This window comes from Meles meles, chromosome 14 (genome assembly GCF_922984935.1).
Source record: "Meles meles chromosome 14, mMelMel3.1 paternal haplotype, whole genome shotgun sequence".
Classification (NCBI taxonomy): Eukaryota; Metazoa; Chordata; class Mammalia; order Carnivora; family Mustelidae; genus Meles; species Meles meles.
Genome location: NC_060079.1, coordinates 30,903,238 through 30,975,326, shown reverse-complemented (window position 1 = coordinate 30,975,326; position 72,089 = coordinate 30,903,238). Strand labels below are relative to the sequence as shown.

At 40.8% G+C, this 72,089-nt stretch overlaps 1 protein-coding gene across 1 annotated transcript; it reads left to right on the top strand.

Moving 5' to 3' along the window:
- The first annotated feature begins 38,881 nt into the window (after positions 1-38,881).
- On the top strand, positions 38,882-45,388 carry FAM216B (family with sequence similarity 216 member B). The gene is made up of 4 exons (XM_045978422.1): positions 38,882-38,905; positions 40,538-40,650; positions 43,090-43,210; positions 45,082-45,388. Exons 2-4 carry the CDS (start codon positions 40,546-40,548, stop codon positions 45,279-45,281), a joined length of 426 nt encoding a protein of 141 aa, XP_045834378.1. The 5' UTR covers positions 38,882-38,905; positions 40,538-40,545; the 3' UTR covers positions 45,282-45,388.
- The last annotated feature ends 26,701 nt before the right edge of the window (positions 45,389-72,089 follow it).

Sequence of the window (72,089 nt, the reverse complement as noted above, 5' to 3'; positions counted from 1 at the left end):
AGAGGGAGAAGCAGGTTCCCTGCTGAGCGAAGAGCCTGATGCAGAACTCCATCCCAGAATCCTGGGATCATGACCTGAGCCAACATTTAACCGACTTAGCAGATATTTAATTGACTGAGCTAGACATTTAATCGACTGATCAGACATTTAGCCAACTGAGCCACCCAGGTGTCCCAACATTTCACAAGTTTTGAAGTGCAGTATTTTCATTAAATTCTCACTATTTTAACATTTCAGTTATGACTTATTCTGTTATACCTGAGTTATATGGAAGTATATTTTAAAATTCATATTTTCATACAAATAAAATTCGTATTTTCATAATTGCTTATATTATCATAATTAATTTATGTGATGATTGAGTTACGACTTAATTTTATAATTTTTAAAAAATTTTTGAGACTTCCTTTATGGTCCAGTGTGTGATAATTTTTGTAATTTTTGCATATGGGCCTGAAAGGAATCTATGTTCTCTAATTTTGAAGTGCAGAATTCTAAAATATTCATGAAATTGAACTTGCTGGGTACCAAAGGTTGCTACTGACTTGGAATTAGTTTGATTTAATGCTCTTGACTTGTGCATTCCCTGAGGGTGCAGATAAAGTAAATTTGAACCTCAGACCCACTTGAAGGCAAGGCTGCAGTGAAAAAAAGATGATGATGATGACGACCATGAATTTTCTCCTTTCAACTTTCAAACCGGAGCCATGTCAAGTGGCTTTCTTTGTTGAAAGCAGGCCAATCTTTTTCCTAAGTCACCCACTAAAGACATCTGTCTTATGAATTGACCTGTGCTTCACATCTCGTCATCCTGTCTAGGCTCAAAGTCAAGCTAAGATCTGCTCCAAGTAAACCCAGGCATCATTCTGCAAATTCTAGAGGACTTGTTTTTCTTTTCTAGATTTGCAATAGGTCAGTTCTGGTGTTAGTATCCTATTATTGGCTTCTGAATATTTCTCTCATTTTTTGTGCAAGGTTTGCAATGTTAAGCTATATCCAGCTCTTTTTGCAGTGGGAGGACCATTCCTAATGCCTAGGCTGCATGGAAGTGTTTGGTACCTCACGCCACCCCCATTACACCCGAGACTGTACTTGTTGGAATTTACCCCTGTCTCCCAAATTGCCAAATCTAATAGTCCCCTCTCTGTTCCTAATTCATATCACCTCTTTGCAACACTAATTATGTTTTGAAGGGCATATGTTTTGAAGAGCAGTATGTTTTGAAGAACACCTTTGCTTTGAGGAGCTTTCTTCTGTGGAGTTTTCACCTACCATTCTAAAGACTCATCACCAGATCTTTGCTGACTCTTTTCTCCTTTATCGAGCCTCTTATTCTTTTTTTTTTTTTTTTTAAGATTTTATTTATTTAACAGAGAGAGAGATCACAAGTAGGCAGAGAGGCAGGCAGAGAGAGGAAGCAGGTTCCCTGCGGGGCAGAGAGCCAAATGCGGGGCTCGATCCCAGGACTCTGGGATCATGACCTGAGCCGAAGGCAGCGGCTTAACCCACTGAGCCACCCAGGCGCCCCGAGCCTCTTATTCTTGAAGTAGTCTAGGGTCTGGTCCTAGGCCCCCTTCTTTTCTCCATCTACATTCTCTCCCTAACTGAGCTCATCCATTTCATGGATTTGAAGAGCCCTCGAAAGCTCACAGTATCCAAATCCCTACTGTCATCCTTGACCTTTCCCCTGATCTCCAGTCCTGCACAGCAAACTGCCTGCTTAACATACCATTTGCCTATCTTACAGCATCTCAAAATCAACATGTCTTAAAACTTTGAGATCTCCCACCAAAATGCATTTATTGCCCAATCTTCCCTAGTCTCTTCCAAGACCCAGAAGTCAACTGAACTTTTCTCCCAACCCCATGTTGACATCTTTTTTTTTTATTATGTTAGTCACCATACAGTACATCATTAGTTTTTGATGCAGTGTTCCATGATTCATTGTTTGTGTATGACACCCAGTGCTCTGTGAAATACATGCCCTCCTTAATACCCATCACTGGGCTAACCGGTTACATCCCCCCACTCTCCTCCCCTCTAAACCCTTCAGTTTGCTTCTAAAATATATCTCAAATCTTCCCACTTCTGTCTATTCCCACTGCTACTATCCCAGTCTATTATCTATCACCTCTTTCTTGGACTACTAGTCTCCTCAATTTCATGATTGTAACACTAGAATCCATTTTCTATACACATTCGGCACAGAGATCATATTAAAAAGCAAATCAGTTAATTTTCATTTTTTAAAAAAACTTCTCAACAGCTTCTCATTGACTTAAAATAAAATCCAGATTTCTTACCATGACATACAAGACCCTACTTGCTCTAATTTACTAGCTAGACCCTTGTCCTCTCAGCTCCTAATGCTCATTCTGAAGTTAAGCACTCAGCCTTTGTTCCCTTTTCCTCTGGAATGCTCTTCCTCTGGCTCTTCACATGGCCACACCTTCTCACCTTCAGATGTGAGTTCACATGCCATCTTCTCAGAGAGACACTCCTTGATTATCTTATTTAAACTAGCAATTACCCCATTTCCTCAAAACCCCAGTTATATTCATTTATGTGATGCTACTTGTTTTCTTTCTAGCACTTATCACACTGGAGTAATCTATTCACTTAATTATTTATTGTATAGCTTTCCTCACTAAATTACAGTTCCAGAGAGTAGAAATCTGCCTTAATCACTGTTGGCACACAGTATACACAAAATAAATCTCTGTTAAATGAGTTGTTATACTGAGTCCTTACCAAACATCGGTCTGTTTTAACCCTGAAAATAAGCACGTGAGATATAGGAAGACTTCTCCTCTAAAGCCACTTCTTCTCCCAGATGGAGACATGTAGCTATATCATGGAAGCTCAGAAGGTTTGGCCTGTACAACCCATTACAACAATTCTCTTTCCTGCCCTCAATTGTCCAGCAATCATTTGAAAACCTAGTAAGAAAAGCCAGAACTGACCTAACAACTTGGCCTTTCCTTTTATTCAGTGGATATTACATGAGATTATTTTCAACAGTCCTTCAGAGTCCAGAGTCCTAGAGATGGAAATCAATAATCAAAACAGAACAATGTAATGTCAATATGCAACATGAAATATTTATACCTTTACACTTGTGAATGTTCCTCTATAGAAATGCACATGACTGACACCTACCCAATGATTTACAAATAGAAGTATATTTTGAATACATAAATATATATGAAAAATGTAAATCACATTTAAAATTTTTCAATAAATTATCTATAGCCCATCAAAAGTCCTCTGTTTTAATGTGTTTCTCTGTAAACTCAACCTGAGCCTGAGATAGAAAACACTACAGTACATATCAACTCCATTAGGGTTGAAGACCAAGCTTCAGTTCACTGAAATTCACAGATACAACATGCTCATTAGAGAGACAGGACCCCAAAAACCAGAAGTCAGTTGCATCTGAAAGAACAAAGCAAGTTTCAACTCCAAGGTGAAAGGAGTGGCAAGGACTTTGTAGCTTAGTTCCAAGCATGGAACAACCTGGTCAGTTCTTTCCTGTGTGCCTCATGGAGTAAAGACATAAGGCTGAACCAAAGAAACCACAGTGATTAAGGACTTTTTTTCTCACTGGTAACCAGAGGGCTGATATAGAAATGATTTTTAATCCAGTGTCACTGAATTTAACTTACTTAGCGTTAGAAGGAGACGTAAGGTAGCCATGCCTCATCACAGTTTAATGAATTTGTGGATTCTGAAGAAAGATACCAAAAGATGACTCATTGTTTAGCCAAGTAACACCCACAGAAGAACCCATGGAGGTGCAGACACTTCTGTCACTAGGAGACTCTTGAACTGATTTTTCATTTCCTGCTTCTCCTCTCTTCATTTGTCTTCAAATGGGAATGTGTTTGAACCAAAGCTCTTCCCCATGCTCATGTGTGCATGCTGGCAGGGATGGGTTACAGGAGAAAATATAGTCCTTTCTGGATTTCATTTAAAGCAAGGACAATCTGCTGTTTATCTGGGTGCTTGGATGAGGGGAGAGGAAAGAAGAAGGTATAACTGCAGCTCGCACTTAGTGACGAAACTGTACGGGAGTCACATTACCTTTTTCCTTTACAGTAAGGAAATGAAGCTCAGAGAGGGGTGTCACCTTGCGCTTGCTCCCATAGTCTGTGCAAGTACATGTGCGGGAATCTGAACCCTGGTCCCTGAATTCCAAGCCATGCTCCTCTACCACATGGACTTGCCAACTTTCTTCTCTTCAGAAGGGCTGGAATTCTCTTCCCTTTGAGTTGACTATAGAAGAATCATTCTACTTTTTCATTTTTCCAAGCGAGAAAAATATATACACATCAAACTCCCTGCAACCTTCCTACAGTAGTTTCTTATTGCTTCTATAACTAACTACCACAACATCTTGGTAACTTAATACAACGTAAATATAGTCTCTTGAAGTTCTGGAGACTGGAAGTACAAAACAAGTCTGATGGAACTAAAATCAAGGTGTTGGCAGTGCTGGTTCCTTCTGGAGGCTCCTGGGGTAAATCCATTCCTTGTCTTTTCCAGCTTCTAGCGTCTGCCAGCATTCCTTGGCTTGTGGACACATGACTCTAATCTCTACTTTGTGATCATCCCTGACTAGTCCTCATAAGGATAGCTGTGATTGCCCTTAGGGATTATCCCAATCCTGGATGATCTCCCTTGTCTCAATATCTTAATGACCCTTTTTCTGTGTAGGATAACATTCAATTTCTGGGGATTGGACATGGATATCTTTGGGGGCCATCATTCACTCACATGATCTGACTCAAGCTCTCACTTGTTTTCAACAACTCAGACCTTCAGTTATGCCCAGTGAAATGCACCATTTTCCATCAGCAAAATCTACCATTACCTCAGCCTTGCCTTTGAAAGAAATGGAATTGCCAGATCACAGGTACCTTCATTTGTAATTTTATTATATATTGATAAACCATTCTAAAAAAAAAAAAAAAAGAGCTACCAATCTATTCTCTTTTGAACCCACTTCAATCAAGCTATCTGTCAATGTCTCTTGTCTCACATGGCTCTTGCCAATGTCATTGTCCATTTCCACATTGCCAAATCCAATACTTAGTTCCTCTTTCTTGCTTGGTAGAGTGCTCTAGGTACTCTCTGTGCTCATTCTCTAGACAATTTCATTCAATCATATTGCATAAAATACCATTTACACACAATGACTCCAAAATTATTATCCATAACATCAACATATCCCCTGAAGTCTATACTCATATAATCAGATTCTCCTGATCATCTGTAAATCTGTAATTAGATGTTTTCAGCAAGGGAAATATCATGAAACTGAACCCTTGACTCCTGCCCCCAGCCCAAACCTGATTCTCCCTCCAGCATTCCTGTCTCAAAATTACCAACACCCGGCTGCAGTCAACATTTTTGCAACTGTCCTTGATCTATCTCTCACTCCCTATATCTAACACATCAGTAAATCCTGCTGGCTTTACCTTCAAAATATACCCCAGATTCAACCTTTTCCTTACCATCTCCCCACTGACACACTTAGTACAAATCTAGGAGGAAGCTAGTTTGGGGAAGTGGGTATTGTATGGAATCAAAGCCCAGCTTTGCCACATATGTTCTACCTCTATGTCCTTGCATTTCCTCATCCTTAAGGTGGGGATTATCATAGTAAATTACTCATGGAACTTCACTGGGGTTAGGTTAAGTTAATATATGCGAAGCACTTAAAACAGTATTTAGCACTCTGTTATCATCATCAACATCACCATCATCATTATCACAATAGCCTGATAATTATAAGCCCTGATTCTACTTAAGATTCCCTACTACTTGTAGTTTGTATATTAGTCAGAGGGATCCTTCTGAAGCATAATTATGCCAATTGTAGCCCAAGCCCCCAGCCACATTTGGAATGAAATCCAAAGCCCTTATCATGGCTTATCCAGTTCTGTTTGAGCCAGCCCCTGCCTAAGTCTCTGATACCATATTCTATTACTCTTCCCTTTGCTCATCATGGCTGGCTGACCCCTTATTCTCTTCAAATTTGGCAAGCACACTGCTACTTCAGAGTGTTAGCACTTACGTTTCTTCCATTTTGAATGACTTTATCCAGATATTTATGTGGCTTTTTCTGTCACTCCATTTGGGTCTCTGCTTTTAAATGCCACATCATCAGAGAAGATTTTGTTGACCTTGTTCCCCCAAACAGGAGTTCTTATTAGAGCAGCCCAGAAATTTCTATCTTTCCCCTTTGCCTACTTTATTTTTCTTCATGGGATTCACCACTTCCTGAAACTATTATATATTCATTGTTTCTATGTTTTAATTGCCTATCTTTCCCCATAGAACATAAGTTCCTTATAATCCAGGACTCTATCTTGTTTATTATTATACTTCCTATGCCTAGAAGAGTGTCTGGCACATAACAGGAATTCAATAAAAGTCTGTTGGATAAATGGATGAATCTTGGCTCTTACAATTCCTCAGTGTAAGACCTCTGCTCTAGGTGGATGGGTAACTTGCTGCATCCTGAATCTACCCTGTCCATGCTTCTGGTCTACCAGTGCTGGAAAACCAACCACCCCTTCCAAATGGTACCTATCTTAAAAGGCCCAGTCAAGACACCTCTTTCATGAAAACTTCCTCAAGCAAAATCAAAATCAGAACAAAATCTGCACCCTCTGAATACCTGTTGCTTTCATCATATATGTCCTTTATGTGTCTTTATATATATATATTTTTCATTTTTGCATTCACTAGTTATACATCTGCAGGATTAACCATTTCATGTATCTTTGACCTTAAATTCTTCCAGAGAGGGTTCTGTGTCCTTTCTCTGCCAAATATTCTCCCCAAATTCCATCTATATATGTATGATACTTTTAATTTATTTTATTTTTTAAATTTTTAAAAATTTTCTTTTAATTCTAATATAGTTAACAGTGTTACATTAGTTTCAGGTGTACTATATAGTGATTCAAGAATTCCATACACCACCCAGTCAGTGTTCATCATGACAAAAGCACTCCTTAATCCCCATCACCCATTTAACCCATGCCCCCACCCACCTCCCCTCTCATAACCATCAGTTTGTTCTCCATAGTTGAGTGTTTCTTGGTTTGTCTCTCTCTCTCTTATTTTTATTTTTTATTTTTTTTTCTTTGCTCATTTGTTTTATTTCTTAAATTCCACACATGACTGAAACTGTGTGGTATTTATCTTTCTCTGACTGACTTATTTTGCTTAGCATTATACCCTCTACCTCCATCCATGTCATTGCAAATGGCAGGATTTTATTCATTATGATGGCTGAATAATATTCCACTGTGTGTGTGTGTGTGTGTGTGTGTGCGCGCGCACGCCTGTGTACGTGTACCACCTCTTCCTTATCCATCAAGTGATGGACACTTGGGCTGCTTCCATAATTTGGCTATTGTAGATAATACTGCTATAAACATTATAAACACAGGTATCCCTTGGAGTTAGTATTTTTGTATCCTTTGAGTAAATACCTGGTAGTGCAATTGTTGCTCTATTTTTAACTTTTTGAGGAACCTCCATACTGTTCTCCATAGTGGCTGTACAGCTTGCATTCCCACGAACAGTGCAAGAGGATTCCATCATTGCCAACAATACTTTTTTAAATAAATGAATAAATAAATGAAATAAAGGTATGCTGGTGATGTTAATAATGAACTTTCAACAAACTAGTTCCCAGTTTTAGATATATGGCAAAATTTAAGGAGAATATTACTAAAATTAATATTAAGATTAAATTAAGATTTCTCCCCCTGACAATTTCTTTTAATTTTTCACGAACCAACTTATATATCACAACCTCCACATCATTCATCCATCCTTCCATCCATTCATATAGTAATATTAGTTACCATTCATTTGAAAATGTCTGTACCTTCCTTATACTGTTCCATTTTATAGATGAAGAAATTGGGCTTAGAGGAGGTAAGCTCATATTCTAAAGGGGTAATAGAAACACAAACAAGTAATTACAAAGCAATGTGTATACTGAACAGAGAAATTTAAGGGCTACCCTAAGGACAGTGAGGATAATGCACCCAACTCTGCCTACCATTCAGGAAGGTAGTGTGGTCAGAGGGGATTCACAAATAAAGGTGATCATCCCAACTGAACTCTGATGAATGAATGAAAATTATCTAGACAGGTAAAGAAGCCAAGGAAGTAAGACATATGGAAGATCAGTGGCATGATATTGTAGTGATGGGAGCTAAAGCCTTTTTACAGCTCCCATCACTTTTCGCAAATGCTTCTATCATGAATACCACACCATGTTGTAAATGTGAGTTCAGAGTCGGTCTCCATGACTAGGAACTGTTCTCTTCATTAATGTAACTGCCTTTGTGTCCAGCACTGTGCCTGACACGAAGGTCACCTTCCCTAACTTTGGGCTGCTTACGTGGCTACCAAGACTGCTGGCTGGATGGATGATACATGGAGATGTGATTTCTGGCTTGGCCCTTTTTAGTTCATATCCCTGTAAGTAAACATATCGGAGTAGCAGCCATAATGGGATTTGGGCAGGAAGGAAGAAGTCATCAAACATGAGGAAGAACCAGGTAAGTTCTGAGCCCCTGCAAAAAAAGCACAGCCTGCTCCCAGGTTGTGCAGGATGCCTCTACCCTTGAAAAGCCTCATCTCTAACAATTTCCTCATCCAAGCCTCTGTGCTGCAAAGTAACAATAATAACACTTAGACTGAGAAATAACAAGATGTGTTTATGAAATCACTTTGAAATACCTGAACTGGAAGATGCTATGTAAAGTAAACTATACTTATTCTATGAAAAGCAGGGAATCCAAAATGCCCTCGTTCACTAATTAAAGGATCTATTTTCTAATTCCTTCGCTTTCTAACTGCAGGGGTGACTGGTGGCAAAATCTGCCCTCCACCTCCAGCTTCTGAACAAAGTCAAGAAATCAACATTATAATTGTGCATTGTTTCCATAGCAAAGGATCCCACAGCTCAGAGCAAAACAGCACTTTCTAGGATGTTGCCAGAGTGTATGTGGCAAAGAAAGATTAATTAGCCTCCCATTAATTGATAGTATTTCCCTCACATCTGCTTGGGCTTGATGTGAGTTTAAGTGTCTCTATTTAAGTGCCTAAAGCTGATTGAACATGTATTAAATTTAAGAACCCTTTCTAAATCTCAGAGAGGCCTGGGACCTGAGTTCCCTTTCAATAGTAGCGATGTTTTGAGAAAGGCTTAGGTGGGGCTAGTGAATCCTGGAGAGGCAACAGAGACTAGCGGGCAAGACATTGGGAGAAGGAAGAACTGGAGCAGGAGATAAGAGGTTAAGTCTCTGGCTCTCTAATAAGCAGCCATGACGCTGGCAAACCACACTCCTTTGGACTTCTCTTCTTGCTCTGGTGTTAGATTAAACCAGTGGTTTCTACCAGGGTTTCTCAGAGTCCTAGAAGTTCCAGAGTCCCCCTTAGGTATCTCCTTGATTCTAGAGCATTGTTGTCCAGTTGAACTTTTGTTCAACAGAACTTTCTGCTATGACGGAAATGTTCTACCCATACTGTCAAATTGGTAGTCACTCACCCCTAAGAGCTACTGAGTGCTTGATATATAGCTAGTGCCACTGAGAAACTGAATTCTAAATTTTATTTAATTAATTTTAATTTAAAAATTCCGTGTGGTGAGTGGCTGTAATATTGGGCCATGCAACTCTTAAAGGCTCTGAGTTGGGATCTAAACAGGCAGGGTCCAGGGTTTACCCTATTCCTGCTTCAGTGAGAACATGTCAGTCTTTCTCTGTTTTTAGTAATGTGCTTCCACAGCAGTTTCCCCCCAAAAAAACGTTTCATAGCTAAAGAGCACTGGAAAACTACTAGACTAAATAATCTCCAAAACCCTTAAATTTTGAAAGCTCTTAATCCGATGGTCTTCGTCTCCTTTGTACACAGCAAGGACCACTCTCCTGGGGATGGAGGAAAAATGAGACCACCTTCATTACTGTCATACCCCATTCTGCCTGACATGGGGCAAGATGCTCATGCAGCTGATGTGGCCTCTAAACTGAAGAGGATCTCGGGTCCTTTGACAGGGCAAAGGCCTTTCACGATGGTCTCAGCTGCTCCATCCAACTTGCTACCCAGGGACTGCTCAGAGTTCTTTGTGGCTTTTGCTGGCTCTAGAAACCCAGACTCTAGCGAGAAAAAGGATACAGAGGCCAGAGAAACTCTGAATGAAGTTAACGCTCTCAGTCTCTTAAGTTTCTGTTTTCACACAGCTGGGAAAGAGGAGCTGGAGATTTCCAAAGTAGATGCCAGAGCTCTGTCAAGCTACCCCAGGACACCCACTGCCGTCAGCACAGGTTTAGAGGACTGTCGTTCCTGGAGGCAGGACTGGGTTGGTCATGGATTGCTATGTGCACCTGCACTTGGAGAAGGTGATCAAAGCAGAGTCTGTGAGTATATATACATGGTGAGGTTTGGGGTGACTCTATTAAGGTGTGAGCCCTGACCTATAAGTCAAAAAATGACACCATCTATGAGTTAGGAGTCTCACCTGAATTTTTAAAGTATATTTGTGAGATGAGCAATAAGCGAGGTCCAGAACATTTTGATTCCCAGAACATGCCTACAAAATAACAGACCTCACAATATAGAGCTTGTCTCACAGAAAGTGCCAATATCTCTATGTGTGGCCAACTCCTAAAGGGAAGGGAGGAAAAGATTACACAGTTCCTAGAGCAGTCATGTCGTGAGGGGTTGTAGGAAAGGAATAGTGAACTCCCTTATAGAGCTCACACAGCTCCTTCCATTATACTTCCACAGACTCCCTTCAAAGCTTTCTCTCAGACAAAGGTAAATCATTACCAGTAACCTTCCAGAACCTTTTGTAAGAAGAAACAACTGTGATTTTCCATCTTTCTCGACAACACTAAAGCAAACAGTGGTGCTTGTTGAAGTTTAAGTCAATACCCTCACCAAAGACTATGACTGAGAGATCAGAGCATTGTGCATATTCTTCCAACTCTATGTTCTCACTTAGAGCAGAAAATGTTGACAACAGCCTCGTCTGTGGCCATGTGTTTGGGTGAAAGCTTTGTAAAAACATAGAACGTGGCATTTTGGGGAGGACTTGTCACAGGAATGTCATTTGCTGTCACATTTCTGGTCATCTCTTCTTATAGATCTAACACGTTATATCACTTTCACCAAGAAAACTAATTAGTGAAAGACTGATTTTAAGGGACTATGTGACAGTCACAAACATCTACCCTTCCTTCTCACCAAGCCTCAGGTTTCCATCATCCATCACCGCCAGCTCCACATCCATCACACACACATCAAATAGACACCCTTCTCAGGCTCCTTATTTCATCAATATCAATGTTCTTTGCACCCTGTTACACAGCAAGAGAAACTCGGAGACTTTCAAGTTATGCTGTTGTCTAGTTGGAAAGAGCACCCATGCCCTTGCCAACTGGTTTTCTACTCCTTTGACCCACCCACAAGTCACATAGGGCTGTGGTGAATTCCCTTGGTATTTCTGTGGAAATAAAAGTAGGTGGGATAACCTTCCCCATCCCATCCCCATCAATACCAGGAACTATTCCTACAGAGATTTCTATCAAGTCTCTTCCCCAAAAGCAGCTGCCTGCAGTTGAGCACCCCGCAACTACCAGGGCGAGTTGTTGGCATGTGCATGTTTGGGTGTGTTGCCACTGAACTCGAGCTCCCAAAGTAATAACATCATCTCTTCATTCAGTTAACAAGCTACTTCCAGAAAACTATAGCAACTGCAGGGACGTTATTTTAAAGGAAGTCGTTAGGAGGAAGCAGTTTCCAATAACGTGGTTGTTTCTGTCCACTGCTCTTCCGCCTATGAGAATCTCATGCCTCCTTCACCATTCTATCTCCCATGTCCTGCCCTAACCCTGGCTCCCGGCTGGTGAATGAGTGAATGAATGAATCAGTGAATGAATGAATCAGTGAATGAATGAATGAAGCTGAGCATAGATGAAAAGTAAGGCAACAGTTTCAAATTAGACTTTGGAATAATAATTAGCATAGCTCCTTTACCCCCTTACCCTTGGGTTTTGGCCTGGGTCATATTTCAACTATTCAGAATTTCTTCTTGGAATGGGCTTCTCAAGTACAATAGGCATATTTTGTCTCTGGTGCCCCATGCTTTATGCTTATTCTTGAAGAACTAGATAATGCTGTTTTCTGTGTGTAAGGCAATGACTAGGAAGGTCGTGTTGTGAGCCAGGGTTTATCCAGAGAAGCAACACACAGAGGCTCCTTTGCTCTCTCTGTAGCTGTTCTGACCACTTTGCAGGTGTTCCTGTTGGTGGCTCAGTTCTAGGGGCCAGGCTTCAGATAGAGACAAGCACAGTTAGGCTGTCAATCTCCATCTACTAATAACAGTGCTGCCGTGTAGAAGCGGGACCTCCAGAATGCTCCTCTCAGCCCTGCCTGAAATCCCACATGCCAAATCAAGGGTAGTGTATTCCACTTTAATTCTAAGTTCATTCATCCTTAAAGATGTACAACAGTTGCCCAGTCTACCAAGAAAAAGCACCAGACTGTGTAGGGGGGAAAGGTAGGCTGCGACCAAATGGGCCACTTTGCATAGCGATTATTTTGGGTGTTATACATAAACGATGAATCTTGGAACACTACATCAAAAACTAATGAAGTACTATATGGTGACTAATAGAACATGATAAAAAATAAATAAAAATAAAAAAGAAATAAAGTTAAGTTTTAAATGAAAAAAATAAATAAAAAATAAACGCAAGCTGCGGTGCCTGGGTGGCTCAGTGGGTTAAAGCCTCTGCCTTCAGCTCAGATCATGATCCCAGAGTCCTGGGATCGAGCCCTGAATTGGGCTCTCCGCTCAGCGGGGAGCCTGCTTCCTCCTCTGTCTCTGCCTGCCTCTCTGCCTCCTTGTCTGTCAAATAAGTAAATAAAATCTTAAAAAAAAAAAAAAATGAACGCAAGCTACTTAACAGACAGCCAGTGCAAGCAGGACACACAGACCCTCCTCTGTCCTCTGGAAAGGAGCACATAAACGTCCCATGGGAAAGGCACCCTTCCTGTACCAGGAGATAAGCAACCTCATCACCAGAGACAGGGGATTTAAAACCCAGAATGCTGGATAAGCAACCCTTGTTACTTTCTACTAATTGATGACTCCAGCCCAAATTCTGTTTAGAATTCCTTCCCAGTCGAAGCTCCCAACGTTAACTTTTCTTTGTCTCATCAATTCTTCACAGATTTATTGTCTCTTTGTCTAAAAAGTATAAAAATTGTCTGCCTTGGTCATTCCTTTAGGAGTCCGTTTCATTATGGGGCCTCCATGTGCACGTCATAAAACTTTGGTTTTTATTCCTGTTAATCTGTCTCATGTAAATTTAATTCTTAGTCCAGCCAGAAGACCTTGAAGGGTAGACGATGAATTTTTCCATTTCTTCAACTAATTTTAAGTAAAAATCTCTGCCAGCGCTTTCAAATGCCTTTCAGTAATATTTACAGTCAAGTCTGGGGTCACTCTTTAGAGACTTTCTTTTGTAGTGTGAATATCTTTTGATTATGGGCTGTAGCCAAATGATTTTTCATCCTGTGGAGCCGAGTCACAATTAGGTGAAAGCAATTTAGAACTAAAGGGTCCATATGGCTCATTACCTTTCCCTGTACCATAACCTCTGGTTTAATAAATCCAAGACAGCACCTAGACTGGGGGGAACACCTCTTTATGTCCCTTACTCACTGGAGCACTCTTTTGTCTCAAACTATACAAATAAACTCCTCAGAATCATCTCCCAGGATTTACTGAAATGATATAAGTGGAAGCAATTGAGATTTTAAAATGAAAGGAGAAGTCTCAGGTTTGAAAAATGGAAAACTTTTTTTTTCCAGTCCCATAAAATTACCTATATCCTCACAGGACTCAACAGAGGATCTTCCTTGATACCTGCCTGTAGTCACATCAAATTTATTTTCCCATTGTTCACGAGGAACTGAAAAATGATGAGCCAGAAAGGCACCACTCAGGAAGTCTATTCTTTATGACTATGACCTGCTTTTCTGAAAATGGACTCAGAAGAGAGAGTCTCATTCAAAATGCCTGAGAGAAAAGGCAACTTGGCCTGATTATTGTAACCTAAAGGATTTGGGGTGGGGGGTGGATCATGACCAGAACCAGAAGTAGGAGGAATTTGGATTGAATATGAAGGAACAGTAGTTAGGCAATGGAACAGGCCATTAAAAACACAAAACCAAACCCAGCAAGCATGTGCAGGGAAAACTGGTTAGCAAGACAACAGGATGGTGCACGGGTCCTCGCTACCAGTCTGTGAGACGATTAGGATAGAGGCTCACAATAGAGAAAGGAAAAGAGCTGTAACAACTTGTAATTACGAAAAACCGAGCTGCTTGGTTTGTTATGTTTGGTTTGGGCTGTGGTTTGTTATTTTAACACTCACCACCACAGCATATGTTTTTCTATTTTGCCAAATGCCATCCCATCGATAAGATGTACACTGTTTGTTTTCAAAGGAGCCTATTGCTTGCCTTTTCCACGGATGCAATACTTCCTTTTATGATTATTCAGCTGCTTGGGACATGTGCAAATGGAAACAAAACCACCATAATACTTCCGAAGCCTTGACTGACTCACTGGGCACCCTGTGTGTTACAGGATGTTCCCTCAGCCATCCTTCTCATGTAGTTTGTTCCCTCAGTGAGCTCCTGCTCCATTTTTTTCACTACTCCATCCATGGTGTAGGGTAAGCAACTGAAAAGGGTGCCTGATACAGACCCACCTTAGCCCAGTGTACGGAGGGACAGAGATGGTAGCCATCACTCTTCTACTGCTCAAGGACAAATGGGGAGACAAGAGGAATCGACATGGAAGCCCAAAAAATTAGCACAGAACCTAATAAAATCTGGAGCTGAGTGTCACAGCCAGAAGGAATGACAGCAATTCAGAGGAAGAGAGGGACAGTAAGACTAAAACCAAGAATGGCTTCCTGGAATGAAGGGAGGCAGAAGGGCACAGTGAGACTAAATGTATGATTTCAGAGCCAGCTAAGTGACACTGATTGAGTTTGTCAGAGTCCCTACACTTCAGTTCTTTTACTTACTTAGTTAAAAGAGAGAAAATGATACTCATTCTACCATGTGCATATGCTCAGCACATTGTTTTGGCACATGGCAAATACTCAAATACTCAAGAAAGGGGACAATTATTCTTAAGGAACTTTAGCTGGACCTAGAAACTTAAGTAAGATTAGGATAGATTAGGGGAAAGGATCCTATTTCACGCAGAGAGCTTGGAAGAAATATGGCACAGTTCTTATACATACATATACTCACGCTTACCCAGGTATATGGAAAATAATTATTACACATGAAAAAAAAGAAACCTTTAGTTTTAACTAACACCTATTTTAATATAATAATTTTATATTTATTAGAAAGTTTTAAAGATATTAGGGGGTTCCTATATACACTTTATCTAGCTAAAATTACAATGGCAATCATATTGTAACATATAAATGTATCAAGTCAACACAATGTATACCTTAAACTTTTACAATATGATATTTCAAATGTATTTCAATTAAAAAAAAGAAAGGAAACAGCAGACAAACACAAATTGAGGGGCATTCTGTGGACTGCCTGACCAGTCCCCCTGAGAATGCTCAAACTAATGATAAAGACAGAAACACCTTTTTAATAATAAAATGTTGAGGCAGCAAGAAGGGCATGTCCCTGTAGTGCTGATAGGGTCCCTGCATCAATCTGTGACACGGACTGATGAGGAGGTCAAGAGTAGGAGATACTGGAGAAGTAAATCAATTGCACACCGTTACTGTATTACCCCATACCACGTCCACCCTAAATCATTGAGATAATGTACAAAACTGGTACAAAAGAATAGAAACTCTGAGGTGATTGTCCCTGTTCATGGAACCCCAAAGATAAATGTATCCTTGATCCTGTTACCCAAAGTTCCCCAGTGTGATAAAACCAAGAAGACTGTTACATACATAGATGAGTGTGCTCTATTTCTGAGGCAAAATCTTAGAGTTTCTTGAGAAAACTAACTCGTCCTTGTTAAGTCATTTCTTTACCTTATTTTAATAAAAAACCTCACTGATTATTTGCTATATACCCAATGTGTGCTAAGAACACAGTAATAAGAACACCATGTCCCTTCATCTATTTTAGAGTCTGACTGGATACAGACATAAGTTAAATAATTACACAAATATACATTTACGAACTGTGAAAGAGCCCATGACAGACAAATTACATGGAGAGCTAAGAACATGTATGGGATTTGACATGGTCAGGGAAGTGAGGAAGAACATCTATGAAGAAGTAACTTCTGGGTGGAGAGCTGAAGGATTCAGAGGATTTCAATAGGGAAAACAGTCCTGACTGAGGAAAGTACAAGTGCAGAGGTTCAGGGGAAGACGGGCACAGGGATGAGTCCAAGAAACTGAAAGATGGCGGTGGACAGCATGGAGACGCCCAGAAATCAGGCTGTAAGGTGAAGATAAAAGTAAAGATGTGCACAGGGACTAGTGTTAAAGACTTGTAACTTTCCTAAAAGCAACGGGAAGCCATTCAAGTATTGTAAGATCTCCTAGGCTTGGCGGGAGAATGAGTTGAAGACTACAAATGTGGAAACCAACACTTCAGGAGTCCCGGGGAGCAAAGATGGTAGCCTCACAGAAGGTGACAGTGCTGTAGATGATCAGAGGTCAACAGACTTGATACTGAAGAGGTAAAATCCAAAAGACATAAGGATAGACTGGTGAACAAGGTGGCAAGACAAACAAATGTAACAAAGAGGTCAATGGCCTGAGGAATTGGTCACAGGAAACAGAACACAAGATTTTCCTTGAGAACATTAGAGAAAAGCAAGGAAGGGGAATTTGTTGTTTAAAGGGATTTTATTTGATTCTTCTGCCAAAAAGTGGGTGCTTAGAAAAGGCTGGAGTAATCTAGGAGACAGAAGGAAGGCTGGCCATGAGAATATTGGGGTCTGTCCATCAGTAAGACAGAGGAGCACGTGACAGAGCAGTTCTCTGGGGTCTGAGAGATGACCACTGGAAGTGTTTGGAGCCAACAACACACGGCAGAGGAAGGTCACAGGCTGGTTTGTGGCTCTCAGACCAGGAATGTCCCTTCTCCATCTAGCCCTGTACTCAATGTTGTCCTTCAGGAGAGGAGCCACTGGAAGCTCCTTGGTACCTGTTAACAATTAGATACATTTTTTAAAAATGTACCTGTAAGTTTCCTAAGGCACTGAGTTGGAAACATTTGCAAGTGGATGAGGATTTCCCCCCAGCTCATTAAGAGCATCTTCAGGGGGCACCTGTGTAGCTCAGTTGGTTAAGCGTCCGACTCTTGGTTTCAGCTCAGGTCATCATCTCAAGGGTCCTGAGACAGAGCTGTGCATTGGGCTCCGTGCTCAGCGGCAGTCTGCCTGAAGAGTCTCTCCCTCTGCTCTTCACCACCACCCCACCACCCTGCATGTGCACTTTCTCTCTCAAATAAATAAATCTTTAAAAAAGAGCATCTTCAGAACATGACCATATTTTGTGTATCTCTGTATCCATAGCGTCAAGCATGATTGAGTGAATCGATACAGTTCTAGTTCTAGGTCAGAGTAACAAACGCACTGCCAAAGACCTCAGGCAATAAATCAATCAGTAGATGAACGTGGCAAAATTGAAAGTACCTTTCATTAATGTTTGTGTGTGGGTGCGTGTGACACTCTAGAAGTCTGGTGACCTTGGCTCATGAAGGTTGGATTCAGCTCTCTTTCTACATCCTGCTTACTTATTTTCCTCTGAGCTGGACTAAAGCATTGAAGAGGAGCCAAGGACTAACTCCCAGAGTTTTACTGCTCCTTAATTGACAAATTGGCTTGCCCTTTCTCATCAGCAGCTTCCAGAAAAATTGCATCATCAAGCTGATGGCAGTCTTGTCCTCCTGCTCCTTCACCCCATGACTGTGGCCATGGGAGACAGAGGGCACCAGAAACAGAGGCTGCTGGCACTGATGCCCCCGCCACACAGGGAGCAGGGCCAGGTTTGGAGCCATGTGGCAAACCAGCTGGGAAGAACAGGTTCGTCTCCCTCATCTGTCCTCCGATGGGGACTTAGATTCTAGACATTGGGCTTTGTGTACCTCAAATTTCCAGACAACCCCATGTAAAGTGCTCCCTATAAATTCAAGGTCAGGTCTCCAGAGGCATAGTTTACATGAGTATGAAGTGTTATTCTCTGAAGTCTGGTCTCTCCACTTCAGCTGCATATCTTACGGCTTTTTACCATCCTTCACTTTGAGTATTTTTGTTCACTTGTCAGCATTCTCTTTCCTCAGTCAGTAAAACCACGTGACTCACACAGATACACATTTATTTTAAAATCCACATGATCAGAAATGCAAATTAAAACAGCACTGCAATTTTTTTTTTTGCCAATCAAATTAGCAAAGTTTTTTTAATGTTAATATTCAATGTTATCAAGTTCCTAAGGATATGGGTACTGTCTTACACTGTTGGCAAGGATATAAATAGCTCAACCTTTACAGAAGGTAATAGAGCAATTTTATCTTATGTCGTGAAAATATGCATATCATTTGACCTGACAGGTACACACTTAGGGTCTATGCTGAGCCTCTCAATTTAATGCTTCGAGTCATTTTGTGAGGTGGTTATTAGTATTGTTGTCCTCCTTCACCAATGGAAAAACTGAAACTCATAAAGGTTAACTTGTTTTTTGTTTTTTTAAAGATTTTATTTATTTGACAGAGATCGTAAGTACGGAGAGGCAGGCAGAGAGAGAGTGGAGGAAGCAGGCTCCCTGCTGAGCAGAGAGCCCATGTGGGGCTGTATCCCAGGACCCTGGGATCATGACCTGAGCCAAAGGCAGAGGCTTTAACCCACTGAGCCACCCAGCTGCCCCAAAGGGTAACTTGTTAAGGTTACATGGTAAATATGTGGCCAGAAAGGGATATAGATGTAGGTCTCAAATGGGATGCTTAAGTATCAAATGACATGAAATGCTGTTCTTACATTTAACTCAAGAATTTTCAACAAAGCTTTACTTATAAAATAGGAGAAAAACTGAAAGCAACCTAAATATCCAACTTGTAAAATAGGGAAAAAACTGAAAGCAAAGTAAATATCCAACAATAGGGAGTTGATCATAAAAATCACAATGTAACCACTCAGTGCAAACTGTGTAAGTTTTTCAAAATGAAACTGTAGAAGATCTAATGATGTAGAAATATGTTCATATGTAGAATTTAGTGTTCCACATAATGGACAATATAATCTCAACCTTACAGAAATAATTGCATTTATGTGCAGAAAAGAAAATTGGAAGAATATATATCAAAATAATAATAATCTCATACTGCTAGTATTTTAGACTGTTGTCTTCATCTCCTCTGCATTTTCTATAACGTACATGTATTTTTTAGTAAGGAAAATATTACTAAAAAAGTTTCAAAAGTCTGTATTTCCCTCCCTTTAGCCTGAAAGGACTCTACAACAATCAGTAAACCTCCACTTATTAAAGAATCTGCTACCTGCCTGGCAGGTAAGCCGTTAGGGGATAGTTCCCTTAGCTCTTGCTGTTAACCCTATTGGGCCCATGCTATAAATAAAACAGCTGGCATTCAGAGATATTATATAGCTTGGCAAAGATTACGGAGCTAACTGAGGATACTAACCTTTTGCCTCCATCCAGAGCCTGTAGGACAGTGGCTGAGAGCAAGTGTCTAACATCAGTGGGCTTAGGTTCTGAGGTGACTGAGCTACTTGCTAGCTTCGTACTTCAACTGCCCCTTATGTAGACTTGGGACAATAATGGTTTCTACTACATAAATGAGGAGGATTCAACAAGTTAATTACGTGAGGTGCTTAGAACAACATGTGGCGTATAGCACCCTGAAGCACTAGTATTATAGAACAAGGGCTAATTAGGACTCCTGGAGGCTGGGGGTGCCACCGAGAGCTTGAGGGAACCTGGAACCAAGTACACCTGGAACTGCAATCAGTTTTGGCCACTTAACTGGGTGACCTTAAGAGAGCTACCTGATCTCTCTTGGCCTCTGCCTCATTATCCCTCCGGTGGACTGCCCCACTCATGATAACCGCTAATGATGAGAGTTGTCCTGATGCATCTCCCATGCCCTGTGACGCAGCCGTCACAGGAGAGGAGGTTCCTTTCCCGCTCAGGCTTCAGCCCTGGGACCCCACCAAAGGCCTTCTGCTGAGCTCCATCCAGGAAGCTTGTATACAATGACAGATGGCCTGTGTTCCTGATCTTTTTCAGGACTGCAATCCTGTTCCGATTCTGAAGCAGGAAAAGAAGTTCAACCGTTTGACACCTTTCTGCTTTACATATATAGCAACAACAACTACAACAACAAAATCATGAGCTTTGCCAGAAACAAGAAGCCCTGAAATGTTGTTGCCTCTTTTAATAGTCTCCCCCCCCACCCCCGAAATGTCTTTCCATCTGTTTGCCATTTAGCGCGGGAGCCTGGCAGCGCTGCGATTCCCAGAGCGGAGGCAGAGGAAGAGAAGCTGTCTCACGGCTGTGAGGGGCTGTGACTGTGTGCAGTCTGGGAAAGGCAACACCACTTGCCATTAAGGTAGCTGTGCTTTCCCTGCTGAGGGCAAGGGAAGGGGGGAGGAAGGAGGCCGGTATTCCAGAGAGCAGCAGGACTCCATGTTATTATTTTCTCTTTTATAAAATTAGAAGACTCAGGGGCGCCTGGGTGGCTCAAATGGTTGAGTGTCTGCCTTCGGCTCAGGTCATGATCCCAGGGTCCTGGGACTGAGTCTCACATTGCGTGGGGGCGGGGGGGGGGGTTCCTGCGCAGCGGAGAGTCTGCTTCTCCCTCTCCCTCTGCCTCTCCCCCTGCGTGTGCGCTCTCTCTCTTTCTCTCAAAAATATCTAAAAAAAAAAAAAAGAAGAAAAGAAAAGAAATAAATAAAAATAAAAATAAAAATAGATAAATAAAATTAGAAGACTCTAATGCGTGCACCTTCCCAGCCCACTGCTCCCTGTACGCCCTCTCTCAACTGTGCCAAGATACACCCACACACATACACACACAAGACACACACATTCCTCCTCCTCAAGCCCACAGGGGAGGTATGATTTGGACAAGCACTAAACAACCCTGATTCCAGTCCCCAGGGAACAGCTCCATCCTGGGAGCATAGCTCCAGAGGGAAATAGCCATAGGGAGGTGGCCTGGTCCAAGATCATCCCCGCCTGGGATGACTCTAGAGGGGTCATCTCTACTCCATATTTGTGGTTTATTGGAGTCAATGAGGGGGCCGAGCTCATCATGGACTATACTGATGGTCAGCTGGGAGCAGAGTGCCCCGAATCCACTCCCATTCAGGCTGACCTGAGGCTAAATTCTCATGGTAAAGAAAGGTCCCGGCTGGGCCTTCTTAATCAGACCCAATGGCCCAAATGGAACCATTTCCTCAAGACATGGCTTCAGGGAAGATCAAGGGCCTAGAGAGTGGGAGATAACCCAGTGGGCTCAGAAATAAAAGATTGCTGAGCTAAAGATGGATGTGTCAGTCAAAGGTGCCCTGAGTAAGGGCAAACAAGAGATGTTCTAGGGCCAGTGTTGGCAAACTGAGGCTTGCAGGTCCATGGCCTGTTATTCGAGCTAGGACTGATTTTCCCATTTTTAAATAGCTGAGAAGAATTAAAAGAGTAGCAATATTTTGTGACACATGAAAACTGTATAAAACTCAGCTATGAGTACCCATAAGTGCTATTGTATTAGAACACAGAACTGCTTGTTCGTTTACACATTGTTTGTGCCTGTTTTCATATTAAAATAGCAGAGTTGGGAACGGCTGCAACAGAGATTATATACCTTCCAAAGTCTGAAATATTTACTATCTGGCTCTTTACAGAAAAAGTTCGCTGACCTATGTTCTAGCGCGGTGATTTTCAAACATTAGTGTACGTTAGAAATCACCTAGAGGACTTATTAAAACACATCACAAGCCCCATCCCCGGAGTTTCTGCTTCGGCAGGTCTGAGATGGACTCTGAAATTGCATTTCTAATAAATTCCCAGGCGCTGCTCATGCTGCTGAGCCCCCGTGCATGCTTTGAGAATGGCGTTCAAAGAGAAACAGGGGCTGTGATGGTCCATGGGATGGAGAAGGTAAAAAGAAAATGAGAGGAAACACTCAGGACAGAAGGTTCCAGGGGAATAGTCAAGTTGGAAAGGTAGGTAAAGGAATTTCCTAGGGAAGAAACGCGTGTTTGAGTATACTTAGCAGGCACACACACATGAAAACGGCAGATGGAGAAAACTTGAGATCTGCAGCCTTAATGGAAAGGAAAGGGGATGCTGCTGTGATGAAAAGGTGTGGGCTGAAGGAAATGAATTCACTTTAAGCTCCTGGTTCGCCTGGCTTTTAACCCTCTCTGTCTCTACCAGTGATAGGAAAGGGATGGTTAGGGAAGGGCCCATTTGCAACATGACGAAGCAAGTTCTTAACCCTTTGGGGTAAGGTTATTTAAATTCCTTCAAAATGTCTTACATCTTTCCTGAAAAAAGAACCAGTTATTCCTTTTGGTCACCTATTGCTGCCTAGCCAATCATCCCCAAACTTCTGGCTTAAGACACAATAACCAGTTTTTGCCCAGGATTCAGTAACTGGGTGGGGTTCAGTGGGTAGTTCCCCTGCTGGGCCTTTCAGTGGCTACTCAGCTACACTTAATCATGGGGTCTAGAAGGACACTGGGATCTCTGGGCTCTCTCTTCATGTGACTTCTCCCCATGGCCTCTCCATGTGGTCTCTCCAGCAGAGTTCCCAGACTTCTTACGTGGTGGCTTAGGGCTCTGGACAGCACAAAAGCAGAAGCTGCCAGACCTTCTTAGGGGTTAGGCACAGAACTGGCTCAGTATCCCTTTCATGGTGGCCACATTTTATTGGTTATTGTGAGTCACAGGCCAACCCGGATTCCTGGGGAGAGGACCCCCCAAGGTGTGAACACGGAAAGCAAGGCTCACTGGAGGCCACCGATGTAACGGATTACAGCAGCATCTGCTTGGGAAAGATTTTCACGAAAGGAAAATAGGTAGTTGAGAGAACCTCCACCTCCCCTGGGACCTGCTGGCTGTGTGGGGACAAAGCTAAGATTTATGGCATTTTTTTGGGTGATATCCTAGGACGGAAAGCACTGGAAGTTCTTCAAGAACATTAACAGATGTTTTCCTTTTTTATTTTTTAATTGTACCCACACAAGTTTTAGAACAGCATACTTCCTGCTTTGACTAAATTCGCATAGTTACTAGCAATTATCTTAATTGCACATTCATGGAAACCTTACCAAAGAGGTGAAATAAGATTACCTTTAAGTTATGTAATTAGTGAGGTTTTTTTTCAGCTGTTGTTTTCTTCTTAACACTAGCACACTGGTACATCCCTTTTTGAATGTTCTAAAGGCATCTGCATAGTGGAATTTGTATTAGGGGGAAGGGAAGACTAGAAATAATTACTTTCCTCCTATATCTCTTCATTCTTTTTTGCATATTTATTCATTTAGTTGTTTGTCTATAATTATAAAATGAGCTTTTTTCAATATATATTGTACCTTGTACTTTCATTTAATGATTCTGTCTATATGAGCATATATAATGCTATATCATTCTTGTGGATGGTTACATGGTAATTTATTATATTATTTAGCAAATCTCTAATTGTTGGACCCAAGAGAATTAAGGACATATGTTCACACAAAAATTTGTACATGAATATTCATAGCAGTGCTATTCATAATAAACAAAAAGTGGAAACAAAAGTAATGACCATTAACTGGTGAATGAATAAACAAAATATGGCTTTGGGAAATTATTCAGCCACAGAAAAGGGAATGAAGTACTGATGCTTACTACAACACAGATGAAACTTGATAATATTATGCTGAGGGAAAGAAGCCAGACACAAAAGACCACGAATTGTTCCATCTACATGAAAGGCAAATCCACAGTGACAGAGAGATTGGTGTTCCTTCATTCTTGGAATGTTCTTTTCTGGCTTCCATGGTACTATTCTCTTCTGGGTCTCCTTACTACCTCTCTAATTCTGGTTCCAGTGTTTCAACCCCCCATTGTTCCTTAAATGCTCTGGACCTTGACAACCTTCAAATTTTCTCACCCACATGCTCATTCTTGAATACAGCTCAGAAGTGCTGTGATGAGTCTGCTGACACTGTGACTTCCAGGATTTATCCTTCCAGCCTCTACCTCCTCCCGAGCCCTAGACTCTCTTGCCTTAACCTACCAAATATTGCTTTTTGGACATTACTCAGGTTCAACACAGAGTTCCTCATGTCCCAAACCATGCCTTTATGCTTTCCTATGCATTGTTTCCTCCACAAGTAATGCCCGTCTCACTTCTTTGTTTTCAGAGCTCTTACTCATTTTTCAAGATTTAGCTCCAATTTTCCCTCCTTCATAAAGGCCTCACAGGCTACTCAGTTTAGATAATCAGCTGCCATGTATGTTCCCGAGCACTTTCCATAGATTTTTTGCACATTCATCACACTTATGTAGTTATTTTATTTGATTGTAATCTTCCAAGGCTGCCATTTTGTCTTACCTTTTCTTTTTTTCCTATCCAGCAGTTAGTACAGTTGCAGACACGAGTGTTCATTATTGGATGTGGGAAGACAAAAGTAATAACAGCGAACACTTCTATTGTGCCTACCAAGCACTGTTCTGAGTATTTTATTTATATTTATTTATATTAACTCACTTAAGACCCACATAAACCCTTTGCAGCAGGCACACTATTACAGTCATGTTTTGGATGGATAAATTGAGATTAAGAGAGTTTAAGTAACTTTCCGAAGGTCATACAAATACTGAATGGCAGAACTGGGAGCAGACCTTGCAACCAAGTCTGTGTTCTTAATCATTACAGTATACTGATAACTGACCGTGGACGTGGCTATTCCATTTCCCTCTCCCAAGCCCTAAAAAGTCCCAGCTAAATATCACTCTCATGTGAATTCACTCACAAACATTTACCGAGTACCTCTTCTCTCTCAGTGCCAGGCATAGTCTTAGATAGACATTGAGGATAAACTGGTGATCAAAAATGAACCCTGCTTTCTTCATGCAGAACTTGGGAACAAAGACTTTTCTACTTTCCACATTTATCAGTAGATCACCCAAAGTGTGTCTGCCACTTAACTTCTGGTTAAATAAGAATGGAGAGAGATCTGTAAATGCTGCTTATATTAGACAGGGTTTTCCAGAGAAACAGAACCGTGTGTGTGTGTGTGTGTGTGTGTGTGTGTGTGTAGAAAGAGAGGGATTTATTTTAAGGAATAGATTTGTGCAATTATGGGTGCTGGCAGGTCTGAAATTGGTAGGGCAGGCTGATAGCCTGGAAATTCAGCTAAGAGATAATGTTGCATTCTGGAGTCCCAAATTCATAGGGCAGACCAGTAGTCTGGAAACCCAGGCAAGGTTTCCATACTGCAGTCTCAGGGCAAAAATCCTTCTTCAGAAAGCCTCAATCTTTGTATGCTTTCAACTGATTGGAAGAGGCCACCCACATTATGGAAGATAATCTGCTTTGCTTAAAGTCTACTGATTGTAAATGTTAATCACTTCTAAAAAGCACTTCCGTAGCAACACTTACACTAGTATTTGACCAAACAACTGGGCACCAAAACCCAGCCAAGCTGACACTTAAAATTAACCATCACAATGCCCATAGTGACAGAGGCGCAAGGTTGGAAGGGAAAGTCTCAGAAGCAGTATTTATAAAAACTACCTCCAATGAAGGAAAAATTTTGTTAACTTAAAGGCTATCTTGTATGCCATGGTCTAAACTTACTAGGAACATGCTTAAAGCTGCCTGATATTTTTTTTCCCATTTCTTTTTTTTTTTTAAGATTTTATTTATTTGTTTATTTGACACAGAGAGAGAGAGAGTGAGCATGAGCGAGTGCACAAGCAGGGGGAGAGGTAAAGGGAGAAAGAGAAGCAGACTCCCCACTGAGCAGGAAGCCTGACACAGGACTCGATCCCAAGACCTCAGGATCATGGCCTGAGCTGGAGGCAGATGCTTAACCGACTGAGCCACCCATGCATCCCTATTTTTTTTTCCATTTCTTAAACATTCCTTACCACCTTTCTCCATTGTCCCCAAATACTATTTTCTGTGATCAACATTTGCTTCTGCCATTTCAGCTCCCAGAATGCCCTTCTTGTTTCTCATTACAAACAAAATGTATTCCCCACGAAAAGCATTAATCAAGACACTTGTCCTACACCCTGTTTTTTGGGACTCTTCCATTTAGCTTCAGACTTTCAGGATGCTTAAATTCATAAAATTGATAAAATTATGGAACTTTTGAACTTGAAGGGAAACTTAGTGGATCAAGATAGTCAAATTTCCTCATTTTACTGATGAGGAGACTGTATGCAGTGACTTTGCTGACCCTGAGGTGACACCAGGACTAGAATTCAGGTCTGCTCTGCCTGCTTCAGGCTTTTTAAGGTATAGAGAGATAGGAGAGAACCATTGCCTATGGAAGGAAAACTAGCTATAGGGTATATGAGATGATGAATTTAGGAGCCAAGAGACTTAGATGAATCCTTGCACCTCCCTGAGCCTCAGTTTCTTTATTTGTTAAGTGGCTTTAATCAGTGCTTCTCAACCTTGAATACTCATACAAATCTCCTGAGGATGTTGTTATAACACAGATTCTGATTCAGTAGGTCTGGTATAGGGCCTGAGATTTGGCATTTCTTCTAAACGACACCAATGTTGCTAGCCATGGGCCATCTTTTGAGTAGAAGGCTGTATGATCTGTAAGCACAATTTGAGCCTAAAAATTCCATGATTTGGTGACTCTATGATAGGGATGGCAGTGTCAAAGGTAAAATGGGCAATGATGGAAAAAATATTACATTTTCTCAATCCTTCTCTGTATACTAGTACTATTCCTCTACTTAGGGTCACCACATACTCTGGTTTGCCTAAGAAAGTCAAATATTGGCTTATGCCTGTTCCCCCAATGTGATGATTAACAGAGACCCTTTCACTCTCAAAAGTGATCCAGTTAGGATAATAAGTTCAATGGTTACTCCTATTTTAAGCTTCTTTTGCTTATTATCTATCTTTACAGAATATAGAACACATCTGCTTTCCGGTTGGCTATTTCAAGCCAAAGGAGCAAGTACATCCCAGAAACTTTTCCTACACGGTGTGTCAGAACTCCATGGTTTGTGAATTTCTGTTTTCTTTCCTTACAAACAGCATACTCCATGCAGGGATTTTTTGGCAAGGGCCTTTTGCGTTCAGCCCGCCCAAGATGTGGGACCCTGGGAAAAACTGCTTAATGTTTGTTTTGTGGTGGAGAGCAGCAAAGCTCACTTAGAAAATTAAAAACTAAATGGAAAAATACCTCCTGAGTGATTTTTCCACTTCCTATTCTCCCAAATCAATGTCTGAGTGTACAGTTCCCAAGTTCAGGGGCAGCCCATGGAGTGAGCTTCTACACCCACCTCACTAAAGGTGTTCCTCAAGGAGCTGCAAAGAGAGGGTTAAAGCCCCAAACTGCAGACCCGCCACCTGCTCTTCCTCTGGTCTGCCTTCAGGTCTTGCATCTTCAAAGGATCCCATTCAAGGGAATATATGCCTAAGAGGTTTCTGCTCTCAGTCCCCACCTTCTACAATTAGCTAGTGGCATTTGCTCTTTATTCATTTAACAAACATTTGCTAAGTGTCTACTATATGCAAGAAAGGATTAGTTCACAGCTGAAATGAAGAATTGGTCTGTAGATCTTAGTTCCTTAGTCCCAAAGAAGGTGAGAGAAGGTGGGAGATGGTGTTAATGGAAAATCAGAGAGGTAATATATGTAATGTTCTTTTTATACAAGTGATTCAGAGCATATGAGTCTATGTATAAGCAGGGGAGGAAGAAGCATGCAATTCATTTCAATCACAAAAGCCTAACCTTCCGCTCATCTCCTTCAAGTCTTTGCTCAAAGAATGTTGGCTCACTGAGCCACCTCAGCCGCCCTGTTTAAAATTAAAACTCATCCCCCAACCCAGAACTCCAAATCTCTGCTCTCCGGTATATTTTTTCCACCATGCTTACCTTATAGTCCCTGACATACTTCATCTCTTTCTGATGTTTATTGTCTTTCTTCCTCCATTAGAATGTGTGCTTCATACATTTGTTCCATAAATGTCCCAGACCTATAACAATGGGATCAGACAGGCAAACTTTCAGGATGAGCTAAAATTTGAAAACAATGTCAGAACAACAGCAAGTGATTTTTAAACAATAAGAGGCAGGAATAAGAACCAGATAAGCACACCAAGGGTTACGGAATGTCGAGGACAAGTCAACAGACAGCAGGGAGCAAAATTACTCCACTCCTATTTTGCTTCTGTCTTGCCCAATAAGGAAAAGAAAATTAAAACCTGCATGGTGGAACTGAGCCAATGATATAAAGAAGGAATTGCAATTCAGAGTACGTACTTTGTATATGCTCACGCCTCCAGACCCAGCCGACTGATGCTTAAGGTGCTAAAAGTACTTTTGATCAATTTCAGAAACACTGTAGATGCTCTTGAACAACAGAAAATGCAGGAGAAATTTTAAAAGTATCCTAATTTTCTTTTTTTTTCTTAATATTTTTTTATTTGACAGAGAGAGACAGCAAGAGAGGGAACACAAACAGGGGAGTGGGAGAGGGAGAAGCAGCTTCCTGCTGAGCAGGGAGCCCGATGTGGGGCTTGATCCCGGGACCCTGAGATAATGACCTGAGCTGAAGGCAGATGCTTAATGACTGAGATTTCCAGGTGCCCCCAAAGTATCCCATTTTTCAAATGGAAATAATAATGGACCACGTAGCATCAAACAGAGTATGGTGTGAGTTATTGATACAAAAGTTAAAGAAATAAGACGTGCTAAGTTGTTATGTGCTCTTATAGAGATGTCATCTAGGTTGACCTAAAGTCATTCATAAGTATTTTTTAGATTCTTGGATTCAGTAGTCCATTGAGTTATGAATTCCCCTAGCATGTACCATCCCAAAGATCATAGCTCACCTTCTTATTCCCAGCACCTTAATCAGAGATTTTGTCAAGTACTTTGTGGAAATCACAACACAATTGGTGTAGGGCTTTGCTCTAACTAAATAATGACCCTAACCAAAAGGAAATGAGGTTAGCACAATATGACCTGGTCCTGAGTGATCACTGTCTCATTTATAAATGTTCATAAATTAGGTGTTTGCCATAAAAGTCTAGATTTTGCTAAGAACCAATATCACACATATACCATTTTCTGGTTATGCAAACATTTAGAAGTAACTACTATAGAAAGTAACAATGCATAATAAAAAAATTACTTTGACAGGATTGAATGTAACCATAAAATTATAAAGATAAAATTTAGAGCTTCCTACAATTTTATCATTGTAGGAAGTGGGTGATCATCCTTGGAAAATTCTCTTGGATCATTTACTTGATTATAAATTTAGGATTCCACATGCTAACCCAGATGTGGCTTCTAAGGGAATCAACACTCTCTAGGGAAGTTTAAAAAGGAGTACAATACCTAGATCATAGGAAGTAATTAGGTCCCTCTGAGTCTCCTCTGGTCATTTACACGCTGTCTAGTTCAAGAGAAATGTTTTAGGCCATTGACAGAGCACAGTAATTCCTAAGCACCCAGTAAGAGTTATAAGAGAAGTTTTTCTTTCTTTCTTTCTTTCTTTTTTTTAAGATTTTATTTATTTATTTGACAGACAGAGATCACAAGCAGGCAGAGAGAGGCGGAGGTGGGGGTGGAGTGGGGAAGCAGGCTTCCTGCCCAGAGAACCCAACGCAGGGCTCAATCCCAGGACCCTGAGATCAGAGGCCTAACCCACTGAGCCACCCAGGTGCCCCTATAGGAGAAGCTTCTAAAGGACATGGAGACTGGCTCTAATTAGCCATGACCTAGAAACTTGTGAGTTCATGCCTTATCAGGTGTCCCAGTGAGGTGGGGAGGAATGTTGCTGGGCACAAGTGGCAAAGCAGATGGAAGAGGCTATATATTTCTTTTCCATACAGGAAGGATAAAAGGGGATCATAGTTGGTGGTAAAAGAAAGCAGGAAAGATGACCTCCTGCAAAAAAGGGAGCCTCAGTCTTTCTCCATTCCCCCCTCTATCAAGATGATGCAGGTGGGGGCAGTAACGTTGATAGTAAGAGCTACCAACACAGAGACAAGCACAGCAGAGTGACCAGCAGGGCCCACTCTGGAACCAGCCACCTGGGTTTAAATCCTGGGACTTTCACTTAACAGCTATACAGCTACCCAAGCCGTTAAAACTCTTTGTGGCCCAGGTTTCTCATCTATCATATAAGACTCAGAGTACTTAGCTCACAGGGCTTAGGTGAGGATTAAACAAGATAATATATGTAAAGTTCTCAGACTCTGACCCAGAAGCACTATGTGAGTTTCCCATGGGTCCAGAGCTTGCTGTATCGCAAGCAATATTGTCTGACTAATGCTCAGAACAAACCTAGTAAATGGGAACGAATGAAATAACTTTTCCTACAGATGAGGAAGCTAAAACTTTGAAAGACTGAGAAATATGTCCAAAGTTATGCAGGCAGAATATTACAGAATCATTCTGCAAAACTCAGATTTTTCTGATAAAACATCTGAGATTTTAACCTCTGGGCTTTATTATCTCTAAGATGATCTCCAAATAACCAGGGAGCCCAGCTTATAACTGTGAACAAACCACCAAACCACAGGTGACAATATTACCTGTGGGGTTTTGAAAGGGCTGCAGCTGATGCCCAAAAAGACCATTCTCTAGTATTAGGTGTGGCAGGCTAGCATTGTGATGACGGTGCCCAGGATTAAGGATCAGTATACTGGAAAGAAGAGGGAGAAGAAACTATGAGACATCATAAGATTTCTAGGTTAACTTTACCAGGTGAGCTGTTTAGAACTGGACCACTAGATCCAATGCCAAGATGGAAAGCCCTTTCCTATTACTTGGGAGAGAGAAAAAAAACTGTGTTGCATTAAGTTTCTCTTCTCTGGGGTTCATACTGCATATTGCACTGATAATGGGTTAAAGGATCAAAACAAAAGACACAAAAGCAGAAGACCCAGCAAAAGCAGGAAAGAAGGGAAACAAGCAACAAGCCTGATGGGGAATTCAACCACAAAGTGGATTTCAGTGTACTACATCCGCGATTTGGGCTGCAAGGAATTTTCCTTCGGTCACGAACAGAGATCCCAGGAACCAACTTGTGTAGAAGATCTCTCATTATTTAGTTAGAGTTATTTTTGTGGAATCCTCTGATTTCCTAATGTTACTTCCAGTTGTATTGTACACTTACCAATATGGGTATATTCCCAAACCTGTTTATGTTATTACTCTTGTTATTGGAATTGTGTGCTTTAAATATTACACAGACTGATGGCAAAAACAATCAGCCGGCTATTGGTCCAGATCATTTTGGATAAGAGTTCTTCTACATCTGACTACCTGGGAGACTTCTGAAAAATGGGGCTATTAGGAGTTTATACCTATAATAAAAGGAATTGTTTTTTAAAAATCTGACTATTTTTAACCTGGAGGCAATGACTTACACAGAATTATTGATTTCACACACATAAAGAACTATCCTTTTGAGGATAATTAAGTTTCTTCTAGAAGACTCCATATAGAATGTTCTAGAAATAGATCTTAAGTAAATTGAACAAAATGTAGTAAAGGCAACATAGTATAAAAGAAAGAAGCAAGCCACAGTGCCAGGGAAACCTAGGCATAAATCCTGGTTCTCCCTTGTATGATAATATAAATTGTCAAGTTACTTCTCAAAGCCTCAATTTTTATCTCCATGAAGGTATAATAATAATATTTATCTTAAAGCATTATGAGAAATAAATAAAATAGTCTATCTTGAAGTTCCTAGCACAGTTTCTGGCATTTATTAGACACATAATAAATGGTAGTTCCCTTCCTCATCTTCTTTCCTGTCTCTGGAGGTATGAAGCAGAAAAAGACAATTATCTACTTAGACACACTATATCTTAATGCCTAATAGTTTAAGATATGGATGGAAGTGTAAAAATTCCTCCTGGATCAAGGCAGACACTATTGATACTGTCTGTTCCTTACCTACTTAAAAGCCATTTACCACTTCGGGGATAGCAGCCTTCCACATTTAAGATTGGATAAATATCCTTTAGCTTCTGGGAAAGTCAGCCCAGCCCCAACCTAGGAGTTGGCCTAAATCTAGTCCTTCCATGGAAGATCGTATTACCTTTAAGTAAACACTCACTCCTTCCCAGGACCTCCTTGAGAAGAGTATCCCTTCCTGCACCACTGACTTTGTGGACTGGAACGCAGCAGAATTAGAGTGTATCAATTCCAAGCCAAAGTTTGCCCTTAGGGAGCTTCCGGCTGAAGGAGATACACCCTGGGTAGCCCAGGTCTCTAAGAAGGAGAGAGACACAAGGGATAATTGTCCCAGCCACCGTGCCAACTTGCAGCCTCAAGCAGGGCCACCTCTGCTTATGAGACATGAGATAAAATTGGGTGGGAAGCTTCTGGAAAAGAGTTTTCCTCTGTGATAAGAAAAAAGCACATGAAAATGAACCCTCTGCTCAGCACCACATCTTGACTTTGATTGAACTAGTCAGCTTCTGACCATTCAGAGAAAGCCTGAAGAGAATCACAGACCCTGGCCCAGAATCACAAACCCATCCCATCAACCATCTTCTACATTTCTTATAAAGTGACAAGCATAAATTCTCTCGGTTTAAACCAGGATTTGTTTGGCATCTCTGTTATCTGCAGCTGAATATATCCTAAGTGATACTTGTCGATACTGAACTCTAAAACTACTGAAGAATTCTAGTGCGTATGACCTAAGCTAATGTATTTGACAATGCCCAGAATTATTTCTGGTTTGTGACCAGATATCACATATTGTCATTATGTGTGATTTCACTGGTTGATTCAGTCAGCATTGCCCAATTGCTCCTCACTGGACCCCCAAGCATTTAGGACATGCCCCAGGAAACCATGTTCCCCCCCATAACCACACAGATGGACAAAGAGTTTTATTCGTTTCAGAGAACCTCCCCTTCCTTTCAGCATGCACCTTCTCCCCAGGTTCAAATGTCCCATGTGTAGCAAAAGTTACTTCTCGAAACTTCGATTTGGCCCAAGGGCTCTCGTGCCTCTCCCTGTCTCCTTAGCACATCTGGACCTAAGAAATACATAAGTGAGATTCCCATGCAAAAAGCAAGAAGAGGTGAGACACACCCTGTCCACAAATTCCTCATTTCAGAGCTAGGGGGCTGCCACTCAAGCCCGGGTGCCAGAGAGATGCCTGAGCTCAGGTGACAGTTCTTCCACTTCTTGGCTGTGGAAACATGGGAAGGTTACGGAACCCCTCTTCACCTCTGTCTCTTCATACGCAAAATGGAGCTTTTCACAGTCCATGCTAATAGTATTGTTACAAGGCCTAACTGTGTCAATGAAAGGAAGGTGCCTAGAAAGGTGTGTAGTGAGCCACAGTTACAGGAGAACTGGCCAGTGTTGTCACTTCAGTCAAAGCACAGAATGCTGAAGCTCATGGAGGATGGACAGTATCAGGAAAGGGCAAGATAGCACAATGAGGGGGCTGGGGAGATGGGACATTCTGGCTCATATGTGGCCTTTGGAATTAGAGAATTATAGTGCAAGTGACCCAATATCAGGTATAAATGCCCTTTCCTGCATGCTCATCAAGACAGTCTGTTTTTAAGACATCTGGGATGGGGAGTGCATTCTTTCCTGAGGTGGTTCCTTTCATCAGAAATTTGTATCCTGGTGGCTTCTGCTTATGGATCTTAATTTCTTCTCTTTGGGAATATACAGAGTAAGTCTAATCTCAAATGTATGAGCTCCTCAAATATTTTGTGAAGCACTGTTTCACCCATCCCACTCCTATCTGCCACGGGTCCTTCCCAGATTCAATGGCTCTTAGGCACATGTCAGTTCATCCTATAACAAAGCACCTCTATTTTCACCACATAGCCCAGTTTGCCTATGTCGCTTGTATATACACAACACACTGTAGCACAAAGCACATCAGGGTGGTCCTAGCTCCTCCTTTGTTTTAGAAATAATACTTCTGTTGATGCAGCCTACACACTCACAAATCCCTCTGGCAGCCTCACTGACTCATGCTGCATTTTCTTTCCCTATGCCTGTACTGCTACTAAGCACCGCATTTTCTTTCTGCATTTCTCTGGCTAGAAATAAACCCCTGATACAGAATATGGCTTTATTATTACTACATTTCATCCTACTGGATGCAGTCCATCACTTTAGCTTGTTGTGAGATCTTTTTTCCATTTGCCATCTGCTCTGTTTTCCATCCCATCTACATCTCTGTCCTCTGGAAACTAGATCTTCATCATCTGAAAACTTAATAAGCTGATAAAACTGTGGAATAGATCAGAGCATGCCACCAAAACCTATCCAGATTGTCATGGACTCATTAAATAGCACACTTTAGCATAAGTTTTTACCAAGTTTTATATTGTACGTATCTGTCCATGAGGACTGCTCAAGGCACCTTGTCAGATGTAGAAATACCAGGTCTCAACATCTAGAAGTCCCAGAGGCCCCTCTCTATTAACAACAACCACCAAAAAGGGGAAATGACATTGTCTGAAAACATAGCTGTCAGGACTGATCTTTTAAACCTTTATACAGTTGCTTTGCCAATCTACTGTCGAGTGGTAGATGGCGTTTTTATTCAATCCACTTTTTAGAAAACTAGAATACACATGGAAAGTGTGTTTGTGGGCAAGGAGCTGAGTTTTACACCCATGTCCACTGTGACTGCAGAAATGCCCGGGCAGGTCTGAGGACTGATGGGACTGGCCTGCTGGATGCCTATTTGTGTGAAGCCTTCCCTGGAGACTTATGAGAAGGTCGATGACTTGATAATAATGACTATCGTGCTCCAAAATTATGACCACAAGTCTCTGTGAAACTGAAGCCTCCCCTTACTCAACAAAGCAATACTGTAGATGGGAACAGAACACACCCAAGGAGAGAAAAGAATCAAGATGCATGAGTTTTGTCTGTAGGAAACAGCTTGATAGGAGGGATAGTTTCTTATTATAGCAATGTGTGTATTGCTCAAATTCTCTCTTATTTCCAGAGGCCAAGGGCAGAAACCACAGACCTCAGGTAACCACGGGTTTGAGTCCTGGCTCTACTGCTTAGTAACTATGCCATAAAGATCTGTTTTTAAAGGACCATTGCTCGTCCTAATGAGAAAGACTTCCTTAGAAATTCTTACAATTAAAAAAAAAAATCATGGTCTTGAATCTAGAATTGTCTACAAACTCCTAGTGCATCTATTCTCTTTCCTTTTGACATTATACCTCTTTCTTCCATAGCATTTACTTGGGATTATAGAATCAAAATTAAATCCATAGACAATTTTGTTCTTGAGTTATATTCCATTTTAGACTTTTTTCAGTACTTCTCGAAATCTATTTTCCCAAAGTCCTTAGCACAGAGATGACCATATCCAGATTTTGCTTTCCTGCTAATCACCGCATTTAAGCGTTCAAAGTAGTTTTTACTCACTGAAAGTGGCTCTTAAAGAGTCCAAACTGGGACTCATGTTTTCTTGTTTTGAGACCAGTGACTCCTAAGGTGTTGGTATGTGTGAGAGCTTGGTTTGTGGTCTTGGAGAAGTGGGGGTTTTATGAGAAGACATCAGAGAAATAAAGCAAGAGAGTAGAGGAAAAACTGACACCTACCCCAACCCCCACCCAACAAGACTGAACCCAATGGACTAGGCAGTCCTATGAGAACGAGAATCTAACAAAGTCTGTGTGAGACTCTTGAGTGGAGACATCCAAAAGTCCAGGTGATAAACAGCAGCTCAGAGTGGGGAAGAGACAGTTCCTTTATTTCATTATGGTGCACTGAGGCCCTCTGAGGGCTTGGGGTAGCATAGGGAGGATATCTGTGCTTAGCAGAGCCATCCCCATGGAGAGATCTGCAGCTAAAGAAAATCCTGGGGAAGGAGCAAAAGTAGAAAGATATGAGCAGGTAATTTCCTTTTGGGCTCATGGTTTTCCAGGAAGTACTTATCTCAGTGCAATATAATTATGCTCTGCCTCTTGGTCTAGCAGACTGGATTCTTTGAATTAGGGTTTAACCTCATCTTGGATCCCTGTCATGGGTTCCTTTTCCTCACTTGGTAATGCCCATGAGATCACATTTACCCTGCTATGCTATGAAAACGTGTTATTACCCATGTTTCAAGCATTGTTATATAGACACACCACTGTGTTAATCATTGTGTCCCACTACCGCATCAATGTTTCAGCTGTGAAATAGCATGTATCTTTTCTACCAACAGTCAATATTATACTCATTTAGTAGTTAGCTTTTGGTTGTTTCTATTCTTTTTTTTTTTTTTTTTTTGTAGTCAGTTTTAATTCCTTTTGAAAGTCAAGTTGGTCTTTGGACAATAATTTATTTGATCAAAATTGACAATATACATGGTTTCATCATTCTTAAATGTTAAGTTATTGACCAAAAACTCATATCTAATTCCTTGACACTATCTACAGAGCTAGTTAATTATCCTGTTTTTTTCTTTAAAAACCCCAAACCTTAGTGGTAATAGGCAAACACTGACTGTATATCTAAGTACTTCAGCCTCCCACCTGGCATCAAAGAGACAAGAGGTATCTCTTAGATTTTTGCTGATGGTACCTCTACGTGTTCAGATAGTGTTCAATATCTCTCAGCTTTGTACTTGCCCTTCTATACCCTTCTCTTTACCAACGTATTGGAAAGACTACAAAATACATTTTGTAGAATCCCTCACCAACCTGCATCCAATGGGAGACAGAAGATGGAGAGTTGGTGGGGGTGGGGAGGAGAAGTCACTTTTACAGTTTCTGCTTGCATCTGTGGTAGTGGCAGCCTTAGGGATGACATCAAGGACAGCAGCAGTGGGGACAGTGATGGTGGTGACAGCAACTGTAACATTAGCATTTGGGACAGAACCTAGAAGCTGGGGCACTGGATGAGTGTTGGGTCCTGAAGGTGCTACTCAGGCTGTGTTTCAACAGAAGTAGCCGCAATGGCAGAGAGTTTATGGACTCTGGGTAAAGTTGTTTTTTGTTGTTGTTGTTGTTTCGTTTTTTGTTTTTGTTTTTGTTTTTTTTTTTTAAGATTTTATTTATTTATTTCACAGAGAAAGAGAGAGATCACAAGTAGGCAGAGAAGCAGGCGGGGGGGGGGGGGGGGAAGCAGGCTCCCCACCGAGCAGAGAGCTCGATTCGGGGCTCGATCCCAGAACCCTGAGATCATGACCTGAACTGAAGACAGAGGTTTAACTCATTGAGCCACCCAGGCACCCCTCTGGGTAAAATTTTTTTCCCTGTTTCCTCCAGCTCCAGGTCTGACAGTGGTTGTGGGTAATTGCCAATCTTTGCGCAAGTTGACCTTTCTTGTTTTGCTCCTCTAGCTCACTCCAATACTTTGATTACAGATTTCTTCCACTAAATTCCCTCTTCGTGGAAGACTAGAATCTGGGTCTGTTTTCCTGGTTATGCAGGGACTGATGCCCGCTGCTATGAATCAGCCCGTGTGTGCAGCAGTCAGCACCTGCGGTGTGCCCTGGAAGCCATTTCTTCATACGCTGGGAAAACATTCAAGGAAGACTCAATTGATGACGTCAGCCCTGCAGGCAACTGTTCTTTCTCTCTCAGTAGAGATTCGCCAAACTCTCAGATCCAGTGAGAGGTTTGTGGTATTCACAGGCTTTTGTAGACTCTTGTTTCTGCCATGTTTATTCAGACCCCAGAAGGTCTGTATTTAAATTACTGGAAAAAAAGAAAAGCAAACTTCCTGTGTCTGGTAAGTCCCTTCTTCCTTCCTTAAGCTACACAATTCATCACTCTCATCGCCCTGGTTTTTTCTTCCCTTTAAATGCCTAAGAATTTTGAATTTGTGGTTTTCTTTTGGTATTTTGTCTTCTATTTTTCCTAAGAAGTCTTCATTTTTACAGATAATGTGGCATTCAGAAGGAGGATTTTCATGGAAAAAAGGAAGTCTGTGGTGATAAAGCTAGCCCAGAGGAAGGGGTAAGATTGCTTTCATGAGTCAGCTTTAAAATGTGAGGCTTATGCTGATGACATCAGTGTAGGCAAGATCCCTGTGCCACAGGTTCATTAACATCAGACACAGCTTCCATCCAAGGTCAAAAATGGGAATATCTTACTCCTCCAAAACTTAAGAAAGGACTATTATCTTGAGCAATGGGACAATTCCATAGGTTGCCACAGTAAAATTCATACCCACACCTCTACATTTAGAAACTGTTCCTTCACCATTCTGAGCAATGCAGGTGGATGGTACTGACTTCAAATGTGGGAAATACTCACATAATGGCCCATTGCCCTGGTGGATTTCTTGGCCTTTAATATTCAGCCTCTCTGTCTCCAAGGACTTTCTTTTCTCATATCTGTACATAATGTCGATATGGTAGACTTAGAAGCTGGCACTTGACGAGACACAAAATTTGGAAGAAAAAAGATAAATTGTGCATTTGCATGTTGCCCAGAAGCAGGGAAAGGCATGCAGCCAAATTCCTGCAGTGCCTTGTGTCACCACATGACGTTGCTTGGATATCAGCTTATCAACAGACTGAGTTCCTACTGCCACCTTCGCATGAAGAAAGAGACCCTCCAAGGAAACAACACTGACCACCGGTATCAGCTTTTAAAAAGGGGGAGATCACAATACAGGGTAAGTCCTTTAAGCAGATTTCTCCTTTTTGTTTCAGACAAAAGATATTTTGTAGATTTGTCCTCCTTGAATTCTCCATGCACTTTAATCAAACTTTACCAGGTATAGTCCACTCAAGCAGGTTAAGATGGATTGCCTGAGCAATAGCCCAAGAAAAGCACCCATGAGTTGTTGCCACAAGAAAGATCGTCAGTCATTTCCTTATGCTATTTGAGGAAAGAAGAAATCTTTCTAGCTCTGAAGTATATTTATGCTCTGCTCTACAGATCTGGAAAATGGGAGGAGGGATACTGAGATGATCTGAGTACAGGATAGAGTACTGGCTTCTATCACAGAGAATATTAAAAGAGTATATCTTCGTTGGTAAATCTTCTGAAGTGCACATTGAGGGAAAGCAGTAGTAAATGAAATATTTATAGTTTAATTTATAAGCTTTATCATGGAAACAGGACACAAAGAGAGGCTGACTGATGTTTTCCTAATAAATTTCTCTTCTGGAAGATCTGAGCCTTCACTTTGTGAACTCAGAGCAGAGATTCCTCCCATGTTAAAATATGTCTACAGTGTGTGCATGTGGGTGCTCTTGTGTGTACAGGTGCATGAGCATATGAGTGGAGGGGAGAGAGAGAGAAGGAGTTCACACATAAAGTGAGAGCTTTCTAGAGCCATGATCTCAGTTAATCAAACAACCCAGTGGGGTAGGCAAGTGGCAAGAAATACAGCTAAGTTTAACAGTTTCTTTTCTAGTACACTGTTGTAAAATTACAAATTGAAATGTGCAAGACATGGAGAATAATGTAAAGGAATACTAGACTGTCACTAAAAATCATATATTTTTTCAAAGATTTTATTTATTTATTTGACAGAGAGAGAGATCACAAGTAGGCAGAGAGGCAGGCAGAGGGAGAGGGGGAAGCAGGCTCCCTGCTGAGCAGAGAGCCCAATGCGGGGCTCGATCCGAGGACCCTGAGATCATGACCTGAGCTGAAGGCAGATGCTTAATCCACTGAGCCACCCAGGCGCCCCTAAAAATCATATTTTTTAAGGGATATTCCATGAGCTGGGAAAGGGCACAACATATAGAGTATGGTCTCTCTTTTCGAAAATCACACAAAATGTACACAGAAAAAAAAAGAGTAAAAGGAAATCAATCAAATGTCACCAATAGTTATGGACAGTTAGATTATGGATAATCATATTTTCTTCTCCAATTTTTAGATTTTTTCCAAATTTTCAAAAATGACATATATTACTTTTAAAATTAGATAATGTAATAACTATTATTTAAAATGATCAAGAAGTAACTTGTGACCTGATGTGGTTCTACAGTCCACCTGTTGCAAAACCCAAGATAAAGCAGAAAGACAAAGAACTCTCAATTATTTCCATCAACAGGGGGTTAGAATAGGGCAAACTGCAGAACCAAGCAGTCTGCTGAGATCCAATTACTTAGAAACATGTGAGAAAACTTTTTATCCCTTGACATAAATAACATTTATTTATTATTTATTTATTTATTTACTTGCTTATTTACTTTACTTGCTTGCTTACTTATTTACTTAGGTCCATTCACAAAACAGGATGAACAAAATGAAATTTCATGCTATGCTTTGTTGTTCTTTGGACGTATAGGATAAAGAATGGGAGAAAAACAGAAAAGACAACAAAAACTTTGGAATGTTCCACGGATTCCTTGCATTCGGGTCCCTTCTGCTGCGTACACCCACAATGCTTCCTTAATGAAGGTATAGTGGGTCATTGGCTACTGGAGGGAACTTGCATGTCTCTCCCTCAAGGCTTGAGGCCTTCTCCTCCTGTCTCTGTTAATCCACCTTTAGGTAACATTGGACCCACCACAGGCACTCAGTGCATGTTGATGGCAGGCATGGTGAATGAATGAGCAATTGGATGGTCCGGTCCTATACCCATCCCATTTCAGGAGCTCTGTAGATGGGCTCATCTTCATTGCTGAAGCTCAGTATTGACCACACTGTGGCTCCCTGCTAGAGAGCTATGGTAGCTCCTTTCAGTCACAGTTATTTAAAGTCATTCTCATTAATACTTTTTGCAAAAATTTCAGTTCTCTTCTATGCCCTCAAGGAAGGATAAACAACAGGGTACGAATATTAGGACTATTATTCAAGAAGTTTAGATCTCTGCTAAGGAAAAGCCATAGACTGCTTTTTTTTCTTTATAAAATAAAGCCATAACTTTTAAGATTTTTATCTTATATAATGGAAACTCTCATTGCCCTTTGGAGCTTTGCTTTTGAAACTGACTTGCTATTTTCATATTATATTGTTCTCCACATTTGAAAAGGCTTAATTAAGAATCAATTATCTTCTTCAAAGGTATTCTTTTAAAACTTCTAATTCAGAAACTGTAAAGTTCAAATGATGCCTCAAATTGTGAAGTATTTGGCTTTCCTACTTTCACTCTGGATATATTTTTGATACCAAGCTTAAGGTCTCTAGACATCAAAAAAAAAAAAAAAAAAATCTGACTCACAGGTTTCAACTCCACACAGAATTTCTAACAGATAAAAGCCACTTTACTGTTACATATAATCAATTTAAATTTAGTTTCCATTACAATGGTTATCAACTACTTTTGAAACTTCTAACACTGTTTTGAATTTTTTGGCCTAGGGTGAACTTATTTCACCTTGGTTTTTCTAGAATATTGAGGCCAGTATGATTGTAAGCACTGACAACAGATTAGGTAGATAACAGTAATTGTGATCCAAGTCCTTCTTGTTCCTCCTTTGCACTGCATGGGAGCCTTCTAAATGTCTCCCCATAAGCTCATTCTCCATGGTGGGCCAGAGTGATCTTTCTAAAACTCAGATCTTGTCAGCTTCAAGTATGGCATTTCAGGTTGGATAATTCTTTGTTGTGAGGGACTGGGAGGTTGTCAAGTGCACTGTGGGATGTTCAGCAGAGCTCCTGGTCTCTATCTGCTAACTGCCAGTAGCATCCATCTCCCATTTCAGCATTTATGACAACTGAAAATGTCTTCCCACATTGCCAAATGTCCTTAGTGGTCAAAATCACTCCTGTTGAGAACCACTGACTTAAATAAAGTTCCTCACATTAAAGGTAATCTTTCAACTCTTTTTTAATTATAATTTTTAAAATTTGCCTCTAAACATTGCCTGTAAGGCTTCCATGGTCTTCCCCTGCCTGCCTCTACAGCCTTCCCCAACTCAGACACTATATTCTGCTTGAAGCAGAAAAAAAAAAAAAAAAAGTCTGGTTCCTAATATATCCAGACATTTTGTCCCCATGTGAAAATCTGTACTACGTCCTCCCTTCTCTCACTAATTAGCCTTTCTTTTTCTTCTAACACAGTGGTTTTCAAATTTTGTTGTCTTTGTATCAGAATCACCTGGAGAGTTTGTTAAAACCCAGAGCGCTGGGCCCCACTCCCCAGAGTTTAGGATTCTGTAGATCTAGGATTGGGCCTGAGAATTCGAATTTCTAACATGTTCCCAGGTGAGGCTGATACCCTTTGAGAACCAGTATTCTAGTTCCTTGTCACTCTAAAACTCAGATGTTTTGGTCACCTCCTTGACAAAGTCTTCCTTGACGGCTGCAGGAGACTTTGTTTTCCTTTTCTGTTTTTGTAGCACCTTTAAAATAACAATGTTGAACCTTTATCACGTTACCCAACTGCTCATCCAGCTATCTCCCCTGCCTACTGACAACTTTTGATGGAAAGTTCTCTTGTCCCCATTCACTGGCCTGGCCTATGTCAGGCCAGTGTGCAGATTCTCACAGCCCACCTTCCTCAACAAGGATCATTATAGAGGAATAAAATGATAAAATGTTGGAAATTCTTAGATCCCTTTTAGCCCAATACTTTGACCTACTTGCCTAGAATCTTTATTTACCCAGTTTCACTAACACACAGGCCAATGGAAGTTGTTAAGTAAATTAAGGGAAGACATGACCCAATTTTTGTTTTCCCGTTGTTATATGTATATATATATAAAATTGTTAAAGATATATATGTTTAACATATATATATATGTTATATGTAACATATAACATATATGTGTATATATATGTATATATATATACACATATATATATATATATCTTATCTTCAGCTTTGAATCCATCACACTCTTCATCCTATAGACCTCCACTAACTCATCAAAATCACCTGTTCTGCTTTGACAGGACCTGACCCAAGGGCAGCAACGCTACTTTTACAGCATCATGAGGATTTACAATTCCAGGCCCCAGTGGGAGGCCCTACAGAACCGCTATATTCACAGCCTTCAGCACCAGCAGCTGCTTGGTGAGTTTTAACTACCTGATCTAAACCAGACACCCTTGGGAAGGCCTCGTGTGCTACAGCCGGAAGTCACGTTTCCCGATAAATAATTCAAGTAGAATGGCCTCTGCCAGCGCGCTATTTTATAACATGGTTGGCAGGCCATGTTTAAAAATGATTATCCCTGACAATAGAAAACAAGGTTTTATGGGTAAATTAAGAGGGTTTCACGAAATCAGAGTACAGATTGCCGTAAAATGTCAACAACTGTCTGAGATTTATAGGAACTTGATCTAGTAGAAATGGCAATGGGCTTAGGCAGATGGTCTAGGCTCAAACCACAGCTCAGCCCCTTGCTGGATATGCAAATTCAGAGGCTTGCTTTACTCAGGACAATAACAGTTACACTTATTAAGCATTTACCATGTTCTAGATATTGTGCTGGGAGCTCTACACACAACATCTCATTTTCCCAGACCCACGCCTAACCAATGTCAGGGCCACTGCCAGCAAAGAGCATACGTTTTCACCCCCATGCTCTAATATCTCTCTTCTAGCAACCTCGTGGGATTTTACAAAGTACAAATGAAATAATGGTTGCAAAAGACTGTCACAGACTTTAAGAGACAACCTTCAGAGGTGTGATTGTTGTTAAGTCCCTTTTCTTCCAGGAAATGTTTTCAGTCTCCAGCTGGCCTCTATTACACTCTTCTGACCCTGGCAGAGCTTTCTTTTTATAAGCAGCTCACTTCACATTAACACATCTACCTTACCTTGATGTTCCTGCCTTCGCACCAAAGGAAGACATGGTTTTTGCCAATGACTGAGGAACACGAGCAGTAACGATAGGTAGCTGTTATTAGGCCTCCTTTTGTGCCCAGCACAGTTCTAAGCACTTTGCATATATTGCCTTACCTCAAACTCAAGACACCTCTATATGGTAGGTACCTTTATAATGAACATTTTATTTATTTTTTTTTAAAGATTTTATTTATTTGACAGACAGAGATCACAAGTAGGCAGAGAGGCAGGCAGAGAGAGAGAGGAAGGGAAGCAGGCTCCCTTACAAGCAGAGAGCCCGATGTAGGGCTCCATTCCAGGACCCTGGGATCATGACCTGAGCCGAAGGCAGAGGCTTTAACCCACTGAGCCACCCAGGCATCCCTATAATGAACATTTTACAGAAGAGAAAATTGAGGCATGGATAAGAAATCGTTTGACCAGGATCGTGAGACTAGTAAAGGGCAGAGCCAGGATGCAGCCTGCTCCCCATGATGGCCTGAATTCCTGCAGAAGCATCACCTACTAGTTTTGTTGGTAGAGTAAAACTGCATAGAGGCCAGTGAAACCACAGCCAGGACAGTCCGTATTTACTGCACATAAAATCTACCTGCCTACGTTATCAACATGCAGATTACAGGCCAATTCTGAGTGTCTGATTAGGAAAGTCTTCGGAGTAGAGCCAGAAATCTGAAATTTTAAAAAGCATTATTAAATGTGGTCTCAGCCTGATCAATCAGTAGTGGGTGGTCTGCAGGATACACTTTAAAAACCCTGAGGGAGATTGAATACCTCTGTTTCTGGTTTGAAGAAAGTTTTCAAAACAAAGATATGCAATGCAGGCTCAGATTACTCAAGGCCCAACTACTTCTCAGAGTGATTTGTCATGTTAATCAATTACGAGGTATTTATTAACTTACTGAATGAAAAATGCAAAAGAAGAAAAGTCTACTTCCCATCCTCAAAGATCATACAATCTGGGTGTGCTAAACGTAATGTCCCTACCCTGCAAAGTAGAAAAAATTTTATGAATCCGTAAATATTTGCAGGGTTGTTTGCTTATTTGTTTTGTAAGACTGTTGACTTGGAACTTCTTCTCATTTCTCTCCCCTTAGGCTATATTACTCAACAGGAAGCTTTGGCTTCTGCCGCTATACTTAGAGATTCAACCAAGAGAGCCTCAGCTAAGGTGGCTCCTCAAAGATCCATCCCCCAGAAGCCTTCAACCAGGACAAGAATGTGGCTGCCAGCCCTACCTGGGTCTGTGGTTCGACCCAGGGCTCAAAGTGCAGGGCCTGGATCCTTCAGGAATTGAGACTTTGCACAAGCTCTGAAACAGGTACTTCTCCCATGTACCCCCAAGTCTAGTGGGTGCTAAGTACATATTCCTTGTATGAGAATGAAAAAAAATAACCTCTAACACACACCCTATACCTAGAAATAATCTCTTTCCACTCCCATAAATTCTACCAGCAAGAATAAGTTGGGGGGTTTAAGAGCAATGGAACTAAGTATAAATACGCCTTCCACTCCACACATAATCTGTGGAGTGAAATGACTTTTGAAGCTTTCAAAGTAAATTTGAAATAATTCCTTTGAATTATTTGAATTATAAATTCAATTATAAATTATATGTTTAAATTATATTTAAATATATTTAATATATTCATATTTTTATTTATTTATATTTTATTTATCATATAAACTATATAATGTATATAGCATATATACATTATATAATTATAAATAATTATATAATTTATTTTATATTATAATAAATTTTATCATTTATTTACATATTTATTTATTCTATATTATATCATTTATATTATATATTCATATAATTTATTTATATAAAATATCATATATATTAGATATATAAATATATTTAAATTATATATAAATACTATATTTATATAGAAATATATTTAAATTATATATAAATACTATATTTATATATAAATTATATATATAAGTTATATATATAGTTATAAATTATAAAATTCAAATAATTCCTTTGAATTAGAACCTCTCAGACAAATCTCAAGAACAGTGAAAGTGCAAAAGTCATCAGAGGGGCCCAGGTCCCCAGACACTGGGTAACTATGGAAGCCACCCACTGCAGATTTTGAAAATACACAAACCAACACCAAGCTAACACTAAGCAGGCAGGGTTTCCAGAGTCCTATCGTCTCAGCAGCAACTAGCCTGTGCATGTCCATGGCCTCCTTCCTCTCTTCTTTCCCATCAAGCAATAGCATTTAACTTGGCTCCAAATCTTCTGGTTCTTGCCTGACTCAATCCCTTTGTGTCATCTTAAAACTTGGACTTCATCAACTTGCCACAGCTGGGTACATTCTACAGGGCTATAATTGACCTTAACCCAGGTGAGAGAATTCAGGCACACATCTTCCCCTGGCAACTAAAGATACACTCTGAGCACAACAAGAAATAGCCCTTAATGAACGGGTCTCAACTCTACCCTTGCCAGGGCCTCATTGGTTTTAAGCAAGCACAGAAGACGAGACACATAAGGGGAAAAAAAAAAAGAGAGAGATAATGATTCAAAACAGCATATAATGGTATAGTGTGGTATTAGTTATATTTAATAGTTATTTTCATCACTAGTGATTTTGTGTGCATGAAATGTCAGTCACCACCACCAGTGTTCACAAAAAGTCAAAATTTTTAAAGTGCCTTTTTTTTTAATCCTTATTCTAAATGTTCAGCCTCCTTCCTTTATTTAAATCAGCCAATGACTCTTTCATGCCCCTAAAAGGAGTTGCCTGAGATGCAATTATAGACTTGCTGGACAAGGGATGTGCGGACATTGATCTGGAAGGAAGATGCTATACCATTACAAGAAAAAGAAAAAAAACAAACCTCATTGATGATGATGTTTATCTTTTCTCTGTAATCATTCATAAAGAATAAAGTTTCTTGACCTCTGTATGTCCTGGTCCTGACTCATATACTCAATGGAGCTTTCAGTTCTAAGTTAGGAATCATTAGGTAGGCTTAAAAGAAGAAAAACAATAATGGAACTACAGGGAGCTATAGGGTAGCCTTCCTGAGGGACTGAAGTTCATGGCAGATTTCACCTGGCCTGTACTAGTTCTTCCATTGCTTCCATAATGGCCCTTTTATTCCCATGAACCTCTTGCATGCACTTCTTTAAATTGACGTTTAGTTGACACACAACATTACACTAATTTCAAGTGTACAACACAGTGATTCAACAACTCTAAACATTATGCTGGGCATGCACTTTTACCTTAGATTTTTTTTTTTTTTTGATGGGCATGGATATTTGCTGTGTAAGCCTTAGCTAGTGATGCAGAATATTAAGGAGGACAATTATAATTCTGAGCTGCATTCCTGCATCAAAAATCTCAGAAGCACCTTATTTCCAATAGAGGCTTCTAAGAGCTAATTGACAAGTGAATGTCAGAGGCCCATGAAAAGGACAAATCTAAGTTAGGGTAGAAGGTCCCACTTGTTGGCTCTCCCAACAGAAAGATAACACCCTCCCTCTTGAGCCCTACACCCAAAGTCTATGAGGAATATGGCTGTTTATGGTTCTTTCTTCTAAAGGCGTTCACCTGAGATGACCCTGAGAAAGACAAAGGGGAACAGAGGACAATCTGTAATACCAGCTTTGCTTATTCATTCCCTAGTTCATGAACAATTGAATTATTTCTAGCTTTGGACTATTACAAATAAAATGCTGTAAATATTTTAATGTAAGCCTCTGTGCACACAGAAGTTTTTGTTTCTCTTGAATAGCTACCCAGGAGTATAATTACTAGGTCACATGGAAGACTTAGGTTTAACTGTATAAGATAGTGTCAGGGTGTTTTCCTAAGTAACCATCCCACTTTGCATTCCCACTAGCAATGTATACAAAGTTCAAGGTGTTCCACATCCTTGAGATGTCAGACATCTTAATTTTCGTATTCTAGTGGCTATGGCTGCTGGCTGAAGATATTATCACTGTTAAATACAGTCACCTTCTTACTTGGAACCAAGGCAAATTTCAGGGAAGGAGTTTATGGTCGGCAAGAAGATGGTGATGGCAATAATCTTGGGCATTTAAAAGAAGAAATTTCGAAGTTTAGTAGTTAATACTGATAAAGCAACTCCTCAGCTCTTTTTTCCCCCCTTGGGGAAGCAAAGGGTTGGAGGAGGTAAGGAAGAAGAAAAAGAAGCAACCCCTGTTGGAAGCACCATCCCTGGCCCAAACTGTCTAAAACACACAGAACTGGGCTCAGTGTGTCCTTGGCACCTTCTTACTTTTCCTTGTTTAAGTTGTTCTTCAGGTTCAGCAACCAATACTCCACCACCACCATGATCTTTCCACACTATGTTACTTATTTATTGCTGCATAAAACATTACTCTAAAACACAGTGACTTAAGACAACCATACTGATGATCTCACAGTTTCTGTGGTCAGGAATCTGGGCAAGGCTTACCTGGAGCTTCGGGTTCAGGGTCTCCCGCAGGCTGCAATCAAGGTGTTGGCTGAGGCTGTGGTTGTATGTGAAGATTCAACTGGGGACGGATCCACCAGCTGTTGTCTGGAGTCATCCTCTGTCCCTGCCACATAGGTCTCACTGTAAGGCAGAAATGTCAATAAGCCTCAGTAAGCCACAAATGGCAACTTGTTTCATCAGAGTTTAAAAAAAAAAAAAAGTGAGAGAGACGGGATGGGGGGGCGGTATAAGGTAGAAGTCACAGTCTCTTATAACCTAGTCTTGGAAGTGGCATCCCATCACCTTTGCTCTAGTCTACTCATTAGACCCAAATCACTAGGTTCAGTCCACACACAAGAGTCAATGATTACACAAGGGCATGAACCCCAAAGGTAGGATCATCGGCAGCCATTTCTGAAGCTATCTGCCAAAGCCGGACTAGGATGAGGTGAGTGAGGTGCCTAGGATGCAAAATGGAAGGATAACACTTATTCTTATATGATCCCCCATACACAACAATCCAACTTCAATCTTCGCCCTGCTGCCTGCCACATGCACTGAGCACATGTATGCTGGCTTCTGATCACACTCTCAGGGCTCCCTGCCCAGACTCCTAGCCTGAGCCTGTTTTCTCAGACAACCAACCCATGCTTCATACTTTCTTCTTGCCCTGACCCTCTCTTGAGACTGAGCTGATTTGTGTTCCAATATTCCACCATGCTGTTGAAGAAAAAATGATTTCAGATAAGCCTAAGACATTTAATAATTGATACCTTGTTCACAGGTAATCTCTAGATGTAGAGCACTATTTATCAAAAATGCAATTCATATATCACATTCACTGAAGATGCTTAAGGAAAATATAAGTTTTTGCGTCCTATCCTAGACCCAGTGAATCACAATCAGAAGGATGGCATCCCAGGTGTTCCTTACGTTTACTAAAGTATGATAACATGTAAGAAGGGACTTCAATAGCCAGAATGCTTTAGGCCTAATATAATAAAATGAATTTCTGTTTGGCCAACTTGCTGAAAATTTAGGGACACAGACTGCATGAGTGGCTTTGGGACAGACTTATAACCCTGAAACAAATAATACATTATATGTTAATTAATTGAATTTACATTTAAAAAAAAGAGTGGCTTTGAGGATAGAGAAAGTATTTCCTTAATAACCTTCAATAATTAGTATAAATGAAATGTCAATTATTCTTATTCAAAGCCAGGTCAAACCAATGGCATACTATAACAGAACTTGAATCTACTAAAGTGATTTATGTTTCCTAGATTTGGTATTACCAAATATACATTACCCTTCCACCAAGATGACTACTGACTTGGTTTTCCCATTTCCTATTTTCTGATAGCCATAGAATAGGGCCAAGAGTTCCTGCACCTTTTCAATTAAAATGAGTTGCTAACTGCATCAGTGCTTGTAGAGGACACCAGTATATTGGCCTCATTGACTCTGTTTTACCCCTTAAATTACAGTCCTGTTGCCTGAAATTTAATCAAACCCTGTGTCCGAAATCAATCCTTTGTCTGCCTCCAGAGAACTGTTGCTCATTTTTCTCCACATTAGGGCTATCATCCTGTGCCAGTTACACAATGGGTTCAGTCAGGACAGAAGAAGAGGAAATCCCAGTAGCAATTGGAAATCACTGCTTAGGAACAGGGTTAGAGGCAATTACCTAATTGTAAGTAAGCCAAACACTCAGTTTCATGGTCGGAGCTCCCAGCATCCTCCTGGCTCATGGGGTGTGGTTCCCTGAGGGGGAATGAGTAGCTGTTTATAAACAGAGGGTTCTATGAAAGACACCTTCTTTAATATAATGAGCCCAGAAGGATGATCAAGCTGGATTGACAGAAGAAAGTCAATGACATTTCAGAAGCCCAGTCTTGCAGAAGGGAAAATTAAATAAATAAATAAAAATCACACCACTGTAAATACATTACTTATTTAAATTCAATAAGCTGGGGCACCTGGGTGGCTCAGTGGGTTAAAACCTCTGCCTTCGGCTCAGGTCATGATCCCAGCGTCCTGGGATGGAGCCCCGCAGGGAGCTGGGATCGAGCTCCCCGCAGGGAGCTCTCTGCTCCCTGGAGAGCCTGCTTCCCTTCCTCTATCTCTCTGCCTGCCTCTGCCTGCCTCTCTGCCTACTTGTGATCTCTGTCAAATAAATAAAATCTTTAAAATAAATAAATAAATAAATTCAATAAGCTATTCTAACATGTGTTGCATTGTGTATTTATGTAAATAAGGCAAGATCAGAAGGCAAAATCGCATGAGTCCAGGCGTCTGTTTTAAGCACAAGACTGGAAAGGAAGGGGTTGTGGATAGAGGGCAGGGGCAGCTGGGTGAGTGGGGGGGGATAGATGGTTGGTCAAGGCTGGGAATAGGTGTGAAGTGTGGCTCCATTTCCTAACTGAAGGGCCAGCTTTTTGCTGAGAGGTATGTCAAATGGATTGTGACCGGGATGATCGATGTTAGTCAAGAAATACATGAAATCAGACAAAGAGTTAATTAAGATCGAGAAAGTTTACATATAATCTATGTGAGTGAAACGACCTTTAAATCGGGAAAAGTCAGGTGTTAAGATTCAAGCTATCAGGTAGTTTCCTACAAAACAGGAGAAGGGTATACACACACATAAAAAGAAAGTTATTTCAGATTTTAGCATAATTCTTAAGATAATTGACATAACTGAAACAAGTAAAGACTTTTTTTGAACTTCAGATATTATTTCAAAATTATGATTTTGATTACGTATCGCATGGTGAGAGGGCTGTATTAAGGCATCCTTCTTACGCTGTTCATTTATATGTTCACATATTTACAGTACCTAAGAGCGAGTGGAAATAACATTTATTAACTATAATGTTTACAAGCAATTAAGTTTGGCAGCAGTGCAGAGAGCATATATCCATTATAGTGGGAAATAACTCTAGGAAGAAATTACAGCTTGGTCATGGAGAAACTTTAGTAAACTTTAATTAGCAAATAGTAAGGAATCACTGGAGTTGTTTTTAGTAGGAGCTTGGCCTCAGAACCGATTTCCAATACTGTGCAGGATGAATCAGAGAAGACAAGGAAAGAACCAGGGAAACAACTCAAGATCACAAGGAGCCCCAAGGAAGCAGCACAGGGCAATGGTCCCCGGAAGACCTGATTTGAGGGACAGTCTGGTTTGGGACAAGTTGACTTGGATTCAATGCATTTTGCAGGCATTGCATGGGGAGAAAAGTCAGCACTGGCAGTGGGAAGAGGCAAGAGGAGGGGAGATCCCTGGGGAAGGAGAGCAGAGGGACCCCAGGAAACAGGCAGGGCGCATGGAGCCCTAGGAACCAGTCTGCTTGAAGGAGATCATTCAAGGAGGTTGGCAGAGCCAGCCCTGCACCAAGCCCAGGGAAGAAGGAAATCAGAAAAACGAAGGGCTAATGCCTGCCTGAGGAAGATGAAGACTAAGATCTGGCCACTGGGGTTGCCAGTTAGGAACCCCCTGGTGACCTTGGCAAAGCAATGCCATTCAGGCATGTGGGCAGAACCTGGCCTGGAAGTGGGGGAAGGCTGGGTGTCACAAGAGTTCAGGGAGCCGAAGGATCAATCCAGTTTCAAGTGATGTCAAAACTGCTGATCCATTCATGTTTCTGTATTTTTTTCATCCCACTCAGCCTTCCTAGAAATTCCTATTTGAATCCCATTTTCTCTGTTCATTTATATGGAGTAGTTCCCTTCCACCACAATGGAAGGCGTTTTCAAAAGCTGATAACCAGCTGAATGTGTTCATGGAGTCTCATGACGAAATTCCATCAGGCAGAGCATATTGTTACTGCAATATATTTTATTACTCCATTAGTACATGTTATAAAATACGTACTTATGAACAATTACTACCACAATTTGATACATCTAACCCATTGATACAGAAATTTGGAGCAACAGAGTCGTTTTTAGTAAAGAAATTGAGATGAGTAAGGTGAAATTCAAGATTCTATAGCATGTGTGAAATGAAATGATCCATTTTAGAGACTGGATATAACTATGCTTATATAGATACACTTCCATTTAGGACAAACCATCCCATTTATAACTGAAGAATACATTAAAGCTAGAGAATTAAAGTCAGATAAAATCTCTTAACAAAATGTCAACTGTTTCATCCACAAAGAACAGCAGGGAGCTTTCTTTTAAAAAGCCTCTTCTTTTTTGACTAATGGTTTAAAACTCATGCTAATTTCAGTAAATTTAAGGGATGATTATAATCAGCACTTTAAAAATGAGAAAATGAATGATTTAAGATGCAGACTGTATAAAAAATCTAGTCTCTGTCCAAGTCAGCAAAGATATGGGGGGGTAAAAAAAGACAATAGAAGTTGATGCAGAATACAGTTACAGGAAAAATTTTATATGGAGAAAAAGATGAATCAATTAAAGCAGGAACCATGCTGTTTATTGTGATAAATCATATTAATAGAATTCTTCTGAAGAAGATATTCAATTGAAGGAAAGAGAGGAGATGTATAAATAAATCAGGGTTTTAATTGTCTGCCCTTGCTTTTGGTTGCAGGAAGACAATGTCACACACTCCCAACTGTATCGGGGCCGCCACAAACAGATGCTTTGGCAGGGAAGGCCATGTGCAGCTCTGTTTATGAGCATGCCCACAGAAGAATAAAATATTTCCAGAGAGGAGGAAAGCATGGGAATTAGAGCTTTGTTCAGAATGACATCCTAATTATTCTCACTAATAGCAGAAGGATGCAGTTTCATAAAGCCAGTCAAACTAGGCTAGTTTTTTTGGGGGGGGGGGGGGTTGTTGTTGTTATTGTTCTAGATCATTCACCAGACATTTCCTGATGGCTTGGGGGGGCAGTCCTGGAAAAGACACTGAAGATTTTGTATGGAATGAAATGCCCCAGTTTAGGTTGTCTTTGCTGTTTACCTTACACGGCCTTGTGACCCTGACTGTCTAACCTCGGGCTGTAACCCAGCCCCAGGGGACCTTCTGCACAGGTGCTGGGGAATTGTGGCTGTAGACTTTGGGGTCAGCTCCTGTGTGAGAGCTCTGTGGGGTCCGTACCAGAGCCCCTCTGCCCCTGCAGGACCCACTGCAAATGAAGAGCCCTAACAAGCTGCAGGGGAGCCCACCTACAAACCCTTCTTCTAAACACAGGTTATCATGGCTCCACTGACGATGACTTTTTTTTTTTAAATCAGAACTATGTATCATGTGATCTTAAAAACAGAACCTGACCTTAACTATTAAGTTCTACCTTTTCTCCCCATGTTTGCCTTTAGCTAAAGTATGTAGTGCAATAGGTGAGAGCACAGTTATGGAGTCTGGTCATCTGAGTAGCCTTCCAGATCTCTCATTTAACAGCTGTGTGATGGCATGTAAGGGTCTGTTCCTTTGTGCTTCAGTCTTGCCATCTGTAAAATGGTGACAATAGCTCCTACTCTGAAGAGCTTGGGGAGGATCAGCGCCCGGGGCCTGACACTGTGTGCATATTAATGTTAGCTAACTAATTACACTGGTTCTAGAAGTATAATAATTGTGGTAACAGAACAACTAACACTCAGTATTTTTAGCATTTTACCATTTACTTGGCACCTTTGTATGACTCGCTTCATCCAGGGTAAGTTCTGTCAAATGAGTTTGCTGAAGTTAATCTTATCCAGAAAAAGTTTATAATGGTGGTTACTAGATAAGCCTCGTTGTCTCCTGTTTCTAAACCTGTTATATTCTGGAAAATATATGAGAAGAGGAAAGAAGTAGGGGTGACTGGAAAAATTGGGAGTAGGGGGGAAGCTCCAAATTGGAAACAACCCAATTCTATTCATAATGCAATGACAAGTAATTGGGGTTTATTCAGACAGTAGAATATTACACAGCAATGAAAATGAGTGAATTATAGCACATACCACCATGGGTGAATCATAAAAACATAACACTGAGTGAAAGAAACTAGACAAAAATATATATGTGATATTATTCCATTTATAGAATGTTTAAAAAGTTAGTATTTAGGGGGCGCCTGGGTGGCTCAGTGGGTTAAAGCCTCTGCCTTCGGCTCAGGTCATGATCCCAGGGTCCTGGGATCGAGCCCCGCATCGGGTTCTCTGCTCTGCAGGGAGCCTGCTTCCTCCTCTCTCTCAGCCTGTCTCTCTGCCTACTTGTGATCTCTGTCTGTCAAATAAATAAATAAATAATCTTTAAAAAAAAAAAAAGTATTTAGGGATGCAAGTGACTACCATCACACTGGGGGTCATGACTATTATGGGATAGAAGACCTGGTGACAGAAAGGGACATGTGGATGTCATAGTGGACACAGTGGACATAGGGACATAGTGGATGCTTCTGGAATTCTGTCAATATCTTATCATTTGGCCTGTGTGATGGTTACTTAAGTGCTCAATAACAACCTGTAATATGACATATTCATTTTTTTACTTTAATCCAAGATGTAAGTTTAGAATTTAATAAACTGAAGTAGAAGTTTTATGAGGAAAGATACTGGAAAGCTAAGCTAAATGTGAGTGGAATTGTTATATTTACGTGCCCAACCCTTAGCGTCATTCTCTGCACATATCCTTTGAACTCCTTTGTTCCTTTTATCAACTCGATTCCCAGCATCTCCCAGTCATAAACGTTTGAAGGATAATTATAAATAAATGCAGACTGCCACAGCACAGTAAGGATATTCTCACAGTGTACATAGGAATCTGATTCTTTTTTTTTTTTTTAAGATTTTATTTATTTGACAGAGAGAGACAGAGCAAAAGAGGGAACACAAGCAGGGGGAGTGGGAGAAGCAGAAGCAGGCTTCCTGCTGAGCAGGGAGCCCAACGTGGGGTTGGATCCCAGGATCCTGGGATCATGATTTGAGCCAAAGGCAGATGCTTAATGACTAAGCCACCCAGGCGCCCCAAGGAATCTGATTCTTAAATGTAAAAAATAAAACCTGGATAGTCAAGATGAGGAAACATACTCTTGAGAGATACTCTTTTGAGAAGAAAATTGACAAACCTATGTCCTAATTTAGATAATCTTCTCCTCTTCTCTTTCAGACTCTACCTTTACTCAGCTCACTTTTTTTTAAGAGGCAGGAAACAGTCTCGGATAGTAAAGGTCCAGGACAAGTCATCCCATGTTCCAGATAATGGCTCTTAGTGGCCATATTCTGTTGATCCATTTGTAACACTCTGAACAAAAAAGAAACCTAGTGACCACTCAGTGACCTTAAAAATACCTGCCCTCAAATGTTGCCCTCTTTCAGAGAAATCTCTTAAATGTATATAAAAGAACAGTTAATAAAGTTCATGAAAAAATAAGAGAAGAAATTTGTCTTTTTTTTTTTTTTTTTTTTTTTTTTTTTTAAGATTTTATTTATTTGACAGAGAGAAATCACAAGAGAGGCAGGCAGAGAGAGAGGAAGGGAAGCAGGCTCTCCGCTGAGCAGAGAGCCCGATGCGGGACTCGATCCCAGGACCCTGAGATCATGACCTGAGCCGAAGGCAGCAGCTTAACCCACTGAGCCACCCAGGCGCCCCGAAATTTGTCTTTTTTAAGACAAGTCTGTAAGGCCATTGTTGACTTGATACTGTCCACTGTTGTAACCAGAATGTCATATACGTTCCAGCTGGGTCAGATCTCTCTCTGGCACAACCCTCAGAAGAGTTACTGACCTAGTGACTTTATGAAGATGACAGGTGAGCTGAAAATGACAAGCTTCTTGCACAACTTTGCTTTAATGTGACCCTTTGAGAACCAGAGAAGAAAGAATCCGGTGAAGTTGTTTTATTTTTTATGGAGATGTTGTTGGAGAAACTGCTCACCATATCACATGGGAAACTTAATTTTCAGTACCAAGACCAACCAGCTTCTCCTGAATAATTGATTGTTTATCCTACAGATACCATGACTCAAACAATGGCCTCATTCTTTGTATTGGTCACAGGGAATTTCAGTGCAAACTTTGAAGGCTACTGTTAGTATAGGCAGATTCTGGTTTGCTTCTAGATCTCATACCCATTTTGGAATTTCCCCTGACTTCTATACTTGTCCATTTTAGTCTTGCAATTGTATTTTCCAGAATGTAACAAAGTGTAATTCTCCCTAAAACTGTAGCATCTTAATTGATTAGGTCTATAGTTCTAGTCCAGACTCTCTCCCATCCATCTGCACAGTAGAGTCCACCCAGATTTTCCCAGCCATGTCAAATGCGTTTCAGAAGCATAGCTAATTCCCTAAATCTAGTCCTCTGTAATCTCTACTGTTTTGATAAGTGCTACTAGGAACTTGGTTATCCAAGCCAGAATCCTGGGTGTCATACTGAATTCTTCCTTCTCCCTACACAGTTTGCTTCCAATAAGCCAACAACTCGTATCACCTTAACTCCTAAAAGTCTCCTGAGTCCCTTCTTTCTTTCCCTCCCCTCCACTGGTAATAATTTCAGGCTCTTCTTGACCTTCACCCAAACACAGGGGTAATCAGTCATAGTCACTGGTTTCCCTGCTCTGGTCTTGCTCCCCTTTCATCCACGGCACATCCTCCCACAGGAGGGAACTCTCTAACACTCAGATCTGCTAATGTCACTGCCCAATTCATTTTCTTTCTCAATGGCTCCGCATTACCTACAAGATAAAACAAAATTCCTTGGAACAACATATAAATGGTCTTTTATAATCTAACATTCATCTCTCCATTCCTTGAATGCTGGGGTACAGCAAAAGTGCTTAACTCTCTCATTTGCCATTTTTGTACACATACTGTCTACCCCACCCCTTCTCTCCCCTGTTTGGTAAGCCAGGATTTTTCCCTTCTTTCTCCAGCCCCAGCTTGAGCTTAGCCCTTGAGAAGCCTTCCCTGACCTCCAGGCAAACTTTGGCACTCTTTTCCTTGTATTCCTACTAAAACTGACCTATGCACCTATTATAGAAATTACCAGCATATGATTTCATTTTATATGTGGAATTTAAGAAACAAAACAAATAAGCAAAGAAAAAAGAGACAAACAAAAAAAAACCCAGACTCTTCACGACAGTGAACAAACTGGTGGTTTCCAGGGAAGTGGGTTGGGGGGAGGGCTAAAATAAAAGTGAGCACTGAATAATGTATAGAATTGTTGAATCAATCAATATACCTGAAACTAATGAACACTGTATGCTAATTATACTTCAGTTAGAAGGAAGGAAGGAAGGAAGGAAGGAAAAGGGAAAGGGAAAAAGAAAAGGAAAAGAGAAGAGAAGAGAAAAAGCGGGAGGGAGGGAAAGAAATTACCCCAGTGTTTTGCAATTATTCCCTTGTATATTTCCTTAGACAATAAATTTCCTATATGTTCCGGCACTGTGTCTCACTTTCCTTCATATCCTGGAGCCTAGCATAGAACACACCCAGTTAAAGAAATAGATTAGTGATTAGTAGATGGAATTGTTATGGTTGATAGGGTTAGATTCTAGGTTTAGAGGCTTGTACTTTCTGAACAATAGACTAGAGCAGAAGTCAGCAAACATTTTCTGTAAAGGGATAGATAGTAAATATTTCAGCCTTTGTGGGTCATACAATCCCTGTCAAGTCTATTCAGCTCTGCTGTTGGAGCAGGAAAGCAGACTAAACCATGTAAGCATATAGGTGTGGCTGTTTCCAATAAAATGTTATTCATAAAAACAGGCTGTGGGCCAGATTTGACCTGTAGCCATAGTTTGCTGACTCCTGAGCTAGAGGCATATTTATAAGCCAGAGTCATGGGCCTGGGAGTGTGTCTTGCTGTAGTATAATCTCAGTCACATTCCATACACATGGTAGCCTCCACACTTTCCTTTACGATTTTCTTACTCCCCTCAAAAACTCACACACCTCACTTCTGCAACCTGAACTCAGATCAGTGCTCACACTCTGCATAATCTACTCAAGCTTACTTATTTGGGATCTTCTGGTTGGTAACTATGGTATCTACCTGTGAGTACAGAGACTAATTGTTCTCAGTTTACAAGTCCTCCCTTCTTTCAGTAGCACATTCCCCTGAGTTTTGGCTGGGCACAGGACTGCCCACCTAGAGACCACATTGCCCAGCCTCCTCTACAGCTGAGTAGGGCCATCTGACAATGTTCTGGCAAATGGAGTGTGACCAGAGGGATGTGAACAATTCAGAGTTTCTGTTCTTCCAAGAAAACTCAGAGCTCCCATGTCCTCTTTCCCTCCTCCGTGGGATTGGAATATGGATATAGAGGACCAGCTTTGGTCACAGAGATGAGGACAACACCTGTGGGAGCAACAAGATAGAAGGAATGTGGGCTCCCTTTTCAACCTCACAGAGCACCTCTAGCCTCCCAGACTGCCTTCAACACAGACTTCTGTGTGAGAGAAATAAACCTTTCTTCTTTTTCATACCACTTTTATTTGGGTCACTGTTCAAGCACTCAGTCCAATATCCCACTTTCCCCAGCTTCTCTCCATGTCTTTTTTCCTTTAAATTCAGTGAAGATTTTCTCTCCCAGAATTTGACCTCAGCCCATCTCTACTCACTTTCAACCACTTTCTCTAAATTCTTTCTCTGAAACCACAAACTTTCCTGAAACCCTTATCTTTCTACTGACTTCCTCATCTTTCCATCTTTCTTTTTTCTTCTTGTCTACAAAAGAAGGTATCACCATGCCCCACATGCCCAGAGCTCCAGAAAAAATCACTGAAAACAATTCCAATCTTTTCTCAATGTCTTAAGACAATTCCAAAAAAAGTCTTAGTATATTCTTCATTCAAAGTTAAACTTTACAATCCTTTTTGGACCTCTCTGTTATGGTTTAATCTTTATGTGTGGGGGGGAGGATCTAAAGGTTTCTCACTCACTTCCTCTGTCCCATGCATTTTCGCCTACATGGAGTGCACCTCTTCTGCTAGTAGCTCTCTCCTGCAACTCTGCCAGCCCCCCTCCCCATGGCTATGTTAGAGAATCAGCCCATTACCTCCATTCCGCACACCAGCTGGGTGAGGAGGAAGTCTCTTAATCTTCCACATTGACAATCTTCTAATTTATCACTAATCTTCAATGTCTTCATTTCAATATCTATAAATTGGGGATTCTGCCCACCTAATCTAGTCCACAGGATTTTTCTGAAGACTCCATGTCACACTGGATAAAAAAGCATTTTTGGATGTGTCCAACTACTATTCAAGTTGAAGCAGAAAGTCATCACTATTTTTAGGCCTGATGTTTTCTTTTGCTTTCCAGGACTTCTCCAATTTCTACCCCACCATGTGGGTGGGACAATCCTCCTCTGACCTCTGTGTCTCCCTCAAGCAACATCTCGCCTTTTCCTTCCCCTTTAGAGCCATGCTTTTAGGAAGCACTGTTCAAGTTCATTAGCTCTCCTTCCTCAGCATCATTTAATGCCGCCCCCGCCCCCCACCACCACTTCACTAAACTTGCTGCTTCTGCTAAGGACATCAAAATGGCTGGCAGACCAACCAAACACTAATGTGTGATCCCATCTCTCTTGGCTCTGCTTTTCCTTCTCCATTACATTCTCCTCTGTCTCCTCCTTACTAAGGTCCCTCAAAAGTTTGCCATGACTGTCGTGTGTTCCTAATGATTGCAATAGTTACCTAGCTCATGCTTTGCACCTACTATACATCAGACACTTAACATGTCCCATCCCATCTTCCCATCAACCCTACAAGGTAGCCTTTGTTATCCCCATTTTACAGATGAAGAAACAGAGACTGCAGGGGGTTAAGTGCTTCCTGAGATCACACAGCCCACAATTCACAAAGCCAGAATTCAAACCCTAGTCCTTGCTCTTCTCTTCAGCTTGCCCCCTTCTTTTTTCAGACCTCCTGAACTTAAATCTTGCCTTTGACAATTACTTGCTGAGCTCAAATCCTGGCTTACTTAACCTCTCTAAACATAATTTCCTCATCAGTAAAATGACAATGACAGCATAGATCTTCTAGAGTTGTTATAAGGATTTGATCAGATATTGCTTATACACAACTCAGTGGCAAGCATAATAGTAAACCTCAATAAATGTTACTATTGTTTTTATTATTATGTTCAGTGCATTCATTTGTTTCTTCTGTCTATACACCTGCTCCCTGGGGAGGCTCACCTATGCAGCGGCTTCCAGTCGCATCTACATGTGAGAAAGCCTCTCTATAGCCAGCCCAGACTCCCCCACCAAGTACCAGCCCATATTTCCAGTCATTGGCTGGATTTCCTCCACGTGATGGCCCCTGTATACCTCATATGTGACAAAATCATAGCGGAATTCATCATCACCCTCCCCCAAATGTACTCCTTCTCCGAATCCCCTAAGTCAGTGACTGACATGCCACATGAGTGAGTCGTAAACTTGGGCTTCGTCCTTGATTCCCCTGTCTCACTCTCAAAGCATACTGCATCAGCCACTTGTTCTTCCTCCTAAACATCTATCTCTCTGGTTCATCCAGCCTCTCCTGGATATTTTCAATGTCACTACTGAATCAGTCACTACTGATTCTGTCTTTGTTTAAAAGTTTGATAGTTTGTTCATCATGGGATTTTTGCACTAATCTTGATTTGTAAAAATATTCCATCAAAGTATTATTTATCTTGATTATTGGAGGTTTCCCTGCCTCCCTCATATTTCGTATCTAAGATAAGTGCCGAACTTATCTTAGTTTGATACTCATCAACAATTGGAACTTATCAGTAGATCCAGGTGTGGCTTTACTCCACTGCCAATTCTTCTCCCGGTGCAAGTTCCTGGAGTACCCTGCCGGAACATGATTGCTAAACCATCCTGGCACACTCAGACACCTCCCGAATCTTGCAGTTCCACACCACCACCCCGCTCTTCCCCCATGGACGCTATGACCTAGCAACAGGAATCCATTTCCTTTCCATTTCTGTGCTTTTGGAAATGTGCCAAGTGATCTCTGTGTCTATGCTTTAGTTTACCTAGGATGGTTAGGAACTGTTTATACTTGCAAATAGTTAAATAGTCTACACAATCACTGATAAAGTTTAAATTCAACCATATTTTATAAAAATTCTTCTAAAATTTATTTTATATCTCTGCAGTCTTCCATAAAATACATCCACATTTTAATATGTTCTCAATAGGGGCGCCTGGGTGGCTCAGTCCCTTAAGTGTCTCACTCCTGCTGTCAGCTCGGGTCTTGATCTCAGGGTCCTAAGTTCAGACCCTGCATTGGGCTCCACGCTAGGCACGGAGACCACTTAGACACACAAAAAATGTTTTTGATCGCTCAGCCTCATGGTTCTAAGCATCAGTGACATAGGTTCTTGGCTATAATGAAGTGATGCCAACCTCAGGAGCCATTGGGATTTACGCCTGTTTTGCCCCTAAACTCAATGTTCATTGTAATTCATTCCTTTTCTCATTTTGATGCAGAGTCTTGCTGCTCTTGATCTCTGCCCTCTGCTGTCACAGGTTCTGCTTTTTGTGATTCATCCCTAATGACTTGGCCTCATTTCCCTTTCCCTTGTCCATGTCACTCCCACATTAACCTTGCCCTCTGCCATTCTCCCCTAGCTCTGCTTCCCAGTACTTGTTGGAACTGACACTCACAGAGCTTGATAATTATAACCTTTGCCAGCCTACGACTATGCTCTTTTCTTCTACTTGGCTAACTGATTCATCCACTTTATTATTCAGCCTTTGTATCTTTATCTGTTACCTCCTCTTTTGTCCTTAGTTTGCCATTGTTCTGGTGGGTTGAGAGATCTTGAATATACCTGTAACTGTGGCTGTGTAATCCATGGGATAACTTTCCAGCTGCCTCTGCTATGGCATTTCTCCACAATGGGGATCACAGGCAGGGATTAAGAAAGAATTCCAACCTCTAGTACCTGAGTGACCTGACATCCTCTGTCCTTGACCTCTGTCTCTATGTGCTCCAATCCTAAACTTTTTAGGTGGTGCAGTATTAAAGAGACATGGGAAACTAACACAGGCAACTGAAGTCTCTGTGATTCCTGATGGGAATACTGAGTCAATAGATCTTACTCATGTTTGAACAATTCACTCTAAGTTCTTTTGGTTCCTTGTTAAAATACGAGAAGGCAGGGATTTACTGAGACAGCCAGTTGGCCCCTGAAGTCTATTCTTGGGTATATTAAAGGGCTCCATTAGGTGACAAGTTCATTTTTTTTTTTTTTTAAGATTTTATTTATTTATTTGTCAGAGAGAGTGAGCACAAGCAGAGGCAGAGGGAGAAGCAGGCTCCCTGCTGAGCATGGAGCCAGATGTGGGACTCGATCCCAGGATGCTGGGATCATGACCTGAGCCAAAGGCAGCTGCTTAACCAACTGAGCCACCCAGGCGTCCCGACAAGTTCATTTTTATGAAGAGTTTACTGGTAATCACAAAATCATAAAATATCCATATGATCTAATGAACAAAATGTAGAAATGCTGGAAATCTAGAAAGCTTCTGAATAATCTGTCCTGAGACAGAAACTAGTTAGAATAAGATTTTTAAATAGATCATTTTCTACCGACTAAGATATTTAAGAAAAATAGGCATGAATTTCAACCTGGAAGTTTCTGGTTGCTCATTTTTCTGGTCACTTTCCTCGTTTTAAAAATAAGTAAATAAAGCAGGGGCTGCCAAAGAAGGTTTAGTACTTTTTGGATACTGAGCACAGATAAGTCTTTAGTGTTTGTTTCCATACTAGTCTATGTCCTTGAAAAGAAATGTGGCCTAATGGAAGTAGCATGGGCTTAGGAGCAAGAGAGATCCAGGTGTGTGTGACCTGAGGCCCATTTCCTCCCTGGGTAGCTTTAGGCATACGACTTAGCAAGATGAGCCAGCAAGGGGGTTACTAAAGTGCAGGTTATAAAAGAAAAAAAAATGCACAGGACCTTAAGCTCAGTGCCTGGCATGTTGTGCAAACTCAGTGAACCTGGGTTTCTTCCCATCTGCCTCCTCTTCACTTTCACAACATCTATGTGGGGGGCCAAACCCCGTGTCAGGATCTTTACCACCCCTCCTACGGGGAGACTGCTGTCCAGAATGGAACTAAAGACACTTCTTTCAATACAGAACAAAGGGCAGGTGGTATGGAATCCAGTGTTGTCTGGGAAGGCACGCATTGTTCTGAAACAGTCACGGCACTCATTAATCTAGTCTCAGATCAGATCTAGTCTAGATCCTGAGAGTTTCCCCCTCTGGTAATTGTTGGAGGACTCCACGGCAAAATCTGCAGTGAAACCTCCTGAGGCGGCCCCCCCAGCATGGTTCTGAGCTCTGAGCGTGTGCTGCCCTTGTTCTTCTTCCCTGTGCCAGCTACCCCAAGGCCAGCCAGGCAGTGAATAACCGTTTCAGTCCTTCTTCCATGGAGGAGACAGAGGGGTCTCAGCGGCCCAGGCGGGCAGCTTCCTCAGCACGGGCTGATTCAACAGCACTGTGCTCTCTCGGGCAGTCAGCCCAATTCTGTAAGGCAGCCTCAGAAGAGTTTTATTATCTTTCTTTGAATCTCTTCCAGTACTTTGACGTCCCTGAAGTTTAAAAAGCTAAAAACTGCACACAGTGCAGCATGCCACACAAAACACCTTTAGAAATTTCTAGTTCAGAGGAACTTGGGCAAAGACAAATCCCTCCATTTGATTCCATCTGTATTCTTCTCTTGGGATTTGTCTTGGGCAGGTGACGGTGCAAGTTAACTACTATCATCATCATTAGCATCATCATCACTTTTAAGAATTATAATAGCTATCAAATTAGCTTATCATTTTTGAAGCAAGATGTTTGTGGCCTGAAATAAACTGTAAAACCAAAACAGCTTTTTAGAAAGTGCAAGCATAGCCAATAGTCAATAGTACAAGGCCATTTTTTCAATGTGTATTTTTGTTTTCAATTTAGTTTTTTGAATGGAACATACCTGACAAGAAGGCCACGTGGTTCCCTCCCTTGGACTGCCATGACAGCCTTCTACATGCTGTGCTACTCAGTGGTTACAGACAGCTAGAAAATTGCATGGGGTAGCTGAGCCTTTGAAAAGTGGACAGGTCACACTTTTTAATTCATTAAGTCAATGTGATTTAGGTCCCCACTGATGCAGGTTGTTCTGTAGTAGGAAGAAGCTCTGGAATTTCTTATCTCAGAAGACACTTGCCATTACTTTGGGGGTGGCCACTGATATTGGTGAGATAAAACAAAGTCAGGTCACTCAAACCAGGACATAAACCATTTGCTTGAGAGTGTCAAAGACAATCTCTTGGGGATGGGGTTCATATCTACAGTTGCCCTGAATTCTTAAATGACTTTCTCAAAAATATTTCAAAATGATACCCAAACAACAAGTATATATGCTGATTGAATAAGTTAAGCATTTATAGATAAATTTACATAGGTATATTCATATAGATATATATGTTTTCATAACTGGTCCTATATCCGCCCTGCTCCCACTGATGGTCAGCGGGATTTTTCAGAAGAGAACATCTGCCAACCTTCCTCTAGTCTTCTTTTTCTCCACAAAATTCTCCTCACACCTTTACTGCAGCTACGGTTAACTTTTCAAAGCTACCAAACAAGTCATACTGTCTATCGATCCCATACTTGGCTCAAATTATTTCCACTACCTTGAATGCCCTGCCCTGTCCCTATTCTTCACCTGGCTAACTATCCCCATCTGTTGAGAGTTCTAGTGACCCCTTCTGGGGAGCCTTCTCTCTCTCTCTCTCTCTCACACACACACACACACACACACACACACATCCCTGGATACTTGACTAGTACTTCATGCTTACTTCCCCTTTAGCATTTAATTCCCTTAATTGAATGACCTGGTTACTTATTCCCTCCACCTACCTACCCTTCAAATATCAGCTCCACCAGAACAGACCTGGTATCTTTTTCATTATGTGTTCCCCTGCTTCTCACAATGCCTGGAAAGCGTTGAGTGAGTGAGTGAATGAATGAATGAATGAATGGAATGGAGTGAAGAGAATGCCTTCTTGCTCCCACCATGTGGTGAATACTCACCTCAGACACCAATCTCCAATCTCACTTCCTCCCTGAAGTCTGGAGTTGGAGGCTGGTGGGTAGACGACTTAGTCTCCATATTCCCTGGGCAGCATGGAGCAGCTCAACCATCCACATTCCACCTGGATGAGAAAAAAAACACCTGTGGGAGTAGTTTTTCTTTTCCTGGTGATTTCTGTCACAGTTTGTGGCTCATTTTATCAAGCCTAGACAGGTTTGTTTTTTGTTTTTTTTTTTCCTCATGTGCTGTGGAGCCTCAGTCCCTGTAACACGAACCTCTTTAATCATTAGTGTTTCTGGTAGAATTTGATAGGGGTCATATAAAATCCCTCTCCTCGTCTGCTAATGGCAATTTATGGACACTTACTATGAGCAATATACATCGCAAAAGACCAGAAAACTCCCCCTCTGGTTATGATGCAGCACTATAAGGTGATAGTCTGGAAACCAGACTGATCGTTTAATCAGTGGTATGTGATCTTTATTTGTGGTTGGCTGCCTCATCAATTTTCATTTGGGAGTTGAAATGGACTCTGAGGCAGATATGGCATTAATTACGAGGGAAATTGGTTGCAATATGCCTTGAGGTAAAACCCTTCTGATGGGAATCTGAGATTGAAAGAAAGCCAAATTATAAAAGGATGATTTACTGAAAAAGGCAAATGTATGCATTACCATTGCCGCTTAGCAAAGAAAAAGGAGTTGATAAAGCAGAGAGATTGTGGAATGACTGAAAAGTGAAAAAAAAAAAAAATCCCTGGATGTAACTCACTCAAAAAAAGATTTATTCTTGTGCTGAATGCATTATATTTCCCCAGATACATGGGACATTTTCCAAGAGTGTGCTTCAATTAAAAGGCAACGAGCATTAATAACAGCTGGCAGGGTCCCTATTTTCTTCTAGATTGAAATATATTTTACTAAGAATTGAATAGAGAGCATCTAGGGATACTAAGCTAAAGTTCATTTTACTAGTTATGGTACCTGCTGTTGTATCAATTTTCTAGTTATAATATCACTTTTTTTTCCTGAAGATTTCAAACACCTTCTTAGACAATACCTTCTTGATCCTATCACTGAATCTTGATGAGGTAAAATATAGAGGCAAAGTCATAGTTAAATGACTATCTCCAACTTATTATGAGAAAACTAAGACACAGGGAGCTTAAGCTAATGCATTTTTTAAAGCAACATATTCTTTTTCATTGGCTATATAACAGAGTGAGTTATTAAAAAAAAGTACTGAGAGTTAATACCCCTTCCTTCATCATACCCAGGAAAGGAAGATCAGCATTATATTTCTAACAGCTGGAACATGTTTATCTATACCCAGGGATAAGTACAAGTGAGAAGCCTTCATGTTGTAGGCAGAGAGAAGCACAATACATGGTTAGAGGCAGGGATGGAAACCAGACCATTTGCACCCAAATTCTCTTTCTGCTACTTATTAGCTGGGTGACTTTAGCCTTGGCCTCCGTGCCTCAGTTTCCTTATCTGTATAACTGGGAGAGCACAATAGTGCTTGCTATTATCTTGACAATTAAGCTGGGTCCCTTCTATAGAGGGAGGAGTTGTAGGAAATATTCGAAGTGGACAAAGCAGAGGCTTTTGGACCCTTAGAAGGCTTAGAGTCCTAAGACCGAATATAGGGATAGGGTTTTACACATTTCCCCTGGTGGGGGGAAACCAGGTAGTGTCCTGGTGGGAGACTGAAGGATATCTGAACCTGGGACTCTGTACCATGGTCAGGAGACCAGGGCCAAAAATCTCACGGGCAAGTCTTGGACATGGTCAGTGTCTCCAAGTCTGAGCGCCCAACAACATATTTGTAGCTCCAGGTGTTTTCTTTGTGTATTATCTTTCTTCCTACACTACCTGGAAAATAGGTACATAAATGTTCAGTGACTATAGCCACTGTGGACTAAGGATCTGTCATTTTCCCTATTTTTGTGTTTTTAAGTACCTCGTAAGTCTGGCATTCTTGAGAGGACAGAACAGGAATTGCAAAAATGACTGAGGATGAATTTCCCACCAGCTAAGTAACTGGACACTCACAGCAGATTAAAGTTGATTGAGAACAAAAAAAGGCTGTGTGCCTTATATCTCATTCTACTATTGTGGACTAAAATCAATACCTGCTTTACCAGCTATGAACTCCTTTGCAGCAAAATCCTACTGCTGGTGACTTAAAATATGGTGCTTTATTCACTCGTGTAACAGGAAAAAATTGGAGGTCATGAGGGCCATCAGGGACTAAGTTTCTTTCTTTCTGCCTTGCCACCCTTTGCATGTGGCTTTTGTCTACAGTTGGTTGCAAGATGGCTGCTGCTCCTTTAAGCTTTTTGTTGGCATTCCAGGTAGGAAGAAAGAAGGCGCAAGAGAGAAGGGGGGTTACCTAAATCAGGAAAGCAAACACTTCCCAGAAACTGTCACTTCATATATATGTCTATGTATGTATTGACTAGAGATGGGCAATTTATTTTTTATTATTATTTTTATTGAAGTATAATTGACGTACAATATCCCATTAGTTTCAGGTATACACCAAAGTGATTCTGTATTTTTACACATTTCAAAATGATCCCTTGTGATAAGTCTAGTTACCATCTGTTACCATACAAAGTTATTACAATGTTATACTCTGTATCTCATTGGCCAGTAGTACTGTGCCACATGTTCATCCATTTCATGTGTGATGATGAAGCTAGAATTTATAGCTGGGCACATTGCCATGCTGAACTAAATTAGTTTCTATTAGCAGATTGTAGAATGGTGGTTACCAGGGGCTATAGGACAGAGGAACTGGGGAGATGGTGGCCAAAGAGTAAAAACTTGCAGCTAGAAAATGAATGAATTCTGAGAATCACACACAAACACAAAGGATAATTATGTAACGTGATGGAGCTGTTAGTTATCTCCATGGTAGTAATTATATTGTGACCTGTAAGTTAATCAGGTCAACACACTGTACATGTTAAACTTATAGTTTTAGGTCAATTATATTTCAATTTTAAGTTAAATAAATTGGCTTCCACTAATGAGATAAACAGAATGGATAGATGGAAGAAAAGCTGTTAATAGTGTCTATCGCATACATTGTTCCAACATCTAAAGTCTACCTAAGAATATTTATATCTTGCTTAAAGCAAACCACACATATGCAAAATATGACAATTTGATTTAAAAATAAAGGGGGAAATTCTACTTGACTAAAGAGTTTACAAAACAGCTTTCTTAAATTGTTTTTTAAAAGTCATTTGAGGGGGCGCCTAGTGGCTCAGTGGTTTAAGCCGTTGCCTTCGGCTCAGGTCATGATCTCAGGGTCCTGGGATCAAGTCCCACATCGGGCTCTCTGCTTGGCAGGGAGCCTGCTTCCCTCTCACTCTCTCTGCCTGCCTCTCTGCCTACTTATGCTCTCTCTCTGTCAAATAAATAAATAAAATCTTAAAAAAAAAAAAAGTCATTTGAGGGTGCCTGGGTGGCTCAGATATTAAGCATCTGCCTTTGGCTCCGGTCACGATCCTGGGATCGAGCCTCGTATCAGGCTTGCTGCTCAGCGGGAAGCCTGCTTCTCCCTCTCCAGCTCAGCTGTGCTGGTGTTCCCTCTCTTGCTAGCTCTCTCCATCATAAATAAATTTTTTTAAAAATCTTTTAAAAAATAAATAAAAGTAATTTGATTTATGTGATATTTTTAAGAACGTAAAAAGTCTCAATTCAAGGAGTTCAAGATCATTTGAGCTCCCCTTTTTCATTATACAGTTGAGAAGTAGACCCATAGAAATGTCATGCAATTCTCCCATGTTTCTACAGCTAGTTAGTGGGAGAGAAGAAATAAAGAGTCTTGCAATAACAGATGCCAAATTCTTAAGATTATCCTTACATTTCCGACTTTGAGTCTTTAAATGGCTAGCTAAATATAATACTAAATGTGTTTATTTGCAATACATTTTACAAATGTCCTTACAGGACTATTACAAAAATAAGTATATAAATTAAGAATTATTTATCATAGCACATGTACATAAAAGGGGAGTCTTCTATGTGTTAAAATCCTAGCATGGCTACTAACTATATGAGCCATAGGCAAGTGGCTCATCTTTCTTCTTTTTTTCTTTCAAGATTTTATTTATTTGAGAGACAGAAAGTGAGAGAGAGCATGAGCAGGAAGAGGGGCAGAGGGAAAAGTAGTCTCCCTGCTGGGCAGGGAGCTGGATGCGGATATGGGGCTCCATCACAGGACCCTGGGATCATGACCTGAGCTGAAGGCAGATGCTTAACTGACTGAGCCACCCAGGGGCCCCAAATGGCTCATCTTTCTAAGCCTCAATTTTCAGTTGTAAAGGGAAATAAAGCATTTTTATATATCTTCTTGAAAAAGGTTAAATGAAGCAGCACACATAAAGCATATAGTGGCACGGCTATCATTTAATAAGTGCTCAATAAATCATTCCAGCTATTCTCGTCATTTTCAATGCCGTCATCATTGTCACCACCATCATCATCATCACCATCATCATTATCATCACCATCACCATCATCACCACCACCATCATCACCACCATCATCACCACCACCACCATCATCACCATCATCATCATCACCACCACCACCATCATCATCATCACCACCACCACCATTATTATCTTCTTCTAAAAGAACCCAGTCTAGTGTTCTTCATATTTCATCACGAAAGAGAAAAGCTGGAACCATAAAAGTGGACTCACAAAGGAGAGAAGGGTTCTGAGAAGAAAGGGACTTCAAAACAACTCCCTCTCTGGAGTAAGAAGCCAGGAAGGAGTGCTGGGAGCCTATGGTACACTGGGGCCAATGATTCTCCCAGGGCAGAAAGCCAGCGATAAACTCCAGTGATAAACTTAGGGCCTGCTAAGACCTAAGGAAGTAACCATATAATCAAGGACTGACTTCTCTTTTGTATCAGGATCTAAGTCTGAGATTTCATGGTTCTCTGAGGTAGGTTAGCTGGCAGAGGCCTGTGAATCCTTTTGGAGAAAGTCACTTCCTATTTGCTCATGGAGTTATAACCTTCCAATCCCAGTGAAACTAGAAGGGAATCTTGCTTTATGACTGTGATCAGAGGAGACCCAGCAATAACAAGCTTCCTCTCTAAGCTTCAGCAGAGGGTTAAAGATTTTCTCCAGTTTGTTCACTATTGGTTTACTGCTGAACAGTAGCACTGTGGTGCCTTCCATGTACTCTCTACAAGTTGTAAACTCTACAAGGAGGCTCACCATCTGATCCAACTACTGAGGGAATGATAATATATATTATACATAGAAAAACAGAAAAATATGCACTTAAGGGAAATAGTAGCCAGACATAAGCAGAAAAAGTAGACAACCAATAGCAGATGGCCACAAATACTGATGGAGAACTGCTACAAAACCCAGAAAAGATTTTTAACAGGAAATAAAAAAAGAACTTCCCCTTTGACAATGGTAGAGTAATATGTCATGAGAACTACCCTCCCACTGAGGATAACTTGAAAAGATGGAAACATGTAAGAAAATATATACTCACAGTATTTAAGAACTAACAGTGAAGAATTAGAGGACTAGACCTGTGGAAAACAGAAAACTCCGTGAAGTGAGACACACATCTGGAGTTGCTTTTCCTCTAAGGGTGTTTGTTACTATTGAAAGACACAACTCAGAAGATAATAAACAGTTTGACAGCCTGTGGAGTAAAGAGACAATCATTAGAGTTCATGGATTTCAATATTCACAAAAGGAATATACCCTAAGAGTAAAGATGATTTAGGAATAAACTGGACCTTGCAGGGACTGAAGCCCAACATCGATCCACCTCAATCCTGAAATTGAAACAAGGTAATCTGAGATGGTTAAAGCCCCTGGTCTCTTGCCAGAAACAAATACAGATTCTCTCCAGAAGAAGATAAAATTATCCTAGGCCTCAAATTATTCCTATATTTTTTCATGATAAAGATTAGTGCTCCACCAAAAATAACCAGTCATACACAAAGACAAGATTATGTAAACAAAATTAAAGGGAAATAATACATAATACAAGCAGATCAATATGGAATAATATAATAGTTACCAGACACTTTATAATAATTATATCTAATGTGTTCAAGGAGATCAAAAATAAGATTGAGAATTTCAACAAAGAACTGAAACATTTTAAAAAATGAGAATTCTAGGGGCACCTGGGTGGCTTAGTGGTTTAAGCCTCTGCCTTTGGCTCAGGTCATGATCTCAGAGTCCTGGGATAAAGTCCCACATCAGGCTTTCTGCTCAGCAGGGAGCCTGCTTCCCCCACTCTCTCTCTCTGCCTGCCTCTCTGCCTACTTGTAATCTCTCTCTGTGTGTTAAATAAATAAATAAAATCTTTTAAAAAAATGAGAATTCTAGAGCTGAAAAATTCAAGTGAAATTAATTCTGCATAGGTTTAATAGAAGATTACATATTTTGAGAAAGAACTAGTGAACTGGAGGGTTAGTCAGGGGGGAAAAGAATGAAGCATGGAGACAAGTAACTTTGAAGGTCACAGGTAGGCAATGCCCAAGTACCCTCAAACTCTTTCACTTCGACAGATTAAGAACTACTAAATATGCAGAAATAAGCTACCGCAAACAAAAGTAAGCATAAATAATCAACAGCTCTATTAGATCCATACCTG

Bases quoted from the DNA above. Each gene is read 5' to 3' on its own strand.
- FAM216B (XM_045978422.1), top strand. From the start codon at position 40,546: ATGGGAGAAAAACAGAAAAGACAACAAAAACTTTGGAATGTTCCACGG. The intron at 40,651-43,089 runs GTATAGTGGGTC...CTGCTTTGACAG, and splicing joins ACAATGCTTCCTTAATGAAG to GACCTGACCCAAGGGCAGCA. The intron at 43,211-45,081 runs GTGAGTTTTAAC...CTCTCCCCTTAG, and splicing joins TCAGCACCAGCAGCTGCTTG to GCTATATTACTCAACAGGAA.